The following is a 72,089-nucleotide window of genomic DNA, read 5'->3' as shown; positions in this document are numbered from 1 at the left end:
TGTGAAACGCTAGGTAATCCGCACCCCATGGTCCCCAAGGGGATTCCGCATGTTCTATGCACATGCTGCGGATTTTTCAGCAGCGTTTATGCTGCGTACAAAAATCTGCAGCATGTCATTTAATTTTGCGGAAGCGCAGCGGAACTCCCGCCATTGATTTGCATTGAAACGCATAGAAACCGCGACTGTACATTTGTACAAGCGGCTTCTATGCGTCTCTATGTGCGGATGGTACCCAGTTCTGGAGGAGATGAGACTCTCATCCAGACCTGGGTACCATTGTACCTGTAAAAAAAGAATAAAATAACAAATAAAGTTTATACTCACATTTCCGAAGGCTTTTCTCTGAATGCCGGCATCGCTTGAGGACCTGCGGTGACGTCACAGTCATGTGACCACAGGCCCTTCACCGCTCTGTCTCGCGATATGCCGGCAGCCGGGAACCAGACAGGAACGAGCGCTGCTGCCACGCCGGGGCCTCGGGGGTGAGTATAGCTTTATTTGTTTTAATTTTTACGGTCACACTGTATAAATCCATGCTGTTTGCATGGATTTATACAGTGTGACCTAGTTGTCAAGCACTTTCCAAGTGATGCTATCGCCTGGAAAGCGCTTGTCAGTCCGCATACAGAAACACATGCGTTAACGCACGTGGGTACGCATGTGAATCCGCATGTGGATCCGCATGTATTCTGCAGGAAAAACACATGCACAATCTGCATGCGTTTTTTCTGCCAGGGAGATGCAGAAATGCTGCAGAAATTTTCTGCTTCATTTCTGCATCGTGGGCACATAGCCTTACCTTGTATTGAATTTATTGTCTGTACATGTCCCCGCTTAATTGTAAAGTGCTGCGGAATATGTTGGCGCTATATAAATAAAACATTATTATTATTACTAGGTATTGGGTACAGTGTAGTGGTGAACGCAATAGTTTAGGATAGAAACAGTTAATGTGTTCAGCAATAGCTGCAGAGCAGGAGGAGCCGGGGTAGTTACCAGGAGGTTTAGTGACTGCAGCAGGGGAGTAACGGGGAAGTCTGCCCAGCAACCGAAGGAGGATTGGTGATTGGCCCAGTCAAAAGGGGAGGAGATTAGGCCAGGGCGGAGTAATGGTTTTTCCTGTCAGTTAGTTCTGAGGGAGGGATGTGACAGAGCAGTAGCTGGAGGTCCAGGGGGCACAGAAACCCGGTCCGACCAGCTGCAGAGGAACGTTAGTCAGGAACTCTAAAACGACTTTCCCTTAATGTTCGGGGCCTACGGTCCACAGGAGTCAGCAGAGTAACTTGTCTCAAAATCTTCCCAGAAGGGGAAGTCAGACGGGGAATAGTACAGAGGAAATGGAACGGGACTCTAAAAACTGCGAGGGTCTCAGAGGCCAAAGAGGTCGACTATGGAAGGGACATCTCAGGAGAAACAGACGGTGAATATTAACATATGCTGTGCAATGAACTGTGCACCTGGAAAAGGATGCGCCCAATACTGCGTGTTCCCTCATGGTGAAGTTGGACTGTTAAGTAAAGTTCTTTTTTATAAAACGGAGTGGAAGTCCCCTATCGTGTGTGCGGCGGTTACTGAAGAGGAAAAACCGAAGACGGCAGAGATCTGCGACCAAAACGTGAGTGTTCTGCACCACACGCACAGCACAGGAGAATGGGGACATTTGTCTTTGTCAGGGAGCCAGGGTGTAGGAACACAACAGTCCCTCGCCACTACTACCACCCTCACAAAAAATGCATAGGCCTGATGTAATTCCAAGGAATCAAGAAGGTGTAGCTACAGTCACCACTGGCAGCACTGTGAGCGACAGCTGTAACTGCGCCCCGACCTGAGTGACGGTCGCTCTGTACTGATGCACTGCTGAGCCGGCTGTCAGTCTCAGTCCCGGGCGCAGTTACAGACGCCGCTCAGTGCTGCGTACGGTGACTGTAGCTGCGTTGGCGCCTGCATGACAGAAAGCCGGCGGCTACCGGGTGCCGCACACTCAGTACAGCGGCCGGGCACCTCCCTAATGCTATTAACCAGCAGATTAACCCCATATGTGCATGTTACTGGCGATATCCAACCAGACAGGTTCCCTGTAAGGAACAATACACAATAAATGTAAATCACTACAAATCTGAGACCTCAGAGACGTGTAACATCTTATTCTGGTCGTGTCCGATACCAAACTCCTTCTATTCCCCCCTAACATGTAGACTGTGAGCAGGGCCCTCCCTTATATTGTACCATACTGATACCGGGGGGGACATCACCAGAGTAACCACACAGTGTGGGACGTCGGATCAGGGGACAGAGGACCCCATCAGTCACCAGAACAGGAGTCCTGAGACCCCAAAAAGCTCAGGAGGAACAACCCTTCATAGCCCTCATTACTAATCGGCCATTATGTCATGAAGAGATGAATCTTCCCAATATTTCTTCTGCTGTCGCCTTATGAGGCTTCATTGTCCTCCAAACACAATCGGAAATCTGCTGATTTATCCACAGAATGTAAAATCAAACGCTGCGGACAATCACTTTCCTGTGTGAGCAATGGGGGAGGGGAGCGGAGAAGACGAGACAGGGAGGGAGCGAGAACAGCAGCACAAGAGTCACATGTACAAGGCAAAAAAGAGAAGAGCCGAAAATGGGAGATTCATCATTACACGTCATCTACAGCGAACCTGGTGTAAGAGGCCGGAGCTCCTCCATCATCACCTCCTGATACCGATCCTGGTGTCCTTCTAGATACTCCCACTCCTCCATGGAGAGATAGACAGCGACGCCCTGACACCTTATAGGAACCTGACAACAACGACACCGTCATCACCCAGAATCCTCCAGTGCCGCTTTATAATGTCCCAGCAGTCACCTCTCCGGTCATCACCCAGAATCCTCCAGTGCTGTCCTGTATAATGTCCCAGCAGTCACCTCTCCGCTCATCACCCAGAATCCTTCAATGCTGTCCTGTATAATCTCCCAACAGTCACCTCTCCGCTCATCACCCAGAATCCTCCAGTGCTGTCCTGTATAATGTCCCAGCAGTCACCTCTCCGCTCATCACCCAGAATCCTCCAGTGCCGTCCTGTATAATGTCCCAGCAGTCACCTCTCCGGTCATCACCCAGAATCCCCCAGTGCTGTCCTGTATAATGTGCCAGCAGTCACCTCTCCGCTCATCACCCAGAATCCTCCAGTGCTGTCCTGTATAATGTCCCAGCAGTCACCTCTCCGCTCATCACCCAGAATCCTCCAGTGCTGTTCTGTAAAACGTCCCAGCAGTCACCTCTCCGGTCATCACCCAGAATCCTTCAGTGCTGTCCTGTATAATGTCCCAGCAGACACAGTGCTGTCCTGTATAATGTCCCAGCAGTCACCTCTCGGGTCATCACCCAGAATCCTCCAGTGCTGTCCTGTATAATGTCCCAGCAGTCACCTCTCTGGTCATCACCCAGAATCCTCCAGTGCTGTCCTGTATAATATCCCAGCAGTCACCTTTCTACTCATCACCCAGAATCCTCCAGTGCTGTCCTGTATAATGTCCCAGCAGTCACCTCTGCGCTCATCACCCAGAATCCTCCAGTGCTGCCCTGTATAATGTCCCAGCAGTCACCTCTCCGCTCATCACCCAGAATCCTCCAGTGCTGTCCTGTATAATGTCCCAGCAGTCACCTCTCCGTCATCACCCAGAATCCTCCAGTGCTGTCCTGTATAATGTCCCAGCAGTCACCTCTCGGGTCATCACCCAGAATCCTCCAGTGCTGTCCTGTATAATGTCCCAGCAGTCACCTCTCGGGTCATCACCCAGAATCCTCCAGTGCTGTCCTGTATAATGTCCCAGCAGTCACCTCTCGGGTCATCACCCAGAATCCTCCAGTGCTGTCCTGTATAATGTCCCAGCAGTCACCTCTCTGGTCATCACCCAGAATCCTCCAGTGCTGTCCTGTACAATGTCCCAGCAGTCACCTCTCCGCTCATCACCCAGAATCCTCCAGTGCTATCCTGTATAATGTCCCAGCAGTCACCTCTCTGGTCGTCACCCAGAATCCTCCGGTGCCGTCCTGTATAATGTCCCAGCAGTCACCTCTCCAGTCATCACCCAGAATCCTCCAGTGCTGTCCTGTATAATGTCCCAGCAGTCACCTCTCGGGTCATCACCCAGAATCCTCCAGTGCTGTCCTGTATAATGTCCCAGCAGTCACCTCTCGGGTCATCACCCAGAATCCTCCAGTGCTGTCCTGTATAATGTCCCAGCAGTCACCTCTCGGGTCATCACCCAGAATCCTCCAGTGCTGTCCTGTATAATGTCCCAGCAGTCACCTCTCTGCTCATCACCCAGAATCCTCCAGTGCTGTCCTGTATAATGTCCCAGCAGTCACCTCTCCGCTCATCACCCAGAATCCTCCAGTGCTATCCTGTATAATGTCCCAGCAGTCACCTCTCTGGTCATCACCCAGAATCCTCCGGTGCCGTCCTGTAAATGTCCCAGCAGTCACCTCTCCAGTCATCACCCAGAATCCTCCAGTGCTGTCCTGTATAATGTCCCAGCAGTCTCCTCTCGGGTCATCACCCAGAATCCTCCAGTGCTGTCCTGTATAATGTCCCAGCAGTCACCTCTCGGGTCATCACCCAGAATCCTCCAGTGCTGTCCTGTATAATGTCCCAGCAGTCACCTCTCGGGTCATCACCCAGAATCCTCCAGTGCTGTCCTGTATAATCTCCCAGCAGTCACCTCTCGGGTCATCACCCAGAATCCTGCAGTGCTGTCCTGTATAATGTCCCAGCAGTCACCTCTCTGGTCATCACCCAGAATCCTCCAGTGCTGTCCTGTATAATGTCCCAGCAGTCACCTCTCCGCTCATCACCCAGAATCCTCCAGTGCTATCCTGTATAATGTCCCAGCAGTCACCTCTCTGGTCATCACCCAGAATCCTCCGGTGCCGTCCTGTATAATGTCCCAGCAGTCACCTCTCCAGTCATCACCCAGAATCCTCCAGTGCTGTCCTGTATAATGTCCCAGCAGTCACCTCTCGGGTCATCACCCAGAATCCTCCAGTGCTGTCCTGTATAATGTGCCAGCAGTCACCTCTCGGGTCATCACCCAGAATCCTCCAGTGCTGTCCTGTATAATGTCCCAGCAGTCACCTCTCGGGTCATCACCCAGAATCCTCCAGTGCTGTCCTGTATAATGTCCCAGCAGTCACCTCTCTGGTCATCACCCAGAATCCTCCAGTGCTGTCCTGTATAATGTCCCAGCAGTCACCTCTCCGCTCATCACCCAGAATCCTCCAGTGCTATCCTGTATAATGTCCCAGCAGTCACCTCTCTGGTCATCACCCAGAATCCTCCGGTGCCGTCCTGTATAATGTCCCAGCAGTCACCTCTCCGGTCATCACCCAGAATCCTCCATTGCTGTCCTGTATAATGTCCCAGCAGTCACCTCTCTGGTCATCACCCAGAATCCTCCATTGCTGTCCTGTATAATGTCCCAGCAGTCACCTCTCCAGTCATCACCCAGAATCCTCCAGTGCTGTCCTGTATAATGTCCCAGCAGTTACCTCTCCGGTCATCACCCAGAATCCTCCAGTGCTGTCCTGTATAATGTCCCAGCAGTCACCTCACTGGTCATCACCCAGAATCCTCCAGTGCCGTCCAGTATAATGTCCCAGCAGTCACCTCTCCGCTCAGCAGCTCAATCATCTTGTTGCTGAGCTCTAGTATCTTCCTCTTCCTCTCATGTATCGGGGGGTGCGGGGGAGGCTCTGTGATGGGGTCTGGGCTCCGCCCTCCTGACTCCTGGAGATGGATGATGGGAGTCACACCCTCCCCCGGTGTCTTCCTCACTATTGTGTAATCCTGTGTATGGAGAGAGACACTTAGGGAGAAGAATTCCTTCCCGACTCCAGATCTGACAATCAGCAGAAATCCCGGGATCAATAATCGTCTCCAGTAATCTGGGGCCATAACCTGGAATATTATTACACTCAGGACAGACATCCAGGCCCCTCTACAGCTCTTATAGGGAATCCCCATGACAACTCCTCCTGGCAGAGAGCTGCACACAATCACTGCTCTTACAGTAAAGAATCCTTCTCTTCCTCCTCTGGATTTCCTCTTCCCGATGTCGGACTTGTTACATAACACAATAAAGCTGATAGAAATGTAGAGGAGTTACCTCTCCGCTCAGCAGGGAGATGATCTCCAGGGTGAAGTGTAATAATCTTCTGGTGGTCTCGTCCTCGTCCATCCTCGGGGTCATTCAGGAGAAGGAGGGATGAACACTGGATCAGCTGGAGGGATCTCGTCCTGCCGGCGTCTTCATGATAAAGGAGAAGATGGAGATCACAGGGGACGATATAACGACAATCACTGAATTCTGCCCCAAATATCCGACATTTATCAGGAAGAATCTGGAGGAAAAGCCACAAACTCCACCGCGGCCTCCTCCACCGACCTGACCGCTCATTATCAGCCTCGTAGGAGGACGGTCACCATGGTAACTACACCGCCAGCGGGGGCGGTCACCGTGGTAACTACACCTCCAGCGGGGGTCTGTCACCGTGGTAACTCCACCTCCAGCGGGGGGCGGTCACCGTGGTAACTCCACCTCCAGCGGGGGGCGGTCACCGTGGTAACTCCACCTCCAGCGGGGGACGGTCACTGTGGTAACTCCACCTCCAGCGGGGGGCGGTCACCGTGGTAACTCCACCTCCAGCGGGGGCGGTCACTGTGGTAACTCCACCTCCAGCGGGGGACGGTCACCGTGGTAACTCCACCTCCAGCGGGGGGGCGGTCACCGTGGTAACTCCACCTCCAGCGGGGGGGCGGTCACCGTGGTAACTCCACCTCCAGCGGGGGACGGTCACCGTGGTAACTACACCTCCAGTGGGGGACGGTCACCGTGGTAACTCCACCTCCAGCGGGGGACGGTCACCGTGGTAACTCCACCTCCAGCGGGGGACGGTCACCGTGGTAACTCCACCTCCAGCGGGGGACGGTCACCGTGGTAACTCCACCTCCAGCGGGGGACGGTCACCGTGGTAACTCCACCTCCAGTGGGGGACGGTCACCGTGGTAACTCCACCTCCAGCGGGGGCGGTCACCGTGGTAACTCCACCTCCAGCGGGGCGGTGAGGTGAGGAGGAGCCGCTGCACATCCCCCATACAACACTGAGGAGCCGCAGTCACATGGAGCAGGAGCCTCCACAGGAACAGCTCTGATCTCACCCCACACTCTCCTCTCACAGATTCACCACAAACCCTCCCTGTAATCTCACCGGAATGGCGGGAAGCGGAAACCTGCTGCTGGCTGATACCAGAGAGCAAGAGCTGCGCACAGCCAGGACGGAGCTGCTGCACTGAGAGCGGGAGGACCTGTGGTGACGTCACCGCCATGTGATCAGGGGAGGGGCTCAGGATAGACGTGAAGGACCTGTGGTGACGTCACCGCCATGTGATCAGGGGCCGGAGCTCAGGAGAGAAGTGGTGAAGGGCCTGTGATGACGTCACCGCCATGTGATCAGGGGGCGGAGCTTCGGTTGGTGATTGGCTCCGCAGTGTTTCCTCACAGACTGTAATGATTCTATAAAGTTATTATAATGGTGAAGGAGCTGTGATGAGGCTGCGGTCATGTGACAGTGATGACGTCACCGCAGCTCCTCCCCCTCAGGGGTCATTGCCCCGCCCAGATCTGCAGATGATCCCGGCGCAGTCGCTCCTCCGGCTCCTCCTCCCTCTGACGTCACATAGTGGCCGCTTTCTCCAGTGATGAGGATTTCTCTGCTCCCGGAGGTTCTGTAAGTCCAGTAGTCTCATCAGGTCCACATCTATAGTAAGTTCACCTGTTTCCCCAGTCAGGGCTCGCTCTCACTTCAATCTGATAAAACCCCAGACTGCGTCCGGACCCAGTAATCCTCGGATTCTCTGCTCAGCGGCGTTTTGTTTTCCAGCTCCGATCGGATCGCACGCATCTATATAATCTACCATCGCAGAGGCAGGAACCCCCCGTTCCAGTGGGGTAAGGAGCAAGCTGAGTCCTTTGAGGTGATGAAGGAGATCCTGACCGGTGAAGAGATCCCGACCGGGGAAGAGATCCCGACCGGGGAAGAGATCCTGACCGGTGAAGAGATCCTGACCGGTGAAGAGATCCTGACTGGTGAAGAGATCCTGACTGGTGAAGAGATCCTGACCGGGGAAGAGATCCTGACCGGTGAAGAGATCCTGACCGGTGAAGAGATCCTGACCGGTGAAGAGATCCTGACTGGTGAAGAGATCCTGACTGGTGAAGAGATCCTGACTGGTGAAGAGATCCTGGCCTACCCTGACTACAGCCAACCGTTCCTGCTGTACACTGATGCCAGCAACGAGGGATTAGGAGCTGTGTTGAGTCAGAAGCAGAATGGCCGGGAGAAGGTGATCGCCTATGCCAGCAGGAAGCTCCACCCGACCGAGAGGAACCCTGAGAACTATAGCTCCTTCAAGTTGGAGTTCCTGGCCCTGGTCTGGGCCATCACTGAACGAATCAAGCACTACCTGGCCTCCAGTAAGTCAGTACACTGACAACAACCCCCTGACACATCTAGAGACAGCCAAGTTGGGAGCCATGGAGCAACGTTGGATGGCCCGGCTGTCAAACTATCAGTTCACCATCAAGTACCGGGCAGGCCACAAGAACGCCAACGCCGATGCCCTATCCAGAATGCCTCACCAGTCGGACACTGAAGAAGAAGTGGATGACCTGGAGGAGATTGAGCTACCTGCTTTCCACAGAAATGGGATGGTCCACGAGCAGCGCACCTCCAGGAGGTATGGTGGTAAGACACTAAACCCTTTACCTCATCACAGTTGGAAGGAGACCCAGGACAGCGACCCGGTTGTCAGCCGTATCAAGAACTGATAACCCAGGAAGGTTCCTCCCTGGAGAAGGACGCTTCTCTACAAGCCAAGCAACTGTGGAATGAGAGAAGCCGGCTGTTCATCTATAGAGAGAAGCTGTGCCGAAGGTATGTTAACCCTAGGACCAATGAGATGGTATGGCAGATCGTAGTGCCCAGGACAGACATCCAGATGGTATTGGAGGCCTACCACGATCAAGCAGGGCACTTTGGCTGGAAGAAGCTGGAAACCCTCCTGAAGAGTCGGTTTTATTGGGTTGGAATGTGGAGTTCCATAGAGAGGTGGTGCCGGGATTGTGGACCCTGTAGCCTCAGAAGAAAAGACTACAGCAGCCAGAAAGCACCCCTGCAGTCCATCAAGACAACCCAGCCCCTGGAGATCGTCGCTCTGGACCATGTCAAGCTGTCACCTAGCAGGTCAGGCTACTCGTATGCACTGACCATGGTGGATCATTACTCCCAGTTCCTGGTGGTTGCCCCGTCAAGGATCTGATGGCAGAAACTGCAGCAAGGACTTTTCAAGAATACTTCTGCAGGCCCCATGGATACCCGGAAAAGGTGCTGACGGATCAAGGCCCTGCCTTTGAAGCCGAGCTGTTCAAAGAGTTTTGCCATCTGTATGGGTGTAAGAAGATCCGGACTACACCGTACACCGCCAGCCGCGACAAATCAGCGAGATTGGCGCCAAATTTAAACAACGCCCTGCTGACTGGTCGCGGCTGGTAGTCGTGACCAATCAGCGATATTGACGCCAAATTTAAACAACGCTCTGCTGATTGGTCACGGTTGCCGGCCGGCCACGACCAATCAGCGAGATTGACGCCAAATTTAAACAACGCTCTGCTGATTGGTAGCGGCCGCCAACCGCGACCAATTGGCGGGATTGGCGGCAAATTTAAACAAGCTCTGCTGATTGGTCGCGGCTGCCAGCCGGGAACAATCAGCGAGATTGGCGCCAAGTTTAAACACCGCTCTGCTGATTGTACCAATCAGCCAGATTGGCGCCAAATTTAAACAACGCTCTGCTGATTGGTGGCGACCGCGACCAATCAGCGATATTGACGCCAAATTTAAACACCGCTCTGCTGATTAGTCGCGACCGCCAGCTGCGAACAATCAGCGACACTGGCGCCAAATTTAAACACCGCTCTGCTGATTGGTCGCCGGCCGCAACCAATCAGCATTATTGGCGCCAAATTTAAACCCCGTTTTGCTGATAGGTCGCGGTCGTGACTAATCAGCGATTTAATCGCCAAATTTAAACAAGCTCTCCGGTCCTCACTAACACAGTTCGCTGATTGGTCGCGGCCACCACCTGCGACCAATGACCGATATTGCCGCCAAATTTAAACACCGTTTTGCTGCTTGGTCACGGTTGCCGGCCGCGACGAATCAGCGATTTTGGCGGCAAATTTAAACACCGCTCTGCTAATTGCACCCGGTCGCCCGCATACATATTCTAGAATACCCGATGCGTTAGAATCGGGCCACCATCTAGTGTATATATATATATATATATATATATATATATATATATATAAGGACTCGGTGGCTGAGGACTGTGAGCAGCCCAAAAACTGTACATGTACATAGTTGCACTCCCTGGAGTGCCCCTTAGGTGACCACTGAACAAAACCCCATTTGGCGTGGCAGAAGACGTGGTCTGACCCTGGATCACTTATGCCCTGTAGCCACGCCCAGGGCCTAAGTTGAGTGTTTTCAGGCAGGTCCCTCATGCTGCTCATCTTCACCAGTGAGATGGACACCAGTTAATGGATCTCACTGAGACTTTAAGAAGAGTGTGTTGTATATAAGAAAATGTATTATTGTATTATAATGTTACCGGTAATGTTCAAGAAAAGTGCCTCCCATAAAGGGAAGAAATGTTATTGTTTAACCTGTTTTTCCAAAAATGCTTCAGTCCAGGAGTACTGAGTTTTACTAGGGGGGGATGTGGCGCCCTGCTGCGCATTGGTGCCACAGAACCCAGAAGGGTGCATGGATGGACTTCTCCACAAGAGGCCCTCACACATTCACACACCTTCACCCTACCACCTTAGACAAGCAGAGGGAGCCCGTTAGGGATATGTATATAGGGAGGATGGAGCCAGGCAGCTCAGTTAGTTCAGAGTTGTTTAGAGATCAGTTAGACTGAGAGAGTCTGAGAGCGTGCTGACGCTCAGAGAGCAGCGAAGAGGCAGCAAGCTGGCTGCTGTGCTTAGGCGAGCAAAGGCCTACAGCACGTGTGAAGGCCTAGTGAGGGCCCTGAGTGTGGCTGAAGGTGAGAGGAGAAGGAAGAAGTAGTGAGGGGGCAGAGGAGCATACCAGGCTCACCCCGAGATATATACCGTACACCTGGTCCGTGCCTACAGGAACCCTTAATACCAAGTAGGAACCACCGGAACCCCTGGAGGACTACAGGTCCCAGGTTCACCAAATGCTGATTGCAGTACCAGGGCTAGGAGTCATGGAGGCCCCAGCGTCCAGGGAGAGTGATCTCCAAAGAGAAGGCCCTACCACCAGGTCAGCAGGTGCAAGGAGAGACAGTAACCAAGCTAGACCTAGTTCCAGGCACGCCAGAAGCTTAGAGAGTGAAGCCACGGATCAGGAGGCCCTATACCCGCTCACTGGGGAGAGTCCAAAAGTGCGCCCTTCGTCCGGAGTACCCTGGATCGTGCCTGCAACATCACCAGTAAAGGTACTGAAGCTTACCCCCGTGTTAGTGTCCGTCTTTCCACCGGGACCGTCCTGCAGTCTCTCCCCTGCACCTCCATCCATTACACCCCACGCTGCCCTGGAGCTTGCTCTACCTGTGGAGAGCCACACCATCCTGCTGCTCTATCACCAGCTCCAGAAGACTGCTCCGCAGCGGCGGCTCCCCTTAGCCGCATTTCACAGGTGGCGTCGCGAACTTTCCAAATCCCCTATAAATCTATCCCCCTTTTTACTGACCGCCCTGGGTCACGGACCGGGCCAGCTACCGTGATATCCCCCAAGCAACCAGATGCCCGGCTGCCGAGTACCCCACGGCCCAGGGAGCGTGTCACATGCGAGAGGATCAGAGCATGGAGCACTGACATTCTGCTCCCGCTCACAGCAGAGCAGCAGCCGAGTGTCATTAGCAAATCGCATCGGGTGCTCTCACATCGCATACCGTACGCTAGTGGTACCCCGGCCTAAGAGATATTTTTGTGTCTTGTATAGCAGAGCGGAGTTGTACAGATACCTGTCTTTATTTAGGCTCAGGTTCTTCCAGGTGCGACTCACCCTCAGAATCCTCCCGCACCATCTCCTCCTCTCCATGTTGTTGTGTAGAGTTCTCGGCGCCATTTTGTGATGAGGGTCTGGCGAATTTTTAAAAAAAAATTTCTCCTTTTTTTAATATTAAAATTTTTTATTTCAATTTTCTATTGCTAATAATTTGGTCATCCATTCAAATATTAAAATATTCACCCAATGACAAATGAAAGCAATTCTAAATCCATAACCTTTCTATGACCTGATCACTGTTAAATGGTACGATGATTATTATCTTACTTGTTTTAACTTCTGCTTTCTCACATCTCGCCCGCCCTTTAACACATTCTGTGCACTCTCTCCATATCCACCCCTCCCTTCACGCCTCTCTCATGTATAACTCTGAGGCTCTACTGATATTTCTCACCCACTCCAAACCATCCACTACCTCCATATAGCACTCAAAATGTTCATACAAATCATTGCACCACCAGCTCTTTCTCTTTTTTCTCCTTCTCCTAGTCGCTGGCGACATCTCCCCAACCCTGGGTCTCCCTCCACTAGCATACACCACTCTCCTCCAGCTGCATATAGAAACCCTGCTAATCTTATTAACATTCAGTGCATGCCCTCTCCTATTGCTTTCATTGTGCCCTCTGGAACGCACGGTCTGTGTGTAACAAACTATCTTACATTCACGATTTTTTCCTCTCTAATTTCCTTAACTTTCTGGCTATTACAGCATTCAGACACCACCGCAGCTGCTGCTCTCTCGTTTAGTGAGCTGAAATTTTTGCATACCGCCAGACCTGAGAACAGACAAGGTAGAGTTGTTGGTTTGCTCCTTTCACCACAATGTGCTTTCCAGGTCATCCCCCCAGTTCCCTCACTTATGTTTCCTTCCTTTGAAGTCCACACTGTCAGACTCTTCAAACCCTTCTCCCTGTGAGTGGCGGTTGTATATCGCCCTCCAGGCTCCTCCAGTCAGTTCCTGGATCACTTTGCCACCTGGCTTCCTCACTTTCTATCCTGTGACATCCCCACCCTCATCATGGGAGACTTTAACATCCCCATCAATGATCTCCTCTCCCAATCTGCCTCTCATCTACTTTCTCTAACCCCCTCATTCGGCCTCTCACAGGTTACTAATTCTCCTACGCATGAAGATGGGAATACTCTGGACCTGGTTTTCTCCCGTCTATGCTCGCTGCATGACTTTACTAACTCCCCTCTCCCGCTCTCAGACCACAACCTTCTTTCCTTCTCTGTCAAGAACTGTCTCCTCACCCGGGACACCCCCACTTACCTCACTTATAGGAATACAGGTACCATTAATACCCAGCAGCTTATGGACAATCTCCACACATCTTTAGCCCTCATCTCCTCCCTCTCCTGTCCAGACTTGGCATTGTCACACTACAATAATACACTGAAGAGCGCCCTAGATGAAGCAGCACCTTCTACACGCAGAAAGACCCGACACAGACAACGGCAGCTCTGGCACACAATGCAAATACGTTTTCTTCAGCGTTGCTCAAGGTGTGCTGAGCGGCAGTGAAGAAAATCTCTTTTAGCAGAGGACTTCATCCACTATAAATTCATGCTCTAAACCTATAACTCTGCCCTTCATCTGGCCAAATAATCCTACCTCAACACCCTCATCACTTCACTGTCCAACAATCCAAAACGACTTTTTGAAACCTTAAACTCCCTCCTGAAACCCTAATTTTTCAGGCCCCCACCACCAACCTCAGCAGTGAGGATCTGGCCACTTATTTCCTAGAAAAAATCAACCACATCCATCAGGACATCTCAGCCCAATCTCCTCAGTGCCTGGATCCCCTTCCCTGCTGCACTTCAAGCTCACTAGCCATCTTTGAGCCTGTTATAGAAGAAGAAGTTACCCAGCTTCTCTCTTCTTCTCTACCTATAACCTGCAATAGTGACCCCATTCCTTCACATCTGCAGTCTCTCTCACCGGTGGTCACCACTCACCTAACTAAAATATTAAACCTCTCTCTTTCTTCAGGTATCTTTCCTTCCTCATTTAAACATGCCATCTTAACCCTTTACTTAAAAAGCCATCCCTGGACCAGAACAGACCTGTCTCTAACCTTCCTTTCATCTCTAAACTCCTGGAACGCCTGGTCCACTACCGTCTAATCCGCTATCTCTCAGATAATTCTCTTCTTGACCCTCTACAATCTGGTTTCCGCTCCTTACACTGCACTAAAACTGCCCTCACTAAAGTCTCTAATGATCTACTAACAGCTAAATCCAAAGGTCAATGCTCCCTGCTGATTCTCCTGGATCTCTCTGCTGCATTTGACACTGTGGATCACCAACTCCTCCTCACTATGCTCCGCTCTATCGGGTTCAAGGAAACCGTTCTCTCCTGGTTCTCCTACCTGTCTGACCGCTCCTTCACTGTATCTTTTGCCGGCTCCTCTTCCTCTCCATTTCCCATTACTATCGGGGTCCCGCAGGACTCAGTCCTAGGCCCCCTCCTCTTCTCTCTATACACTGCCCCTATTGGACAAACAATCAGCAGATTTGGGTTTCAGTATCATCTCTATGCTGACGACACCCAACTATACACCTCTTCACCTGACATCACCCCTACCCTAATACAAAATACCAAGGATTGTCTGTCCGCTGTCTCTAACATCATGTCCTCCCTCTATCTTAAACTGAATCTCTCCAAAACTGAACTTCTTGTGTTTCTCCCCTCTACTAACCCAACTCTACCTAACATCGAAATTACCTTGGAGGGTTCAACCATAACTCCTAGCAGCACGGCCGCTGCCTTGGGGTCATATTCGACACTAACCTTTCCTTTACTGCCTATATCCGATCACTCACCCGCTCTTGTCACCTGCATCTTAAAAACATCTCCAGAATCCGACCTTTTCTCACCTTTGAAACTGCTAAAACTATGACTGTCGCTCTTATTCACTCTCGTCTGGACTACTGCAACTCTCTTCTGATCGGTCTCCCTCTTACCAAACTTTCTCCTCTCCAATCCGTCCTGAATGCAGCAGCCAGGGTCGTATTTCTGTCCAGCCGCTTCACCGATGCCTCCATCTTGTGCCAGTCTTTACACTGGTTGCCGGTCGGCCTCAGGGTCCAATATAAGCTCATTGCACTCACCCACAAAGCTCTCCACAGTTCTGCTCCGCCTTATATCTCCTCTCTCTTCTCTATCGCCCTACACGTGCCCTCCGTTCTACAAATGACCTAAGACTAACATCCCTCATAATCCGAACCTCGCACCTCCGTCTCCAAAACTTCTCTCGTGCTGCACCAGTTCTCAGGAATGCTTTACCCCAGACAATCTGACTGATGCCTATCCCCCATGTCTTCATGCGCGCTTTAAAAACCCATCTCTTTAAACAAGCCGACCACCTTAACTACTCAGTAAATTAACTTTCCCCTGTCTCTTCCAAATATTATTCAGAATCTGTTCCCTACTATTCATCTGTCTCCACACCCTCCATGCACAAGATAACTGCACTCGATACTTGATTATTGCACTTATACATATGGGCTGATGACCGGATCATGCAGCTTTATATGAAAATCCCTATTTATTAGAATTGTCAGACCTGAAATAACAAGCACTTTTCACCTACCGTGTCTGTCCCCCCATTTGCTTGTAGAATGTAAGCGTGCGAGCGGCCGGACCCTCGCTCCTAATGTAACTGTTTAAACTGTCTTAAATTGTATTGAATTTATCGTCTGTACATGTCCCCGCTTAATTGTAAATTGCTGCGGAATATGTTGGCGCTATATAAATAAAACAATATGGTTTTTTTTTGCATTTCCTATATACGCCTATATATATATTTGTGGCAATGTGTATTGGTGTAAAATTAAATATTTTATTTGATAGTTAATATATTTTGTTATGGACGTTTTTTCATTTTTGTGTATATACACTGCTCAAAAATAAAGGGAACACTGAATTAACACATCCTAGATCTGAATGAATGAAATATTCTCATTAAATACTTTGTTCTGTACAAAGTTGAATGTGCTGACAACAAAATCACACAAAAATCAACAATGGAAATCACATTTATTAACCAATGGAGGCCTGGATTTGGAGTCACCCCCAAAATTAAAGTGGAAAAACACACTACAGGCTGATCCAACTGTGATGTAATGTCCTTAAAACAAGTCAAAACGCGGCTCAGTATTGTGTGTGGCCTCCACGTGCCTGTATGACCTCCCTACAACACCTGGGCATGCTACTGATGCGGCTGAGTATTGTGTGTGGCCTCCACGTGCCTGTATGACCTCCCTACAACACCTAGGCATGCTCCTGATGAGGCTGAGTATTGTGTGTGGCCTCCACGTGCCTGTATGACCTCCCTACAACGCCTGGGCATGCTCCTGATGAGTCTGAGTATTGTGTGTGGCCTCCACGTGCCTGTATGACCTCCCTACAACGCCTGGGCATGCTCCTGATGAGGCTCAGTATTGTGTGTGGCCTCCACATGCCTGTATGACCTGCCTACAACATCTGGGCATGCTCCTGATGAGGTTGCGGATGGTCTCCTGTGGGATCTCCTCCCAGACCTGGACTAAAGCATCCGCCAACTCCTGGACAGTCTGTGGTGCAACGTGACGATGGTGGATGGAGCGAGACATGATGTCCCAGATGTGCTCAATCGGATTCAGGTCTGGGGAACGGGCGGGCCAGTCCATAGCTTCAATGCCTTCATCTTGCAGGAACTGCTGACACACTCCAGCCACATGAGGTCTGGCATTGCCCTGCATTAGGAGGAACCCAGGGCCAACCGCACCAGCATATGGTCTCTCAAGGGGTTTGAGGATCTCATCTCGGTACCTAATGGCTACCTCTGGCGAGCACATGGAGGGCTGTGCGACCCTCCAAAGAAATGCCACCCCACACCATTACTGACCCACTGCCAAATCGGTCATGCTGAAGGATGTTGCAGGCAGATCGCTCCACAGCGTCTCCAGACTTTGTCACATGTGCTCAGTGTGAACCTGCTTTCATCTGTGAAGAGCACACGGCGCCAGTGGCGACTTTGCCAATCCTGGTGTTCTGTGGCAAATGCCAAGCGTCTTGCACGGTGTTGGGCTGTGAGCACAACCCCATCTGTGGACGTTGGGCCCTCATACCATCCTCATGGAGTCGGATTCTGTTTGTGCAGACACATGCACATTTGTGGCCTGCTGGAGGTCATTTTGCAGGCCACTGGCAGTGCTCCTCCTGTTCCTCCTTGCACAAAGGCGGAGGTAGCGGTCCTGCTGCTGGGTTGTTGCCCTCCTATGGCCCCCTCCACGTCTCCTGGTGTACTGGCCTGACTCCTGGTAGCGTCTCCAGCCTCTGGACACTACGCTGACAGACACAGCAAACCTTCTTGCCACAGCTCGCATTGATGTGCCATCCTGGATGAGCTGCACGACCTGAGCAACTTCTGTGGCTTGTAGAGTCCGTCTCATGCTACCATGAGTGTGAAAACCCAACCAACATTCAAAAGTAACCAAAACATCAGCCAGAAAGCATTGGTACTGAGATGTGGTCTGTGGTCCCCACCTGCAGAACCACTCCTTTATTGAGTGTATCTTGATAATTGCCAATAATTTCCATCTATTGTCTATTCCATTTGCACAACAGCATGTGAAATTGATTGTCAATCAGTGTTGCTTCCTAAGTGGACAGTTTGATTTCACAGAAGTTTGATTCACTTGGAGTTATATTCTGTTGTGTAAGTGTTCCCTTTATTTTTTTGAGCAGTGTATATTTTATATAATGAGACTAATATGATTATATGAATGTTTGTAGTTTTCTTCATTTTTTATTTCATTGTGATGTCATTTCCTTGTTTTTTTCTATATAAATGTTGTATTTCTATGTGATTGGCCACAATTGACAAAATCTCTGAAGGAGCTGAAACGTTTTGCAGATTTGTGGATGTGGAATAAATGATTGACTACAGGTGAGTGCCGGGATCTCTTTCCTTTCCCCCTCCATTACTAACCTGAGGGCTTGAAGACAGCTGTATTGTATGACAAATCACAGCTGTCATCAACCCTAACCACCATTACCCCGATTGCCACCGCACCAGGGCAATCGTGAAGAGCCGTGCGAAGCACCTGAATTGGTGCGCCATTTCTGAGGCGGCTGAGGGCTGGTATTTTTAGGCTGGGAAGGGCCCAGTAACCGAGGACCTTCCCACCCTGATAATAACCGCTCACAGCTGTCTGCTTTACCTTTACTGGTTATCAAAAATAGGGAGGACTCCACATCTCTTTTTAATTTATTAGCTAAACACAAGTACAGTAAACACCACACACAGGGCACTAATTATATATCTCACGGATATCTATCATCTATCTCGATCTTTGCACATCTAACACCTAAATATCTGTCATTTCTATTCTGCACTCTCTTCCGGCACGTGTCACACAGACGTGTGTGCGGATGTCACACTTTATGTCATCTGTGTGCAGGACGTACTGACGTCCGAGCTGCCGGCAAAAAACGGACATGTCCGGTCCGTGTGACCATGTGCGCAGCCTATAGATTATAATGGGTGTACGTGTGTATCTCCGGTACGTGTGAAGGGGGCCTAAAGGGTATGAGCACTTTTAGTATGAATTACCAGTAGGGGGCGTGACCACTTAAAGTGCCTAGGGCAGCATGAATGCCAGATACGGCCCTGAGCACAGCCCTAATAAAGTCATTAGAGCTGCAGATAAAGGGGGCTCGATCACAGCTCTGGATAGTGGGTTGTATGAGCCGGAGGTTATGAACATGGATGACGATACTAATATATGCCGCACTCTAGATGGAGATCCTACTAATTCATACAATACCCCCTTACATTGTCTTTTGGAGGAGGGTTTGGTATCGGCTGTACTTAATGCCAAACAAATACAACGATTAAAGGAAAATCACCCACAATGTCCAATATTTCATACATTACCGAAAACTCACAAAGAAGGAAACATCCATCAGTCTAGAGTTACATTCAATACTGGCTGCAGAGAAGATTCCTATAATATAGTGAATATTACCAGAAAACATTTACCTATGTTATACACTGACAAGGATCCAGCAACAAGAAAGACAACTGACACGTGGAGGACAAACACCAAAGGTTTCATTGAATGTGGGAGAAATAAATGTGGTTTGTGCAAGTCTGTGCACAAAGCAAAAATGTCTGCATCTACTAACCATAATAAACCCTATAATATCCGACATCTCATTAGTTGTAGCTCCACACGTCATTGACACCATACAATGTGAAGCTTGTCTGCTGCAATATGTGGGGGGCACGGTCAGACCCTTACGTCACCGCATTGGGGGACACGTTAGGGACATTCTTGGCCCCACAACACGTAATACATCTGCAGCATCACAACATCTCATACAACACAATAGGAATTAATCACTTTACAGTTGTGGGTATTGAATATGTCACCAGACCAGCTAAGGGGGGAGATTGGTATAAAAAGTACACCCCCGAGAAGCCTTGTGGATTCTGGAATTGGCCTCCAGATTCCCCAGTGATATGAAGCTTCCTTCAGACCTTGTATCCATTTACTGAATTGTGTTTTTTCCTCTTTTATAGTAATTATACATAATATACACATTATAGATGCAGACACTTCATTCTTGTATTGCACGGATGCTTTTTGTTGTGGACATATGATCATCCATAGGGGTAATGTAGACATACTTGCACACATCCATTTGGGGCTGGGGGTCTCCGCTGTGCATTAGACACTATGATGTGTATAAGAAGCCGGTTACTGGTGATTTATTATGTCATGAAGAAGAACTGAACACAAATGCCAGGTAGAAACGCAGAGATGTTTTGCTCCTATCTGTTTTTTAATGTTTCCATTATTTTAATTTGGATTCTTCAATAAAAGTTTTTGGTTTTATTCACACCGGAAAACAAGTGCTGGATTATCAGTAACTTTCTTTGTCCCGTCCATTCCTTCCCAACTGTGATTTTTCATGAAAGATGAGTTGAAAGCAGACAATGTTTTCTATAGAGGAATGGCAGACATGGGTGTTGTCCACATAGAAAGCCTCTCCTAAATCCCATGCACAAAAAAGCCGCCCTACAATCTGCCAGGACACATGCGGAAACATATGAAGACTCCTGGGACTTTATACTCTGGAGTGATCAGACCAAGATAAAGGTTTTTGGAACTGATGGCTTCAAAACTGTATAACATTGAAGAGGAGAGGAATACAATGAGAATGCATGGTGTCTACAGTGAGACCTGGTGGTGGCCGTGTCCTTATGTGCGGCTGCATGAGGGGCTACATTTCATTGATGGTATCTTGAATTCACAGATGTTCTGCTCTATAGTGACAGAAAAGATGCTGCCATCACTCTGTTCCCTTGGTAGGCCACTGTTGCATTTCTGAAGAACAGGGTGACAGTGATTCTGTGGCCAAGTGTCTCCTGATCTGAACCCAACCAAACACCTATGGGGGATTCTGAAGAGACAAGTTGTCATCGCTCCATCCAGCATCCAGGCTCTAAGAGCTCGTTATCGAAAGAGAGATAAAAGATAGATGTAGTATTGTCACTAACTTGTTCATTCCAGGCCTAGAAAACTTGGTGCCGTCCTTTAAAATTATGGAGGCCATACAAAATAATAGATGTAGTAGCTTTTGATGTGGGGTGTACTCATTTTTGCATCAACTAATTTGAGTAAAACTGAAGATTTTGTAATGAGAGTTATATTATTACTTTCATGTTTTGATTACAAAAAAATGTTCTATGAAACTTAGTGTTGACAAAATTGTAGAAATTGATCTTGTGTTCAGTGAGCTATTAAACAAAATCTTACTCATCAAAGGGGGTGTACTCATTTATGCTGGACAATGTTTATTAAACTTTATAAAACACAGTGAACATAATTACAGTTTCTTTCCCGTATGACTTCTCTCATGTTTTACAAGGTGTGATTTATGTATAAAAGATTTCCCACATTCTGGACATGAATACGGCTTCTCTCCTGTGTGAATTCTGTGATGTTTAACAAGATGTGATTTATAACTAAAACACTTCCCACATTCTGAGCATGAATATGGCGACTTTCCAGTATGAATGCTCTGATGTCTACTAAGATGCCCTTTATTTGTGAAGGACTTCTCACATAGTGAACATGAAAATGTTTTTTCTCCTGTGTGATTTCTCTGATGTCTAATAAGATTCCCTTTATTTGTAAAGCATTTCCCACATTCTGAACACGAATATGGCTTCTCTCCTGTGTGAATTCGCTGATGTGGAATAAGATTCCTTTTATCTGTAAAGGACTTCCCACATTCTGAACATGAATATGGCTTCTCTCCTGTGTGAATTCTCTGATGTGTAATAAGACTCCAGTTATTCGTGAACGACTTTCCACATTCTGAACATGAATACGGCTTCTCTCCTGTGTGAGTTCTCTGATGTTTAACAAACTCTGATTTACCTGTAAAGCATTTTTCACATTGTAAACATGAAAACGGTTTCTCCCCGGTGTGATTTCTTTGATGTAAAACCAGGTCTGATTTACTTTTAAAACATTTCGCACATTCTGAACAAGAAAATGGCTTTCCTCCTGTACGAATTCTCTTATGAGCAGAAAGATTTGATTTAAGCATAAAAGATTTCCCGCATTCTGAACATGAATAAGGCTGCTCTCCAGTGTGAATTTTCTCATGTATCACAAGTTTTGATTTCTCTGTAAAGCATTTCCCACATTCTGGACATGAATACGGCTTTTCTCCTGTGTGAATTCTGTGATGTTTAACAAGATCTGATTTATAACTAAAACACTTCCCACATTCTGAACATGAATATGGCTTCTCTCCTGTGTGAATTCTCTGATGTATAACAAGCTGTGATTTATCTGGAAAGCACCTTCTACATTGTAAACATGAAAAAGTTTTTTCTCCTGTGTGAATTCTTTGATGTGCAACAAGGTCTGATTTACTTCCAAAACATTTCCCACATTCCGAACATGAATATGGCTTCTCTCCTGTATGAATTCTCTGATGTGTAATAAGATCCCCTTTATGTTTAAAGGACTTCCCACATTCCGAACATGAAAATGTTTTTTCTCCTGTGTGAATTCTCTCATGTATAACAAATCTTGATTTATATGTAAAGCATTTCCCACATTCTGAACAGGAGTATGGCTTTTTACCTTTGTGTTTTCTGTGTGTTAAAAAATCTGAGCTTTTTGTAAATTGCTTGTCACACTGAAATCTTGAATCCACTTTGCCCCCTGGACTTTTGGTAATAATGAGAGATTGCTCAGGAGATGATTCCTCATGATCAGGAGGATTATAAGAAAGTGAAGCGCTGTGAAGTCCAGGAGGTGCAGGAAGGGTGATGAGGTTTCCTCCATTAGAGTGCTTCATGATATCTTCTTTTTTACAATTTAGTGCTAAACCGTTATTCTCACAAGGATTTCCTGTAAGGAGGAAAGATAGATTAGATGTGATTTTTTCAACAACACAAAAGAGATTTCTGAATGTATTTTCTGGATCTCACAATGAAGACCCTCGTCAGTGAAAGTACCGGTAATAAGGAGGACAACTACATGCCATAACATTAACACAATGAGGGGTAAAGTGAATGACACTTATAATCTGGTGACATTGGCACAAGTCAGGGGTGGCAGAGATTAGACAGCAAATAGTTCTTTAAGTGGTAATTACTGATGACCGGTTCCCTTAATGTACCTCCAGTGCCATTTCACTCTCTCAAGCTCCTTATCTTGCCCTCAGTATAGAAAAGTGTCCACGCAATTAAAGAAGTTGTCAACTACTATTAAAAATGCCCCCAATGTAATTAACCCGTTGAGAGAAGATTTCTTTTAATTACCTTGCTTTGTCTTTATTGGCTGCGAGCGGCGCTATCGCTGGCCACTTATAGGCATCACGCGACCCCCGGCCTCAGCCGGCTCTTGCTTCCCCTGATGTCACGTCAAGTGAGGCGTGACTCGGTGATGCGATCCCCGTGGTGGATGCTGGGCTGTGTGTGGGGTTTCCCCGCGCGTCACACCCAGCATCCACCGCGCACTTTCCCAATGAATACAAGGTAATTGTGATTCACAAAATGTTATACAATTGAACGGTGAAGAAAAAAAAAATTAAATTTTTACCACTATAATATTATTTTAGCCCCAGATTTTACATTTTCACAAGGGAAACTGGGTAAAAATGACCACATAATTTGTTATACAATTTCTGCTGAACGGGGCAATACCCCATATGTGTCTGTACTGTACTGCTTAGCCACATGGCGAGACTCGGGAGGGAAGGAGCGCTATTTGACTCTTGGAGAACAAATGTTAGTAGAACAGTTTGCAGACTCCATATACAAAGCCCCTAAGTGGCAGAAGAGCAGAATCCCCCCTCAAGTGACACTAGTTTGGAAATTACACCCTATGGAAATGTATCTACAGGTGTAGTGATGAATTTGACTCCATGGGTGCTTTCCAGAAACGAACAGTAATGGATGTTGTGAAGTGAAAATGCAAATATTCCCTTATAGTGGCCAGTACATTGTAGTGTCCGGTACATTGTAGTGCCCTTACGTTGTAGCGCCCAGTACATGATTCCCAGCTAGTGCTTTCTGGAGAAATAAATTGTCTCTCCCCGCTACAGTAATGCCAAACATGTGGATGGTAACTGCACACTGTGGGGCCCAGGAGGAGGGGGTATTTGGATTTGGGAGCGCAGATGTCACTGGATTTCTTTAAGTGGGAGCCAAGTCACTTTTCCAGAGCCTTTGTGCTACCAGTGATATGGACACCCCCTATATTACGGTTTACAGATGATGAACCTGAGTGCGGACTTGTTTTTTGTGGGTTGAGTAGAAGCTCTTAATGGTGGCATTTTGGGGTACAGAACATTTTGGATCATATTTATCCTGTGCTGTACGCTGAACACTTACAGTGGGTACGGGAAGTATTCAGACCCCTTTACATTTTGCACTTTGTTTCATAGCAGCCATTTGTTAAATTCTAAAAGGTTCATTTATTTTTCTCATTAAAGTACACTCTGCACCCCATCTTGACTGAAAAAAAGCAGAAATGCAGACAATTTTGCAAATTTATTAAAAAAGAAAAACTGAAATATCACATGGTCATAAGTATTCAGACCCTTTGCTCAGACACTCATATTTAAGTCACATGCTGTCCATTTCCTTGTGATCCTCCTTGAGATGGTTCTACTCCTTCATTGGAGTCCAGCTGTGTTTAATTAAACTTATAGGACTTGATTTGGAAAGACACACACCTGTCTATATAAGACCTCACGGCTCACAGTGCATGTCAGACCAAATGAGAATCATGAGCTCAAAGGAACTGCCCAAGGAGCTCAGAGACAGAATTGTGGAAAGGCACAGATCTGGCCAAGGTTACAAAAGAATTTCTGCATTACTCAAGGTTCCTAAGAGCACAGTGGCCTTCATAATCCTTAAATGGAAGAAGTTTGTGGCCACCAGAAGTCTTCCTAGACCTGGCCGTCCAGCCAAACTGAGCAATCGTGGGAGAAGAGCCTTGGTAGGAGAGGTAAAGAAAAACCCCAAGATCACTGTGGCTGAGCTCCAGAGATGCAGTAGGGAGAAGGGAGAAAGCTCACAAAAGTCAAAGATCACTGCAGCCTTCCACCAGTCGGGCCTTTATGGCAGAGTGGCCAGATGGAAGGATCTACTCAGTGCAAGACATATGAAAGCCCGCATAGAGTTTGCTGAAAAACACATGAAGGACTCCCAGACTATGAGAAATAAGATTCTCTGGTCTGATGAGACGAAGATAGAACTTTTTGGTGATAATTCTAACCGGTATGTGTGGAGAAAACCAGGCACTGCTCATGACCTGCCCAATACAATCCCTACAGTGAAACATGGTGGTGGCAGCATCATGCTATGGGGGTATTTTTCAGCTGCACGGACAGGATGACTGGTTGCAAATGAAGGAAACATGAATGTAGCCAAGTACAGAGATATCCTGGATGAAAACCTCTTCTAGAGTGCTCTGGATCTCAGACTTGGCCGAAGGTTCACCTTCCAACAAGACAGTGACCCTAAGCACACAGCTAAAATGACAAAAGGAGTGGCTTCAGAACAACTCTGTGACCATTCTTGACTGGCCCAGCCAGAGTCCTGACCTAAACCCAATTGAGCATCTCTGGAGAGACCTGAAAATGTCTGTCCACCAACGTTCACCATCCAACCTGATGGAACTGGAGAGGATCTGCAAGGAAGAATGGAAGAGGATCCCCAAATCCAGTAGTGAAAAACTTGTTGCATCATTCCCAAGAAGACTCATGGCTGTACTAGCTCAAAAGGGTGCTTCTACTCAATACTGAGCAAAGGGTCTGAATACTTATGACCATGTGATATTTCAGTTTTTCTTTTTTAATAAATTTGCAAAAAATTCTACATTTCTTGTTTTTTTCAGTCAAGATGGGGTGCAGAGTGGACATTAATGAGAAAAAAAAATGAACTTTTTAGAACTTACCGAATAGCTGCAATAAAACAAAGAGTGAAACATTTAAAGGTGTCTGAATACTTTCCGCACCCACTGTACATCGGGGTTTCCATCTAAATCTACAAAATACATGATTCAGATGACACCCCCGAGGGATCCATTCAGAATAATGAGGCAGCAGAGTTACACCGGACTCCGTCTAGCCTCTGGTCGACTGCGCTTTTATGCACGCTGAAAAAGATGGACATAACTGGATCATAGGCCAGACGGCGTCCACAGCGCCTCATTATACGGAATCTTCCCCCGGGGTTCTGTCCGAATCGCAAGCTCAGTCATTTATATGGCAGCATGAGACTTGTGTAAGAACAATATGAAAATAAAAGATGGAAGTAATATAAAAAAAACACAATTAGGAAAATTAAAAATGTACTTCTTAAATCATTAAGAGGTGTGAATGCGGCCCAGTTATTCATCGGTGCGCAACCGGACTCTGTACAACAGCAGCCGCGCCATCACCGGACGCTTCTGCTGTGATGTGGACAGCGGATAAAGCTTCACTGCACCGGAGACCTCATACAATATCACACACCGGTCATCGTCAGGCGCTGCTAATCATAGTCACAAGCCAATCATCATCATCACACGCCGCTAATCATAGTCACATGCCAATCATCATCGTCATACGCCAGTCATCATCATCACACGTCACTAATCATAGTCACATGCCAATCATCATCGTCATACGCCAGTCATCATCATCACACGTCACTAATCATAGTCACATGCCAATCATCATCGTCATACGCCAGTCATCATCATCACACGCCACTAATCATAGTCACATGCCAATCATCATCGTCATACGCCAGTCATCATCATCACACGTCACTAATCATAGTCACATGCCAATCATCATCGTCCTACGCCAGTCATCATCATCACACGCCGCTAATCATAGTCACATGCCAATCATCGTCATACGCCAGTCATCATCATCACACGCCGCTAATCATAGTCACATGCCAATCATCATCATCATACGCCGCTAATCATAGTCACATGCCGCTAATCATAGTCACATGCCAATCATCATCGTCATACGCCAGTCATCATCATCACACGTCACTAATCATAGTCACATGCCAATCATCATCGTCATACGCCAGTCATCATCATCACACGCCACTAATCATAGTCACATGCCAATCATCATCATCACACGACGCTAATCATAGTCACATGCCAATCATCATCGTCATACGCCAGTCATCATCATCACACGCCGGTCATTATTACACACCTGTGGAAACATCTACCGAAATCTCCTCCTTCCCGTCACTCACACACGGCTGATCCCTCCTCGTCATCGCTTCTTCTGTCTCGTCCTTCACTTTATTTTTAGTCAGATCTTCCTCCTGATATATCAGATGTAACAATCAGCACAATACAAGAAACCACCAAAATCTGTGACATCTATGACCTCGATCAGAAATGTCCCCCCATATACAGATCCGGTACAGGGATCAGCACCGTCTACCTGATGACTCTCCGGGATGTTGTGATTCTCCTCTGGACAGTCCTGGGGATACAGAGGACGGGGACATCTCTCTGGTGGATTTCTTTCCATGAGTCCATCTGTAGGAAACACATAGTGACAGAATACAGTTACATGTAAAAGTTTGGGCACCATTGGTCAAAATTACTGTTATTGTGAACAGTTAAGTTGAAGATGAAATAAACGGCCTAAAGTTACAGATGACATTTCCTTTGTATTTTAGGCAAAACAATAAATAATAAATTATATATATTTTCATCTTTTACATTTAAAAAAAAAATTCAATAAGGGAAAATGGGCAAATGCAAAAGTTTTGGCACCCGGCAAGGTTAGTAGCTAGTAGCGCCCCCTTTTGAAAGTATCACAGCTTGTAAATGCTTTTTGTAGCCAGACAATAGTCTTTCAATTCTTGTTTGAGGGATTTTCATTCATTCATTCTTCTTTGGAGAATTCTTCCAGTTCTGTGAGATTCTTGGGTCGTCTTGCATCGTCTGCTATTTTGAGGTCTAGCCACAGATTTTCAATGATGTTCAAATCAGGGGACTATGAGGGCCATTGTAAAACCTTCAGCTTGCGCCTTTTGACGTGTGTTTAGTATCATTATCATTTGCCATCCTCTTTTCACCTCCAGCTTTTTTGCAGATGGTGTTATGTTTGTATCAAGAATTTGCTGAAATTTCATGGAATCCATTCTTCCCTCTACCCGTTCCCTGTGCCATTGGCTGCAACACAACCCCAAAGCAGGATTGATCCACCACCATGCTTAATGGTTGGCGAGATGTTCTTTTCCTAAAATTCTGTGCTCTTTTTTTCTCCACACAACTTTGATCATTGCTCTATTTTAACCTCATCGGTCCACAAGACTTGTTTCCAAAATGCATCAGACCTTCTTAGATGTACTTTTACATACTTCTGACGCTGAATTTCATGGTGAGGTCGCAGGAGAGGTTTTCTTCTGATGACTCTTCCATGAAGGCCATATTTGTGCAGGTGTCTCTGAACAGTACAACAATGTACCACAACTCCAGAGTCTGCTAAATCTTTCTGAAGGTCTTTTGCAGTCAGGCGGGGTTTCTGATTTGCCTCTCTAGCAATCCTACTGAAAATTTGCTTGGTCTTCCAGACCTTATCTTGCCCTCCACTGTTTCTGTTAACTGCCATTTCTTTATTACATTTTGAACCGAGGAAAGGGCAACTTGAAAACTCTTTGCTCATAGCCTTCTCCTGCTTTGTGGGCCTCCACCATTTTCAGAGTGCTAGACAGCGAATACCTTGGTTGATGAAATCCGTCTTGTGGTTCTTGTGTAATCTTTACTTTCAGTTTGGAAATAATGATATGCTCGTGCTCCGGGGCAGCCTATGGGGGGCGCTCTATCTGGGTTTCTGCTTACATATTCATCTGTATGCTCTTATGACAGCTCACTTATCGTTCACTGACCTGCCTCATATTTTATATAATGCATCTAGTAGTGCGTGGCTAGGTAAAATAGGAGGCTGGTCAGTGAAGGCACAGTGAGCTGCCATAAGAGCATACAGGTGAATATGCAATCAGAGCCCAGATAGAGCGCCCCCCACAGGTCGCCCTGGAGCACGGGCATATCATTATCTCCAAACTGAAAGTAAAGATTACACAAGAACCACAGGACAGATTTCATCAAAAAAGGTATCATTTTAATCAGTGTAATGTCGCCTACCTGACAAGTCTATGTAGTTTACTAAGCACAATCCTGCTGACAGGTGCGCTTTAAATACATAATGTGGAATATCTCCTGAAAAAAATTAATAAAATATAACAGTTTTTTTGTATAGAGACTCATGTTAAATACAAAAGAGCAAATGATAATTTAAAACAAAAAACAATGGGAGGGAAAAATAGAAAAATCTAAAGCTTTCTGTGTCACTGGTATTTCCACCTTTACCTTAATTTAGTATGGAAACACATTTTGACTCGCCTGTGGTATCACAAAATAGATTCTCCTGTGATTGTCAGTGCCCATGTGACAAGAATTAGCCAATGAATGATGACTTCAATGTTTTAAAAAGCCACATGGTAGGCCCCGTTCCTTTGTCACAATGGATTAGACAAAGGAGCTGCTTGAGGACATCAGAACTTCTATTAGCAAGCACAAGACTTCCAAAGAGTAGAAGGCCATCTCCAAAAACCTTGGTATCCCAGTTTCAACAGTGCGCAATGTCATTAATAACTTTGCCAAGCATGGAACAGTCAAGAACCTTCCTGGAAAGAGGAAAATTGGCAAAAGAGGTCTTCGAAGATTGGTGGAAATAGTGGAAAAAAAACATCACGTCAAACATCCAAAGACCTGAAGGCCAACCTGGAATAGTCTGGGGTCATGGTTTCAACAAGTACCATACGCCACACACTAAACCAAGCAGAGCTTTATGTCCGAAGGCCAAGGAAGAAACCATTGCTGAATAAAAGACATAAAAAGGAACGACTGATCTTTGCCAAAGAGTACCTTGACAAGCCTCAATCCTTCTGGGAAAATTTTCTGTGGACAGATGAAACAAAAATAGAGCTTTTTGACAATGCAAAGCAACAGTTTGTTTACAGACGGCGCAATGAAGGTTATATAAGGAAAGAAAACCTTACCAACACTTAAGCATGGTGGAGTATCCACAACGCTGTGGGGTTTCATTGCAGCATCTGGTACTGGAGGGCTTGACCATATCACAGGAATCATGAAATCAGAGAATTATCAAGAGGTTTTAGAGCGAAATCTCCTACCCAGTGAAAGAAAATTTAGTTTGAGTCAAAGATCATGGGTCCTCCAGCAAGACAATGACCCAAAGCACACATCCAAAAGTACACAGGAATGGTTGAAAAAGAAAAAACATGGACTGTTTTATAATGGCCAGCAATGAGTCCAGACCTCAATCCCACTGAAAATCTTTGGGGTGAGCTGAAATCTGCCGTTGGGAAAAAGAACCCTGGAAACATTCAAGAGCTCGAACAAACTCCAAAGGAAGAGTGGGAGAAAATCCCAGCTGAGAAGTGCAAGAAGCTTATAGATGACTACAAGAAACGTGTGGAGGCTGTCAGCAATGCCAAAGGGTGTGCAACCAAGTATTAATTACTTGAAGAACAGAGGGGAATGGGGTAAAGGAATAGTCAGCTCACCCAACGTTGATTAGCAGTCTTCATCTGTAAGGCAGCGCGCGGAGCCGTCCCAGTCTCGGACGTGGAGACAAACAGCAGAAAATAGAATAGAATATCTATGGATCTCTTTTGGTGACTTGCTACTACAGTTTCTAATGTGATCAATAAACTTTGCTTTTTATATTTTTGGCTACCGCTGGAAGATGTTCTTGTTTTTCTGCCAAGTATTAATTAGGGGTTTAGGGGGGCCTTTATTGCTGCACATGCTGTTTATTCGGTTTCTTCTTTGAAATTGCCACAAGGAGGTTAAACAATGCGCAGTCACTGAGCAGCGGGAGAAGCAGGTCCTCCGAGCCGTCACCACATGGATTATAGGAGGACTCCCAACACAGATTTATGTCATAGTCACAGGATAATGAATAAGGGACAGATGCCGATTCCCCATGGGGGGTCATCTGAGGAGTTTTTTTCCTTCTGAGAACTAGAAATAAGTAAACCTCCGGCTATTTAACCTCTTTATTGTTGAAAATAATAGCACCCGAGGAGTCTATGTGAGGGGGTCCCAGTATGAGCCCATCGGGGTCTTCACTTTATAGTTATTTTCAGAATGGATGACCGAAAAACATCTGTTCTAATAAAATATACATTTTCCTATAAAGTATTTAATCCCTTCCCAATATCCAGCATCTACCTGTAACGGCAGCGATCGGCGCTTAAACTCTGACCTTTGTGATTAACCCCATGAATACATAGTTATATAGGTTTAAATAAGACTCAGGTCCATCAAGTCCAACCGGTCTCCACAAGTTCTACATTCTTTTTCAATTATTTTAACCTACAATGACATTCACTGTGAGAAAATCATCCGGCCCTTCTATAAATGCCATTTCTCTTGATTTAACAAATCTAATCGTCTGGAATAACTGAGAAGAAAAGCTGTATTGTCACAGGTAATACATTGGGATCACAGGTTTTTATCTCTGTATTACAGTAGTGAGGCAGTGAGGGGAATTATATGCGGGGGACGGTATGTATACCCCTAGGATGCTCATAGAGGCACATTGAACCCGCTGGAGGGCACTGGAGTCACAGAAACACCTGTGGCTGCAGAGCAAAATAAAAGGAAAGTTTGGACTTGGTCAAACTATTTGACCAAGTTGGATTCAAGAAAACCCAGCGTGGGCTTTTATTTTGGGAGTGATCTGCAGGTGGCAGTGGGGCGGTCCACTCCCTCCTGCCGAGTCTTACAAGTGGCTCATGGCCACAGAATCCATTAAAAAACCTTCAGCAAAGCTTTGGGTGTGTCAGTGGTTTGTTTGCTAAGCTGCAGAGCAGGAGGCTCTGTACAATGCAAGCCTGGGTGAAGGCGCAACAAAGGCTGGTGAAAGCAACGTAACTGGCGCACTCGAGTGAAACGGCGGCAGGTTTACACGTTCAAAAGTGACCAAAACATCAGCCAGAAAGCATTGGTACTGAGATGTGGCCTGTGGTCCCCACCTGCAGAACCACTCCTTTATTGAGGGTGTCTTGATAATTGCCAATAATTTCCATCTATTGTCTATTCCATTTGCACAACAGCATGTGAAATTGATTGTCAATCAGTGCTGCTTCCTAAGTGGACAGTTTGATTTCACAGAAGTTTGATTCACTTGGAGTTATATTCTGTGGTTTAAGTGTTCCCTTTACTTTTTTGAGCAGTGTATATACCAGTGATTAGCTGCAGAGCATTGCAAGTAACATGGAGATACAATGCAGATTTCAGAAGAGATAACACGTAGCAGAGGAGTGAGATATTAATATCACGGGGGGGGGAAATGTGTAAGAGGGTGACCAGGACGGTCATGCGCCTCTTCCCTCTTTCTGCACATATTGCTGTACCCTGTGTTTATATATGAGTGTGTATATGACCTAATGTCTGATGTGTTAGTTATAGGGTGAGTATGTATAGAGTATTAGATTAGGTGCTGCATGTTAGCAGACATTTCAATTCATATATATTCAGCTCTGGCTCAGGATAGCACACGTGCAACAGACTAAGTGCAATAGCTTAAAGTGCTTTTAATAAGCAGTTATACAATGGCAGTTGGACAGGGCAGAAGACAGGTAAGGTGCATGAGATAGTCATACAAACATGCTGCTTCTTGGTCAGTTGTATTGCATTATGCATTAGTCATAGCAATCTGCCTCTTACTTGTTTTAACTTCTGCTTTCTCACATCTTGCCCACCCTTTAACACATTCTGTGCACTCTCTCCATATCCACCCCTCCCTTCTCCCCTCTCTCATGTATAACTCTGAGGCTCTACTGATATTTCTCACCCACTCCAAACCATCCACTACCTCCATACAGCACTCAAAACGTTCATACAAATCATTGCACCACCTGCTCTTTCTCTTTTTTCTCCTTCTCCTAGTCGCTGGCGACATCTCCCCCAACCCTGGGCCTACCTGCACTAGCATATACTCTCCTCCAGCTGCATATAGAAACCCTGCTAATCTTAGTAACATTCAGTGCTTGCCCTCTCCTATTGCTTTCATTGTGCTCTCTGGAACGCACGGTCTGTGTGTAACAAACTAACTTACATTCACGATTTTTTCCTCAGCAATTCCCTAAACCTTCTGGCTATTACAAAAATCTGGACCCAGCATTCAGACACCACCGCAGCTGCTGCTCTCTCATTTGGTGGGCTGAAATTTTCACATACAGCCATACCTGAGAATAGACAGGGTGGAGGTGTTGGTTTGCTCCTTTCACCACAATATGCTTTCCAGGTCACCCCCACCCCGGTTCCCTCACTTATGTTTCCTTCCTTTGAAATCCACAACGTCAGGACTCTTCAAACCCTTCTCCCTGTGAGTGGCGGTTGTGTATCGCCGTACAGGCTCCTCCCGCCAGTTCCTGGATCACTTTGCCACCTGGCTTCCTCACTTTCTATCCTGTGACATCCCCACCCTCATCATGGGAGACTTTAACATCCCCATCAATGATCTCCTCTCCCAATCTGCCTCTCATAGGTTACTAACTCTCCTACACATGAAGATGGGAATACTCTGGACCTGGTTTTCTCCTGTCTATGCTCGCTGCATGACTTTACTAACTCCCCTCTCCAGCTCTCGGACCACAACCTTCTTTCCTTCTCTGTCAAGAACTGTCTCCTCACCCGGGACACCCCCACTTACCACACTTCTAGGAATACACGTGCCATTAATACCCAGCAGCTTATGGACAATCTCCACACATCTTCAGCCCCCATCTCCTCCCTCTCCTGTCCGGACTTAGCATTGTCACACTACAATAATACACTGAAGAGCGCCCTAGATGAAGCAGCACCTTCTACATGCATAAAGACCCGACACAGACAACGGCAGCCCTGGCACACAATGCAAACACGTTTTCTTCAGCGTTGCTCTAGGTGCGCTGAGCGGCAGTGGAGAAAATCTCTTTTAGCAGAGGACTTCATCCACTATAAATTCATGCTCAAAACCTATAACTCTGCCCTTTATCTGGCCAAACAATCCTATTTCACCACCCTCATCACTTCACTGCCCAACAATCCAAAACGACTTTTTGAAACCTTAAACTCCCTCCTGAAACCTAATGCACAGGCCCCCAGCACCAACCTCAGCGGGGAGGATCTGGCCACTTATTTCCTAGAAAAAAAATCAACCACATCCATCAGGACATCTCAGCCCAATCTCCTCAGTGCCTGAATCCCCTTCCCTGCCGCACTTCAAGCTCACTAGCCATCTTTGAGCCTGTTACAGAAGAAGAAGTTACCCAGCTTCTCATTTCTTCTCGACCTACAACCAGCAACAGTGACCCCATTCCTTCACATCTCCTGCAGTCTCTCTCACCGGTGGTCAACACTCACCTGACTAAAATATTTAACCTCTCTCTTTCTTCAGGTATCTTTCCCTCCTCATTTAAACATGCCATCATAACCCCTTTACTTAAAAAGCCATCCCTGGACCAGAACTGCACTGCTAACTACAGACCTGTCTCTAATCTTCCTTACATCCCTAAACTCCTGGAACACTTGGTCCACTCCCGTCTAATCCGCTATCTCTCAGATAACTCCTCGACCCTTTACAATCTGGTTTCAGCTCCTTACACTCCACTGAAACTGCCCTCACTAAAGTCTCTAATGATCTACTAACAGCTAAATCCAAAGGTCACTGCTCCCTGCTGATTCTCCTGGATCTCTCTGCCGCATTTGACACTGTGGATCACCAGCAAATCCTTACTATGCTCCGCTCTATAGGCCTCAAGGAAACCGTTCTCTCCTGGTTCTCCTACCTCTCTGACCGCTCCTTCACTGTATCTTTTGCCGGCTCCTCTTCCTCTCCTCGTCCCCTTACTATCGGGATCCGCAGGGCTCAGTCCTAGGCCCCCTCCTCTTCTCTCTATACACTGCCCCTATTGGACAAACAATCAGCAGATTTGGGTTTCAGTATCATCTCTATGCTTAGAACACCCAATAATACAGTTCTTCCCCTTACATCACCCCTACCCTAATACAAAATACCAAGGACTGTCTGTCTGCTGTCTCTAACATCATGTCCTCCCTCTATCTTAAACTGAATCTCTTTAAAACTGAACTTCTTGTGTTTCTCCCCTCTACTAACCCAACTCTACCTAACATCGAAATTACCTTGGATGGTTCAACCCTAACTTCCAAGCAGCACGGCCGCTGCCTTGGGGTCATATTCGACACTAACCTTTCCTTTACTCCCTATATCCGATCACTCACTCACTCTTGTCACCTGCATCTTAAAAACATCTCCAGAATCCGACCTTTTCTCACTTTTGAAACTGCTAAAACTCTTACTGTCACTCTTATTTACTCTCGTTTGGACTACTGCAACTCTCTTCTGATTGGTCTTCCGCTTACCAAACTTTCTCCTCTCCAATCCGTCCTGACTGTGACAGCCGGGGTCGTATTTCTGTCCAGCCGCTTCCCCGATGCCTCCATCGTGTGCCAGTCATTACACTGGTTGCCCATTCGCTACAGGGTCCAATATAAACTCATCGCTCTCACCCATAAAGCTCTCCACAGTTCTGTACTGCCTTATATCTCTTCTCTCATCTCTGCCTATCGCCCTACACGTGCCCTCTGTTCTACAAATGACCTAAGACTAACATCCCTCATAATCTGAACCTCGCACCTCCATCTCCAAGACTTCTCTTGTACTGCGCCAGTTCTCTGGAATGCTCTACCCCAGACGATCCGACTGATGCCTAGCCCCCATGTCTTCAAGCGCGCTTTAAAAACCCATCTCTTTAAACAAGCCTACCACCTTAACTACTCAGTAAATTAACTTTCCCCTGTCCCCTCCTTCTAAATATTATTCAGAATCTGTTCCCTACTTTTCATCTGTCTCCACACCCTCCATGCACACGATAACTGCACTTGATACTTGATTATTGCACTTATACATATGGGCTGATGACCGGATCATGCAGCTTGTAGCATCGGCGTCTCTGCCCCGTTCTAGGCAGAGACGCCGTCCCTCTCACCTCCCCGCTCCTGGCACGGCGTCCTCCAGCGCTTCTCTCCCCGCTGCTTCCGGCACGCGCTCCTTCCCCGGCAGTGTGCTTAGGGCGCGCGCGCGCTCCCCCTCTCTTAAAGGGACCGCCAGGATCTTCTCCAAGCTGGATCTACGAGGAGCGTATAATCTGGTCCGTATCCGTCAAGGAGACGAGTGGAAGACGGCATTCAATACCCGGGACGGCCACTACGAGTACCTTGTGATGCCTCCTGTACTCCTTCGTAGTGGTATACCTGGACGATATCTTGGTCTTCTCTCCGGATCTCCCCACACACCGGAGGGATGTTCGTCAGGTCCTGCTTAGGCTTCGGCAGAACCACCTTTATGCCAAATACGAGAAGTGCCTCTTCGATCAGACCTCCCTTCCATTCTTGGGCTATGTCATCTCCCAAACAGGTCTGCAAATGGATCCCGAGAAGCTCTCTTCCGTTCTAAAATGGCCTCGTCCTGAAGGTTTGAAGGCGATACAGCGATTCCTGGGCTTCGCTAATTACTATCGTCTTTTCATCCCACACTTCTCGTCTCGGACTGCTCCCATATCTGCACTTACCCGTAAGGGGGCTAACCCCAGGACATGGTCGCCTGAAGCCGAGGAGGCCTTCCTTTCCCTAAAGAAAGCCTTCGCCTCTGCTCCCGTCCTGCACCGTCCGGACTGTAATAAACAATTCTACCTGGAGGTTGATGCCTCCTCCTCCGGAGCCGGAGCGGTGCTCACCCAGAAGTCTTCTACCGGGAGAATGGTAACGTGCGGCTTCTTCTCCAAAATCTTCTCCTCGTCGGAGCGCAACTACTTCATAGGAGACCGTGAATTGCTAGCCATCAAATTGGCACTGGGAGAGTGGCGCTATCTGCTTGAAGGGGCTCTCTACCCGGTAATTATCTACACGGATCACAAAAACCTGGCATATCTCCAAAATGCCCAGAGACTCAATCCTCGCCAGGCCCGGTGGTCGTTGTTTTTTGCCCGCTTCGACTTCATTCTTCATTTCCATCCGGCGGACAAGAACGTCAAAGCTGATGCCTTGTCCCGGTCCTTCCTGTCCTCCGATCAAGAGGAGGAACCTACGCACATCATCGACTCCTCCAAGGTGATGAATGTGGCCCCCTTGGATCTGACTCGTCTTCCACCCGGTAAGACGTTCGTAGCTGTGCCAGATCGGGAGAGGGTTCTTCGCTGGGGACATTCTTCTAAACTAGCTGGCCATGCTGGCCAAAAGAAGACCTTCCAACTCATTACCCGGCATTACTGGTGGCCTACCCTGCGTAAGGACGTGGTAGACTTCGTCGAGGCCTGTTCATCCTGTGCCCGTAACAAAGTTCCCCGACATCTACCTGCCGGCCATCTCCTGCCCCTTCCCGTACCTGCTGCTCCTTGGCAACACATCGCTATGGACTTTATCACCGACCTTCCAGTTTCTGCCGGTTGTACTGTCATTTGGGTTGCTGACCGTTTTTCTAAGATGGCCCACTTCATTCCCCTGCCTGGTCTTCCGTCTGCACCCGAGCTGGCTAAAGACTTTATCCGCCACATCTTCCGTCTCCATGGTCTGCCCCTCCACATCGTGTCGGATCGTGGGGTTCAGTTCACCTCTCGCTTCTGGAGAGCCACATGTAAGCTGCTGGACATTACCCTGGATTTCTCCTCCGCTTACCACCCTCAGTCCAATGGTCAAGTGGAGCGGATCAATCAGATCTTGACCAGCTACCTCCGGCACTTCGTTGATGCTCACCACTCGGACTCGGTGGATCTCCTACCATGGGCCGAGTTCTCTTATAACAACCATGAGAGCGAGTCCTCTTCCAAATCCACGTTCTTTATAGTCGGTGGCCAACATCCCCGGATTCCACTTCCTGTCTCCGTTTCTGTGGACAACCCTGCTGCGGAGTCTCTTGTCAGCGAATTTTCTACTATTTGGGAGAGCACCAGGTCCGCTCTTCTTCTCTCCTCTGAGCGGATGAAGAGATATGCTGATAAGAGACGTCTGGATCCGCCCCAATTCCGTCCGGGAGACAAGGTTTGGCTCTCATCCAAACATGTGCGGCTCAAAGTACCCTCCTACAAGTTGGGTCCTCGATTCATCGGCCCCTTCGAAGTCCTCAGGCAAATTAACCCTGTGGCCTACAAATTAAAACTCCCGGCCACCCTACGGATCCCCAACTCCTTCCACGTATCTCTCCTCAAATCCGTTGTCTTTAACTTTTTTTCCAAAAATCCAGGTGCCCCTCCTGCTCCTGTTTCCGCTGATGACATCTTTGAGGTAGAGAGTATTCTGGCCTCCAAGAGGGTAAGAGGAAAAAACTTTTTTTTGGTAGATTGGAAGGGGTTTGGTCCTGAGGAGAGAACTTGGGAACCCAGGGAGAACATCAACGCCCCGCTTCTCCTTGAGAAATTTCTTTCTGGCCAAAAAAAGAGGGGGCCTAAAGGGGGGGGTACTGTAGCATCGGCGTCTCTGCCCCGTTCTAGGCAGAGACGCCGTCCCTCTCACCTCCCCGCTCCTGGCGCGGCGTCCTCCAGCGCTTCTCTCCCCGCTGCTTCCGGCACGCGCTCCTTCCCCGGCAGTGTGCTTAGGGCGTGCGCGCGCTCCCCCTCTCTTAAAGGGACCGCGCGCGCCGTCCTAAGGAGTCCCCGGCCAATTGCCGGAGGACCTCCCATATAAAAGGCACCTCCTCCAAAATGGAGGGGCCCGAGCAATGTTGTAGCACTGTTCACTACTCTGCTTCAGCCCTCAGGTCCCGTTGCCAGTTACCTGCCAGATACCTGCCAGATTCCTGCCAGTCTGCTGTCTAATTCCTGCCTGATATCCTGCTACCTGCCTGCTAGCCTGAGGTCTGACGGTCTGCCTTCCAACTCCTGTCAGTCTGTCTAAGGACCAGCTTGCCCGCTCACCTGGGAGCGCACATCTTCTACCTGCCTGCTTGCCTGAGGTCCAACGGTCTGCCTTCCAACTCCTGTCAGTCTGTCTAAGGACCAGCTTGCCCGCTCACCTGGGAGCGCTCATCTGCTGCCTGTCTGCTAGCCTACCAGGAGGCTCTGTCGTCACGTGCTGTGACCACCCGCCTGTCCAGAGACTCCTGCCCGCTCACCTGGGAGCGCTCATCTGCTACCTGTCTGTTGGTCTTCCCGGAGGCTCCGCCGTCACATGCTGTGACCACCCGTTTATCCAGAGACTCTCGCTTGCTCACCTGGGAGCTCACGTCTATCATCTGCCGCCACAGGTCGTACCAATCCTTTACCCAGAGACTGCCCCGGTCACTTGCCGTGACCTCCTGCCCGTTCATCCAGAGACTGCCCCGGTCACTTGCCGTGACCTCCTGCCCGTTCATCCAGAGACTGCCCCGGTCACTTGCTGTGACCTCCTGTCCGTTCATTCAGAGACTGTCCCGGTCACCTGCTGTGATTGCCTGCCCGTCTACCCTGGTCGCCACCCGCTCCCTTACAAGGACCACCCCCTTGTATAGTAGCTCAGAGGTTCCGCCTCCCCGACCCGTTACACAGCTTTATATGAAAATTCCTATTTATTATAATTGCCAGACCTGAAATAACAAGCACTTTGCACCAATTGTGTCCCCCCATTCCCTTGTAGATTGTAAGCTTGCGAGCGGCCGGACCCTCGCTCCTAGAACACTGGATTTTGGCCATTGGAGCTAAAAAGAGGACATTGGTGAACCGAATTTTGGAGCGTTTTTCACTGTTTTCATAACATATCAACAATAAGAACATGGAAGAGTCCAGGAGCCATTTGGTGAGCTGCATATCCTGCTACATGTTCACAGACTTGCCAGTGGAAAAGCCAAACTTCACATGCCAGAAATGCAAGCTTGTGTCCCTGTTGGAGGAAAAGTTGCGAAATCTAGAAGAGAGGTTAACTACCTTGAAAATCATTAAGGAAGGTGAAGAGTTCTTAGATAGAGCAGAATTATCTCTTCATGATATCGAAAGAGAAGAAATTCGAACTGCACCTGGCGAAACAGAGGAATGGAAGCATGTGACCCAGAGAAGCAGGAGGATCGAGAGGCAGTCAGCACCCATACTGCTCAGGAACCAGTACCAGGCTCTCACGCAGGAGAACCACGAAGAAATACAGCAAGATAAGACTTTGCTCACAATGAATAACCTTGTAAGCCCTCAGAATCCTCCTGGATGGAGAAAGAAAAATGTTGTGAAGAAAAAACGGAGAGTGGTGGTCATGGGGGATTCTCTGTTGAAAGGAACAGAGGCCGCTATCTGCAGACCAGACATAACCTCAAGAGAAATGTGCTGTCTTCCAGGAGCAAAAATTAAAGATGTGTCTGACAGGATATCAAGACTCTTCAAACCTACAGATCACTACCCATTCCTGCTAATACATGTGGGGACAAATGACACCGCAAGAAAGGACCTGGAAACCATCTGCAGTGACTTTGAAGACTTAGGCAAGAAAGTGAAAGAAATGGGAGCGCAGGTGGTCTTCTCATCCATCCTCCCAGTGGATGGCCAGGGAACAATGAGGTGGAATAAGATTCTACAGGTGAACAACTGGCTACGTGAATGGTGCCGTCAACAAGGATTTGGATTTCTGGATCACGGAATGAATTACCTATATGATGGACTACTTGCTAGAGATGGGCTGCACCTTACGAAGACTGGAAAACATGTATTTGGAAGTCGCCTTGCTACACTCATCAGGAGAGCTTTAAACTAGAACAATGTGGGAAAGGAAGCAAAAGGCCAGAAAAGGATATACAGCTGACACATACTATTGAGATCTCTGCTACTGGAAGTGGAAAGGAAGAACAAAGACAAAAAATCTAAATAATAAAAATATGGGAGGAAGAGAAACCAATCACAAACTAAAATGTTTTTATACAAGTGCACAAAGCATGGGCAACAAACAAGGAGAATTGGAACTACTAATGCAGGAAAAGGAATATGATGTCATTGGAATCACTGAAACTTGGTGGGACGATACACATGATTGGAATACAAGGCTAGAAGGATACAACTTATTTGCAAGAAACAGACTTGATAAACGAGGAGGAGGTGTCGCATTGTATGTTAGAAAAGCAAATATCTGCACAGAGATTGAAGCTTCAGAGACTGGGAGTTCTGTGGAAACTGTTTGGGTAAGAATACAAGGAGAGAACAACGAAAAGGACACCATTGTAGGCATTTACTACAGGCCACCTGGGCAAGCTGAAGATATGGATGAACTCTTTATGTATCAAATGACCAAGTTCTCCAAAAAATATGATGTAGTGGTCATGGGAGATTTCAACTATCTAGACATTTGTTGGGATTCTCTCTCAAGTAAAACTAACAGGTCAAGCAAATTATTATCCTCTCTTGCTGACAACTTTATCTTCCAAAAGGTAGGGGAGAAAATAAGGGGATCTGCTACTTTGGAACTAATCCTTATAAACAGGGATGAAATGGTTAAGGAGGTAAAAGTGGCTGGGACCCTAGGAGGCAGCGGTCATGCTATTATAGAATTTTGGATAACTAGAGGAGGAAGACATGTGAAGACTCAAACTTCAAGGTTAGATTTCAGAAAGGCAGATTTTAAGCGACTCAGAAAGAGAATAGGAGGGATCCAATAGCTGGATGTCCTTAAGGATAAAAATGTCCAGGAAGGATGAGAAATTTTTAAAACTGAAATTCTCAAAGCACAATCGTTAACAATCCTGAAAAGTAGGAAGAATGGGAAGCATTTAAGGAAACCAGGATGGATGAACACAGAACTTAAACACATGCTAAAAAGAAAGAAAGAAATGTTTATCAAATGGAAAGAGGGAGGCATATCTAAAGAAGATTATAATGCAGTCGGCAGAACCTGCAGGGCACGTATCAGGTTAGCTAAAGCTGACAATGAATTAAGGCTTGCAAGAGATGTCAAAAGCAATAAAAAAGGATTTTGGGGTATGTCAAAAGTAAAAGCAAAGTCAAAGATGCTATAGGATTTTTACAGGATGAAAATGGTGAAATGGTAAGAAAGGATGTTGAGAAGGACGAACTTTTTAATTCCTATTTTGCATCTGTTTTCTCTCAGAAAGAAAATGTAACATCAACTGATCTTCACTGTCCTATTAAAGGAATAGAAGAATCCAAGTTATCTGTAAACAGAGAGATTGTGAGGGAATATTTAGCTAATATAAATGAGCTCAAGTCTCCAGGTCCAGATGAATTACACCCCAGAGTACTGAACGAGATCGTAGAAGAAATTTTAGAACCACTCTCCATAATCTTTGAAAATTCTTGGAGAACAGGAGAAGTCCCAGAAGACTGGAGAAGAGCAAATGTTGTTCCTATCTTCAAAAAGGGGAAGAAAGTGGACCCAGGGAACTATAGGCCGGTGAGTCTGACTTCTATACCAGGAAAGATCTTTGAACAAATTATTAAACAACATGTATGTAAGTACCTGGATTAGAATGAAGTGATTAACCAGAGTCAGCATGGATTTGTAACTAACAAGTCATGTCAGACTAACTTAATTTCCTTCTATGACAGAATCACTAACTGGGTGGATCAGGGAAATGCTGTAGATATAGTATATCTTGACTTCAGCAAAGCATTTGACAAAGTATCTCACACCATCCTTATTGAAAAAATTACCAAGTATGGAATGGACAAGGCAACTGTTAGGTGGATTCATAACTGGCTTAGTGATGGAACTCAAAGAGTGGTCGTAAATGGCTTCACATCCAGCTGGATGAATGTCTCAAGTGGGGTACCACAGGGCTCTGTCCTGGAACCTGTATTGTTCAACATCTTTATCAATGATTTAGATGAAGGAATTGAGGGTGTAGAGGACATATTGATAATCATGCTAGAGCAACTCCATTTTGTCTACTCGCTTTAAAATCATGTTATTATCACTCCTTGCATAACATACATTCTTTCTTTCTCTTCCCATAGAACTTCTCTCACACTAACTTTTTCTCAAGAGAACATTTTGTCAGACACTCTGTTATCTAATTTGTTTAGGCCAGGTTTGACCTTGTAAAATTTCCATAGTGCTTCAAACTAACAATGATAATATGATCATATATGTGTTTTCCGTAATAATTATACTAACATCAGTTAGCCTATAGTATTGTAGTATGGCTGTAGAGTTGATTGGCTATTTGATATACTCAAAACAATATAAAATGATCAAAAAAGGCAAAAAAGGCAAATACAATTCTGGGATGTATTGACAGAAGCATGCAGTCTAGATCACGTGAAGTCATTATCGGACTTTACTCCTCTTTGGTCAGACCTCATCTGGAATACTGTGTACAGTTTTGGGCACCACATTTTAAAAAAGACATCGACAAACTGGAGCAAGTTCAGAGAAGAGCGACCAGAATGGTGACTGGTCTGCAAACCATGTCCTATGAAGAACGGTTACAGGATTTGGGAATGTTTAGCTTGCAAAAAAGAAGACTGAGAGGAGACTTAATAGCTGTCTACAAATATCTCAAGGGCTGTCACATTGTAGAAGGATCATCTTTATTCTCATTTACACAAGGAAAGACTAGAAGCAATGGGATGAAACTGAATGGGAGGAGACACAGATTGGATATTAGAAAAAAACTTTTTGACAGGGTGATCAATGAGTGGAACAGGCGGCCACGAGAGGTGGTGAGTTCCCCTTCAATGGACGTCTTCAAACAGAGACTGGACAGACATCTGTCTGAGATGATTTAGTGAATCCTGCTTTGAGCCGGGGGATTGGACCAGATGACCCAGGAGGTCCCATCCAACTCTACCATTGTATGATTCTATGTTTAAACTGTCTTACCTTGTATTGAATTTATTGTCTGTACATGTCCCCGCTTAATTGTAAAGTGCTGCGGAATATGTTGGCGCTATATAAATAAAAATTATTATTAATATAATTGGGTACAGTGTAGAGGTGAACGCAATAGTTTAGGATAGAAACAGTTAATGTGTTCAGCAATAGCTGCAGAGCAGGAGGAGCCGGGGTAGTTACCAGGAGGTTTAGTGACTGCAGCAGGGGAGTAACGGGGAAGTCTGCCCAGCAACCGAAGGAGGATTGGTGATTGGCCCAGTCAAAAGGGGAGGAGATTAGGCCAGGGCAGAGCAACGGTTTTTCCTGTCAGTTAGTTCTGAGGGAGGGATGTGACAGAGCAGTAGCTGGAGGTCCAGGGGGCACAGAAACCCGGTCCGACCAGCAGCAGAGGGACGTTAGTCAGAAACTCTAAAACGACTTTCCCTTAATGTTCGGGGCCTACGGTCCACAGGAGTCAGCAGAGTAACTTGTCTCAAAATCTTCCCAGAAGGGGAAGTCGGACGGGGAATAGTACAGAGGAAATGGAACGGGACTCTAAAAACTGCGAGGGTCTCAGAGGCCAAAGAGGTCGACTATGGAAGGGACATCTCAGGAGAAACAGACGGTGAATATTAACATATGCTGTGCAATGAACTGTGAACCTGGAAAAGGATGCGCCCAATACTGCGTGTTCCCTCATGGTGAAGTTGGACTGTTAAGTAAAGTTCTTTTTTATAAAGCGGAGTGGAAGTCCCGTATTGTGTGTGCGGCGGTTACTGAAGAGGAAAAACCGAAGACGGCAGAGATCTGCAACCAAAACGTGAGTGTTCTGCACCACACGCACAGCACAGGAGAATTGGGACATTTGTCTTTGTCAGGGAGCCAGGGTGTAGGAACACAACAGTCCCTCGCCACTACTACCACCCTCACAAAAAATGCATAGGCCTGATGTAATCCCAAGGAATCAAGAAGGTGTAGCTACAGTCACCACTGGCAGCACTGTGAGCGACAGCTGTAACTGCGCCCCGACACTGAGTGACGGTCGCTCTGTACTGATGCACTGCTGAGCCGGCTGTCAGTCTCAGTCCCGGGCGCAGTTACAGACGCCGCTCAGTGCTGCGTACGGTGACTGTATCTGCGTTGGTGCCTGCATGACTGAAAGCCGGGGGCTTCAGGGCGCCGCACACTCAGTACAGCGGCCGGGCACCTCCCTAATGCTATTAACCAGCAGATTAACCCCATATGTGCATGTTACTGGCGATATCCAACCAGACAGGTTCCCTGTAAGGAACAATGCACAATAAATGTAAATCACTACAAATCTGAGACCTCAGAGACGTGTAACATCTTATTCTGGTCGTGTCCGATACGAAACTCCTTCTATTCCCCTCTAACATGTAGACTGTGAGCAGGGCCCTCCCTTATATTGTACCATACTGATACCGGGGGGGACATCACCGGAGTAATCGCCCAGTGTGGGACGTCGGATCAGTCACCAGAACAAGTCCTGAGACCCCAAAAAGCTGAGGAGGAACGACCCTTCATAGCCCTCATTACTGATTACTGATGTCATGAAGCGATGAATCTTCCTAATGTTTCTTCTGCTGTCGCCTTATGAGGCTTCATTGTCCTCCAAACACAATCGGAAATTTGCTGATTTATCCACAGAATCTAAAATCAAAAGCTGCTGACAATCACTCTCCTGTGTGAGCGATGGGGGAGGGGAGCGGAGAAGACGAGACAGGGAGGGAGCGAGAACAGCAGCACAAGAGTCACATGTACAAGGCAAAAAAGAGGAGAAAAGCCGAAAATGGGAGATTCATCATTACACGTCATCTACAGCGAACCTGGTGTAAGAGGCCGGAGCTCCTCCATCATCACCTCCTGGTACCGATCCTGGTGTCCTTCTAGATACTCCCACTCCTCCATGGAGAGATAGACAGCGACGTCCTGACACCTTATAGGAACCTGACAACAACGACACCGTCATCACCCAGAATCCTCCAGTGCTGTCCTGTATAATGTCCCTGCAGTCACCTCTCCGCTCATCACCCAGAATCCTCCAGTGCTGTCCTGTATAATGTCCCAGCAGTCACCTCTCCGGTCATCACCCAGAATCCTCCAGTGCTGTCAAGTATAATGTTCCAGTAGTCACCTCTGCGGTCATCACCCAGAATCCTCCAGTGCTGTCCTGTATAATGTCCCAGCAGTCACCTCTCCGGTCATCACCCAGAATCCTCCAGTGCTGTCCTGTATAATGTCCCAGCAGTCACCTCTCCGGTCATCACCCAGAATCCTCCAGTGCTGTCCTGTATAATGTCCCAGCAGTCACCTCTCCGGTCATCACCCAGAATCCTCCAGTGCTGTCCTGTATAATGTCCCAGCAGTCACCTCTCCGCTCATCACCCAGAATCCTCCAGTGCTGTCCTGTATATTGTCCCAGCAGTCACCTCTCCGGTCATCACCCAGAATCCTCCAGTGCAGTCCTGTATAATGTCCCAGCAGTCATCTCTCCGGTCATCACCCAGAATCCTCCACTGCTGTCCTGTATAATGTCCCAGCAGTCACCTCTCCGCTCATCACCCAGAATCCTCCACTGCTGTCCTGTATAAGGTCCCAGCAGTCACCTCACTGGTCATCACCCAGAATCCTCCAGTGCCGTCCTGTATAATATCCCAGCAGTCACCTCTCCGCTCATCACCCAGAATCCTCCAGTGCCGTCCTGTATAATGTCCCAGCAGTCACCTCTCCGCTCATCACCCAGAATCCTCCAGTGCTGTCCTGTATAATGTCCCAGCAGTCACCTCTGCGCTCATAACCCAGAATCCAACAGTGCCGTCCTGTAAAATGTCCCAGCAGTCACCTCTCCAGTCATCACCCAGAATCCTCCAGTGCCGTCCCGTATAATGTCCCAGCAGTCACCTCTCCGGTCATCACCCAGAATCCTCCAGTGCCGTCCTGTATAATGTCCCAGCAGTCACCTCTCCGGTCATCACCCAGAATCCTCCAGTGCCGTCCTGTATAATGTCCCTGTAGTCACCTCTCCAGTCATCACCCAGAATCCTCCAGTGCTGTCCTGTATAATGTCCCAGCAGTCACCTCTCCGGTCATCACCCAGAATCCTCCAGTGCCGTCCTGTATAATGTCCCAGCAGTCACCTCTCCGGTCATCACCCAGAATCCTCCAGTGCTGTCCTGTATAATGTCCCAGCAGTCACCTCTCCGGTCATCACCCAGAATCCTCCAGTGCCGTCCTGTATAATGTCCCAGAAGTCACCTCTCCGCTCATCACCCAGAATCCTCCAGTGCCGTCCTGTATAATGTCCCAACATTCACCTCTGCGCTCATCACCCAGAATCCTCCAGTGCTGTCCTGCATAATGTCCCAGCAGTCACCTCTCCGGTCATCACCCAGAATCCTCCAGTGCCGTTCTGTATAATGTCCCAGCAGTCACCTCTCCGGTCATCACCCAGAATCCTCCAGTGCCGTCCTGTATAATGTCCCAGCAGTCACCTCTCCGGTCATCACCCAGAATCCTCCAGTGCTGTCCTGTATAATGTCCCAGCAGTCACCTCTCCACTCATCACCCAGAATCCTCCAGTGCTGTCCTGTATAATGTCACAGCAGTCATCTCTGCGGTCATCACCCAGAATCCTCCAGTGGCGTCCTGGATAATGTCCCAGCAGTCACCTCTGCGGTCATCACCCAGAATCCTCCAGTGCTGTCCTGTATAATGTCCCAGCAGTCAACTCTCCGGTCATCACCCAGAATCCTCCAGTGCCGTTCTGTATAATGTTCCAGCAGTCACCTCTCCGGTCATCACACAGAATCCTCCAGTGCCGTCCTGTATAATGTCCCAGCAGTCACCTCTACGCTCATCACCCAGAATCCTCCAGTGCTGTCCTGTATAATGTCCCAGCAGTCACCTCTCCGGTCATCACCGAGAATCCTCCAGTGCTGTCCTGTATAATGTCCCAGCAGTCACCTCTCCGGTCATCATCCAGAATCCTCCAGTGCTGTCCTGTATAATCTCCCAGCAGTCACCTCTCCGGTCATCACCCAGAATCCTCCAGTGCTGTCCTGTATAATCTCCCAGCAGTCACCTCTCTGGTCATCACCCAGAATCCTCCAGTGCTGTCCAGTATCATGTCCCAGCAGTCACCTCTCCGGTCATCACCCAGAATCCTCCAGTGCTGTCCTGTATAATGTCCCAGCAGTCACCTCTCCGGTCATCACCCAGAATCCTCCAGTGCTGTCCTGTATAAAGTCCCAGCAGTCACCTCTCCGGTCATCACCCAGAATCCTCCAGTGCCGTCCTGTATAATGTCTCAGCAGTCACCTCTCCGCTCATCACCCAGAATCCTCCAGTGCTGTCCTGTATAATGTCCCAGCAGTCACCTCTCCGGTCATCACCCAGAATCCTCCAGTGCTGTCCTCTATAATGTCCCAGCAGTCACCTCTCCGGTCATCACCCAGAATCCTCCAGTGCGGTACTGTATAATGTCCCAGCAGTCACCTCTCCGCTCATCCCCAGAATCCTCCAGTGCTGTCCTGTATAATGTCCCAGCAGTCACCTCTCCGGTCATCACCCAGAATCCTCCAGTGCTGTCCTGTATAATGTCCTAGCAGTCACCTCTCTGGTCATCACCCAGAATCCTCCAGTGCCGTCCTGTATAATGTCCCAGCAGTCACCTCCGGTCATCACCCAGAATCCTCCAGTGCTGTCCTGTATAATGTCCCAGCAGTCACCTCTCCGCTCATCACCCAGAATCCTCCACTGCTGTCCTGTATAATGTCCCAGCAGTCACCTCACTGGTCATCACCCAGAATCCTCCAGTGCCGTCCTGTATAATGTCCCAGCAGTCACCTCTCCGCTCATCACCCAGAATCCTCCAGTGCCGTCCTGTATAATGTCCCAGCAGTCACCTCTGCGCTCATAACCCAGAATCCAACAGTGCCGTCCTGTATAATGTCCCAGCAGTCACCTCTCCAGTCATCACCCAGAATCCTCCAGTGCTGTCCTGTATAATGTCCCAGCAGTCACCTCTCCAGTCATCAAAAAGAATCCTCCAGTGCCGTCCTGTATAATGTCCCAGCAGTCACCTCTCCGGTCATCACCCAGAATCCTCCAGTGCCGTCCTGTATAATGTCCCAGCAGTCACCTCTCCGGTCATCACCCAGAATCCTCCAGTGCCGTCCTGTATAATGTCCCAGCAGTCACCTCTCCGGTCATCACCCAGAATCCTCCAGTGCCGTCCTGTATAATGTCCCAACAGTCACCTCTCCGGTCATCACCCAGAATCCTCCAGTGCTGTCCGGTATAATGTCCCAGCAGTCACCTCTGCGCTCATCACCCAGAATCCTCCAGTGCCGTCCTGTATAATGTCCCAGCAGTCACCTCTGCGCTCATCACCCAGAATCCTCCAGTGCCGTCCTGTATAATGTCCCAGCAGTCACCTCTCCGGTCATCACCCAGAATCCTCCAGTGCCGTCCTGTATAATGTCCCAGCAGTCACCTCTCTGGTCATCACCCAGAATCCTCCAGTGCCGTCCTGTATAATGTCCCAGCAGTCACCTCTCCGGTCATCACCCAGAATCCGCCAGTGCCGTCCTGTATAATGTCCCTGTAGTCACCTCTCCAGTCATCACCCAGAATCCTCCAGTGCCGTCCTGTATAATGTCCCAGCAGTCACCTCTCCGCTCATCACCCAGAATCCTCCAGTGCCGTCCTGTATAATGTCCCAGCAGTCACCTCTCCGGTCATCACCCAGAATCCTCCAGTGCCGTCCTGTATAATGTCCCAGCAGTCACCTCTCCGGTCATCACCCAGAATCCTCCAGTGCCGTCCTGTATAATGTCCCAGCAGTCACCTCTGCGCTCATCACCCAGAATCCTCCAGTGCTGTCCTGCATAATGTCCCAGCAGTCACCTCTCCGGTCATCACCCAGAATCCTCCAGTGCCGTCCTGTATAATGTCCCAGCAGTCACCTCTCTGGTCATCACCCAGAACCCTCCAGTGCCGTCCTGTATAATGTCCCAGCAGTCACCTCTGCGCTCATAACCCAGAATCCAACAGTGCCGTCCTGCATAATGTCCCAGCAGTCACCTCTCCGGTCATCACCCAGAATCCTCCAGTGCCGTCCTGTATAATGTCCCAGCAGTCACCTCTCTGGTCATCACCCAGAATCCTCCAGTGCCGTCCTGTATAATGTCCCAGCAGTCACCTCTGCGCTCATAACCCAGAATCCAACAGTGCCGTCCTGTATAATGTCCCAGAAGTCACCTCTCCGGTCATCACCCAGAATCCTCCAGTGCCGTCCTGTATAATGTCCCAGCAGTCACCTCTGCGCTCATCACCCAGAATCCTCCAGTGCTGCTCTGTATAATGTCCCAGCAGTCATCTCTGCGCTCATCACCCAGAATCCTCCAGTGCCGTCCTGTATAATGTCCCAGCAGTCACCTCTCCGGTCATTACCCAGAATCCTCCAGTGCCGTCCTGTATAATGTCCCAGCAGTCACCTCTGCGCTCATCACCCAGAATCCTCCAGTGCCGTCCTGTATAATGTCCCAGCAGTCACCTCTGCGCTCATCACCCAGAATCCTCCAGTGCTGTCCAGTATAATCTCCCAGCAGTCACCTCTCCGGTCAACACCCAGAATCCTCCAGTGCCGTCCTGTATAAAGTCCCAGCAGTCACCTCTCCGGTCATCACCTAGAATCCTCCAGTGCCGTCCTGTATAATGTCCCAGCAGTCACCTCTCCGGTCATCACCCAGAATCCTCCAGTGCTGTCCTGTATAATGTCCCAGCAGTCACCTCTCCACTGATCACCCAGAATCCTCCAGTGCCGTCCTGTATAATGTCACAGCAGTCATCTCTGCGGTCATCACCCAGAATCCTCCAGTGGCGTCCTGGATAATGTCCCAGCAGTCACCTCTGCGGTCATCACCCAGAATCCTCCAGTGCTGTCCTGTATAATGTCCCAGCAGTCAACTCTCCGGTCATCACCCAGATTCCTCCAGTGCTGTCCTGTATAATGTCCCAGCAGTCACCTCTCCAGTCATCACCCAGAATCCTCCAGTGCCGTCGTGTATAATGTCCCAGCAGTCACCTCTCCGGTCATCACCCAGAATCCTCCAGTGCCGTCCTGTATAATGTCCCTGCAGTCACCTCTCCGGTCATCACCCAGAATCCTCCAGTGCCGTCCTGTATAATGTCCCAGCAGTCACCTCTCTGGTCATCACCCAGAATCCTCCAGTGCCGTCCTGTATAATGTCCCAGCAGTCACCTCTGCGCTCATAACCCAGAATCCAACAGTGCCGTCCTGTATAATGTTCCAGAAGTCACCTCTCCAGTCATCACCCAGAATCCTCCAGTGCCGTCCTGTATAATGTCCCAGCAGTCACCTCTGCGCTCATCACCCAGAATCCTCCAGTGCTGCTCTGTATAATGTCCCAGCAGTCATCTCTGCGCTCATCACCCAGAATCCTCCAGTGCCGTCCTGTATAATGTCCCAGCAGTCACCTCTCCGATCATTACCCAGAATCCTCCAGTGCCGTCCTGTATAATGTCCCAGCAGTCACCTCTCCGATCATTACCCAGAATCCTCCAGTGCCGTCCTGTATAATGTCCCAGCAGTCACCTCTGCGCTCATCACCCAGAATCCTCCAGTGCTGTCCAGTATAATCTCCCAGCAGTCACCTCTCCGGTCATCACCCAGAATCCTCCAGTGCCGTCCTGTATAATGTCCCAGCAGTCACCTCTCCGGTCATCACCTAGAATCCTCCAGTGCCGTCCTGTATAATGTCCCAGCAGTCACCTCTCCGGTCATCACCCAGAATCCTCCAGTGCTGTCCTGTATAATGTCCCAGCAGTCACCTCTCCACTCATCACCCAGAATCCTCCAGTGCTGTCCTGTATAATGTCCCAGCAGTCAACACTCCGGTCATCACCCAGAATCCTCCAGTGCTGTCCTGTATAATGTCCCAGCAGTCACCTCTCCGGTCATCACCCAGAATCCTCCAGTGCCGTCGTGTATAATGTCCCAGCAGTCACCTCTCCGGTCATCACCCAGAATCCTCCAGTGCCGTCCTGTATAATGTCCCTGCAGTCACCTCTCCGGTCATCACACAGAATTCTCCAGTGCCGTCCTGTATAAAGTCCGAGCAGTCACCTCTGCGCTCATCACCCAGAATCCTCCAGTGCTGTCCTGTATAATGTCCCAGCAGTCACCTCTCCGGTCATCACCCAGAATCCTCCAGTGCTGTCCTCTATAATATCCCAGCAGTCAACTCTCCGCTCATCACCCAGAATCCTCCAGTGCCGTCCTGTATAATGTCCGAGCAGTCACCTCTGCGCTCATCACCCAGAATCCTCCAGTGCTGTCCTGTATAATGTCCCAGCAGTCACCTCTCCGGTCATCACCCAGAATCCTCCAGTGCTGTCCTGTATAATGTCCCAGCAGTCACCTCTCCGGTCATCACCCAGAATCCTCCAGTGCTGTCCTGTATAATCTCCCAGCAGTCACCTCTCCGGTCATCACCCAGAATCCTCCAGTGCCGTCCTGTATAATGTCCCAGCAGTCACCTCTCTGGTCATCACCCAGAACCCTCCAGTGCCGTCCTGTATAATGTCCCAGCAGTCACCTCTGCGCTCATAACCCAGAATCCAACAGTGCCGTCCTGCATAATGTCCCAGCAGTCACCTCTCCGGTCATCACCCAGAATCCTCCAGTGCCGTCCTGTATAATGTCCCAGCAGTCACCTCTCTGGTCATCACCCAGAATCCTCCAGTGCCGTCCTGTATAATGTCCCAGCAGTCACCTCTGCGCTCATAACCCAGAATCCAACAGTGCCGTCCTGTATAATGTCCCAGAAGTCACCTCTCCGGTCATCACCCAGAATCCTCCAGTGCCGTCCTGTATAATGTCCCAGCAGTCACCTCTGCGCTCATCACCCAGAATCCTCCAGTGCTGCTCTGTATAATGTCCCAGCAGTCATCTCTGCGCTCATCACTCAGAATCCTCCAGTGCCGTCCTGTATAATGTCCCAGCAGTCACCTCTCCGGTCATTACCCAGAATCCTCCAGTGCCGTCCTGTATAATGTCCCAGCAGTCACCTCTGCGCTCATCACCCAGAATCCTCCAGTGCCGTCCTGTATAATGTCCCAGCAGTCACCTCTGCGCTCATCACCCAGAATCCTCCAGTGCTGTCCAGTATAATCTCCCAGCAGTCACCTCTCCGGTCAACACCCAGAATCCTCCAGTGCCGTCCTGTATAATGTCCCAGCAGTCACCTCTCCGGTCATCACCTAGAATCCTCCAGTGCCGTCCTGTATAATGTCCCAGCAGTCACCTCTCCGGTCATCACCCAGAATCCTCCAGTGCTGTCCTGTATAATGTCCCAGCAGTCACCTCTCCACTGATCACCCAGAATCCTCCAGTGCCGTCCTGTATAATGTCACAGCAGTCATCTCTGCGGTCATCACCCAGAATCCTCCAGTGGCGTCCTGGATAATGTCCCAGCAGTCACCTCTGCGGTCATCACCCAGAATCCTCCAGTGCTGTCCTGTATAATGTCCCAGCAGTCAACTCTCCGGTCATCACCCAGAATCCTCCAGTGCTGTCCTGTATAATGTCCCAGCAGTCACCTCTCCAGTCATCACCCAGAATCCTCCAGTGCCGTCGTGTATAATGTCCCAGCAGTCACCTCTCCGGTCATCACCCAGAATCCTCCAGTGCCGTCCTGTATAATGTCCCTGCAGTCACCTCTCCGGTCATCACCCAGAATCCTCCAGTGCCGTCCTGTATAATGTCCCAGCAGTCACCTCTCTGGTCATCACCCAGAATCCTCCAGTGCCGTCCTGTATAATGTCCAAGCAGTCACCTCTGCGCTCATAACCCAGAATCCAACAGTGCCGTCCTGTATAATGTTCCAGAAGTCACCTCTCCAGTCATCACCCAGAATCCTCCAGTGCCGTCCTGTATAATGTCCCAGCAGTCACCTCTGCGCTCATCACCCAGAATCCTCCAGTGCTGCTCTGTATAATGTCCCAGCAGTCATCTCTGCGCTCATCACCCAGAATCCTCCAGTGCCGTCCTGTATAATGTCCCAGCAGTCACCTCTCCGATCATTACCCAGAATCCTCCAGTGCCGTCCTGTATAATGTCCCAGCAGTCACCTCTCCGATCATTACCCAGAATCCTCCAGTGCCGTCCTGTATAATGTCCCAGCAGTCACCTCTGCGCTCATCACCCAGAATCCTCCAGTGCTGTCCAGTATAATCTCCCAGCAGTCACCTCTCCGGTCATCACCCAGAATCCTCCAGTGCCGTCCTGTATAATGTCCCAGCAGTCACCTCTCCGGTCATCACCTAGAATCCTCCAGTGCCGTCCTGTATAATGTCCCAGCAGTCACCTCTCCGGTCATCACCCAGAATCCTCCAGTGCTGTCCTGTATAATGTCCCAGCAGTCACCTCTCCACTCATCACCCAGAATCCTCCAGTGCTGTCCTGTATAATGTCCCAGCAGTCAACTCTCCGGTCATCACCCAGAATCCTCCAGTGCTGTCCTGTATAATGTCCCAGCAGTCACCTCTCCGGTCATCACCCAGAATCCTCCAGTGCCGTCGTGTATAATGTCCCAGCAGTCACCTCTCCGGTCATCACCCAGAATCCTCCAGTGCCGTCCTGTATAATGTCCCTGCAGTCACCTCTCCGGTCATCACACAGAATTCTCCAGTGCCGTCCTGTATAAAGTCCGAGCAGTCACCTCTGCGCTCATCACCCAGAATCCTCCAGTGCTGTCCTGTATAATGTCCCAGCAGTCACCTCTCCGGTCATCACCCAGAATCCTCCAGTGCTGTCCTCTATAATATCCCAGCAGTCAACTCTCCGCTCATCACCCAGAATCCTCCAGTGCCGTCCTGTATAATGTCCGAGCAGTCACCTCTGCGCTCATCACCCAGAATCCTCCAGTGCTGTCCTGTATAATGTCCCAGCAGTCACCTCTCCGGTCATCACCCAGAATCCTCCAGTGCTGTCCTGTATAATGTCCCAGCAGTCACCTCTCCGGTCATCACCCAGAATCCTCCAGTGCTGTCCTGTATAATCTCCCAGCAGTCACCTCTCCGGTCATCACCCAGAATCCTCCAGTGCTGTCCTGTATAATGTCCCAGCAGTCACCTCTCCGGTCATCACCCAGAATCCTCCAGTGCTGTCCTGTATAAAGTCCCAGCAGTCACCTCTCCAGTCATCACCCAGAATCCTCCAGTGCCGTCCTGTATAATGTCTTAGCAGTCACCTCTCCACTCATCACCCAGAATCCTCCAGTGCTGTCCTGTATAATGTCCCAGCAGTCACCTCTCCGGTCATCACCCAGAATCCTCCAGTGCTGTCCTGTATAATGTCGCAGCAGTCAACTCTCCGGTCATCACCCAGAATCCTCCAGTGCTGTCCTGTATAATGTCCCAGCAGTCACCTCTGCGGTCATCACCCAGAATCCTCCAGTGCTGTCCTGTATAATGTCCCAGCAGTCACCTCTGCGCTCATCACCCAGAATCCTCCAGTGCTGTCCTGTATAATGTCCCAGCAGTCACCTCTCCGGTCATCACCCAGAATCCTCCAGTGCTGTCCTGTATAATGTCCCAGCAGTCACCTCTCCGGTCATCACCCAGAATCCTCCAGTGCTGTCCTGTATAATCTCCCAGCAGTCACCTCTCCGGTCATCACCCAGAATCCTCCAGTGCTGTCCTGTATAATGTCCCAGCAGTCACCTCTCCGGTCATCACCCAGAATCCTCCAGTGCTGTCCTGTATAAAGTCCCAGCAGTCACCTCTCCAGTCATCACCCAGAATCCTCCAGTGCCGTCCTGTATAATGTCTTAGCAGTCACCTCTCCACTCATCACCCAGAATCCTCCAGTGCTGTCCTGTATAATGTCCCAGCAGTCACCTCTCCGGTCATCACCCAGAATCCTCCAGTGCTGTCCTGTATAATGTCCCAGCAGTCAACTCTCCGGTCATCACCCAGAATCCTCCAGTGCTGACCTGTATAATGTCCCATCAGTCACCTCTGCGGTCATCACCCAGAATACTCCAGTGCTGTCCTGTATAATGTCCCAGCAGTCACCTCTGCGGTCATCACCCAGAATCCTCCAGTGCTGTCCTGTATAATGTCCCAGCTGTCACCTCTGCCGTCATCACCCAGAATCCTCCAGTGCTGTCCTGTATAATGTCCCAGCAGTCACCTCTCCGGTCATCACCCAGAATCCTCCAGTGCCGTCCTGTATAATGTCCCAGCAGTCACCTCTCCGGTCATCACCCAGAATCCGCCAATGCCGTCCTGTATAATGTCCCAGCAGTCATCTCTCCGGTCATCACCCAGAATCCTCCAGTGCCGTCCTGTATAATGTCCCAGCAGTCACCTCTCCGGTCATCACCCAGAATCCTCCAGTGCCGTCCTGTATAATGTACCAGCAGTCACCTCTCCGGTCATCACCCAGAATCCTCCAGTGCTGTCCTGTATAATGTCCCAGCAGTCACCTCTGCGGTCATCACCCAGAATCCTCCAGTGCTGTCCTGTATAATGTCCCAGCAGTCAACTCTCCGGTCATCACCCAGAATCCTCCAGTGCCGTTCTGTATAATGTCCCAGCAGTCACCTCTCCGGTCATCACCCAGAATCCTCCAGTGCCGTCCTGTATAATGTCCGAGCAGTCACCTCTGCGCTCATCACCCAGAATCCTCCAGTGCTGTCCTGTATAATGTCCCAGCAGTCACCTCTCCGGTCATCACCCAGAATCCCCCAGTGTTGTCCTGTATAATGTCCCAGCAGTCACCTCTGCGCTCATCACCCAGAATCCTCCAGTGCCGTCCTGTATAATGTCCCAGCAGTCACCTCTGCGCTCATCACCCAGAATCCTCCAGTGCTGTCCAGTATAATCTCCCAGCAGTCACCTCTCCGGTCATCACCCAGAATCCTCCAGTGCCGTCCTGTATAATGTCCCAGCAGTCACCTCTCCGGTCATCACCCAGAATCCTCCAGTGGTGTCCTGTATAATGTCCCAGCAGTCACCTCTCCACTCATCACCCAGAATCCCCCAGTGCCGTCCTGGATAATGTCCCAGCAGTCACCTCTGCGGTCATCACCCAGAATCCTCCAGTGCTGTCCTGTATAATGTCCCAGCAGTCAACTCTCCGTTCATCACCCAGAATCCTCCAGTGCTGTCCTGTATAATGTCCCAGCAGTCACCTCTCCGGTCATCACCCAGAATCCTCCAGTGCCGTCGTGTATAATGTCCCAGCAGTCACCTCTCCGGTGATCACCCAGAATCCTCCAGTGCCGTCCTGTATAATGTCCCAGCAGTCACCTCTCCGGTCATCACCCAGAATCCTCCAGTGCCGTCCTGTATAATGTCCGAGCAGTCACCTCTGCGCTCATCACCCAGAATCCTCCAGTGCTGTCCTGTATAATGTCCCAGCAGTCACCTCTCCGGTCATCACACAGAATCCTCTAGTGCTGTCCTGTATAATGTCCCAGCAGTCAACTCTCCGCTCATCACCCAGAATCCTCCAGTGCCGTCCTGTATAATGTCCGAGCAGTCACCACTGCGCTCATCACTCAGAATCCTCCAGTGCTGTCCTGTATAATGTCCCAGCAGTCACCTCTCCGGTCATCACCCAGAATCCTCCAGTGCTGTCCTGTATAATGTCCCAGCAGTCACCTCTCCGGTCATCACCCAGAATCCTCCAGTGCTGTCCTGTATAATCTCCCAGCAGCCACCTCTCCGGTCATCACCCAGAATCCTCCAGTGCTGTCCTGTATAATGTTACAGCAGTCACCTCTCCGGTCATCACCCAGAATCCTCCAGTGCCGTCCTGTATAAAGTCCCAGCAGTCACCTCTCCGGTCATCACCCAGAATCCTCCAGTGCCGTCCTGTATAATGTCTCAGCAGTCACCTCTCCACTCATCACCCAGAATCCTCCAGTGCTGTCCTGTATAATGTCCCAGCAGTCACTTCTCCACTCATCACCCAGAATCCCCCAGTGCTGTCCTGTATAATGTCCCAGCAGTCACCTCTCCGGTCATCACCCAGAATCCTCCAGTGCTGTCCTGTATAATGTCCCAGCAGTCACCTCTCCGGTCATCACTCAGAATCCTCCAGTGCTGTCCTGTATAATGTCCCAGCAGTCACCTCTCCGCTCATCACCCAGAATCCTCCAGTGCCGTCCTGTATAATGTCCCAGCAGTCACCTCTCCGGTCATCACCCAGAATCCTCCAGTGCCGTCGTGTATAATGTCCCAGCAGTCACCTCTCCGGTGATCACCCAGAATCCTCCAGTGCCGTCCTGTATAATGTCCCAGCAGACACCTCTCCGGTCATCACCCAGAATCCTCCAGTGCCGTCCTGTATAATGTCCGAGCAGTCACCTCTGCGCTCATCACCCAGAATCCTCCAGTGCTGTCCTGTATAATGTCCCAGCAGTCACCTCTCCGGTCATCACACAGAATCCTCTAGTGCTGTCCTGTATAATGTCCCAGCAGTCAACTCTCCGCTCATCACCCAGAATCCTCCAGTGCCGTCCTGTATAATGTCCGAGCAGTCACCACTGCGCTCATCACTCAGAATCCTCCAGTGCTGTCCTGTATAATGTCCCAGCAGTCACCTCTCCGGTCATCACCCAGAATCCTCCAGTGCTGTCCTGTATAATGTCCCAGCAGTCACCTCTCCGGTCATCACCCAGAATCCTCCAGTGCTGTCCTGTATAATCTCCCAGCAGCCACCTCTCCGGTCATCACCCAGAATCCTCCAGTGCTGTCCTGTATAATGTTACAGCAGTCACCTCTCCGGTCATCACCCAGAATCCTCCAGTGCCGTCCTGTATAAAGTCCCAGCAGTCACCTCTCCGGTCATCACCCAGAATCCTCCAGTGCCGTCCTGTATAATGTCTCAGCAGTCACCTCTCCACTCATCACCCAGAATCCTCCAGTGCTGTCCTGTATAATGTCCCAGCAGTCACCTCTCCGGTCATCACCCAGAATCCTCCAGTGCTGTCCTGTATAATGTCCCAGCAGTCACCTCTCCGGTCATCACCCAGAATCCTCCAGTGCTGTCCTGTATAATGTCCCAGCAGTCACCTCTCCGGTCATCACTCAGAATCCTCCAGTGCTGTCCTGTATAATGTCCCAGCAGTCACCTCTCCGCTCATCACCCAGAATCCTCCAGTGCCGTCCTGTATAATGTCCCAGCAGTCACCTCTCCGCTCATCACCCAGAATCCTCCAGTGCCGTCCTGTATAATGTCCCAGCAGTCACCTCTCCGCTCATCACCCAGAATCCTCCAGAGCTGTCCTGTATAATGTCCCAGCAGTCAATTCTCCGGTCATCACCCAGAATCCCTCAGTGTTGTCCTGTATAATGTCCCTGCAGTCACCTCTGCGGTCATCACCCAGAATCCTCCAGTGCTGTCCTGTATAATGTCCCAGCAGTCACCTCTGCGGTCATCACCCAGAATCCTCCAGTGCTGTCCTGTATAATGTCCCAGCAGTGACCTCTGCGGTCATCACCCAGAATCCTCCAGTGCTGTCCTGTATAATGTCCCAGCAGTCACCTCTCCGGTCATCACCCAGAATCCTCCAGTGCCGTCCTGTATAATGTCCCAGAAGTCACCTCTCCGGTCATCACCCAGAATCCGCCAATGCCGTCCCGTATAATGTCCCAGCAGTCATCTCTCCGGTCATCACCCAGAATCCTCCAGTGCCGTCCTGTATAATGTCCCAGCAGTCACCTCTCCGGTCATCACCCAGAATCCTCCAGTGCTGTCCTGTATAATGTCCCAGCAGTCACCTCTGCGGTCATCACCCAGAATCCTCCAGTGCCGTCCGGTATAATGTCCCAGCAGTCAACTCTCCGGTCATCACCCAGAATCCTCCAGTGCCGTTCTGTATAATGTCCCAGCAGTCACCTCTCCGGTCATCACCCAGAATCCTCCAGTGCCGTCCTGTATAATGTCCGAGCAGTCACCTCTGCGCTCATCACCCAGAATCCTCCAGTGCTGTCCTGTATAATGTCCCAGCAGTCACCTCTCCGGTCATCACCAGAATCCTCCAGTGCTGTCCTGTATAATCTCCCAGCAGTCACCTCTCCGGTCATCACCCAGAATCCTCCATTGCTGTCCTGTATAATGTCCCATTAGTCACCTCTCTGGTCATCACCCAGAATCCTCCAGTGCTGTCCTGTATAATGTCCCAGCAGTCACCTCTCCGCTCATCACCCAGAATCCTCCAGTGCTGTCCTGTATAATGTCCCAGCAGTCACCTCTCCGGTCATCACCCAGAATCCTCCAGTGCTGTCCTGTATAAAGTCCCAGCAGTCACCTCTCCGGTCATCACCCAGAATCCTCCAGTGCTGTCCTGAATAATGTCCCAGCAGTCACCTCTCCGGTCATCACCCAGAATCCTCCAGTGCCGTCCTGTATAATGTCCGAGCAGTCACCTCTCCGGTCATCACCCAAAATCCTCCAGTGCTGTCCTGTATAATGTCCCAGCAGTCACCTCTCCGGTCATCACCCAGAATCCTCCAGTGCCGTCCTGTATAATGTCCCAGCAGTCACCTCTCCGGTCATCACCCAGAATCCTCCAGTGCTGTCCTGTATAATGTCCCAGCAGTCACCTCTGCGGTCATCACCCAGAATCCTCCAGTGCCGTCCGGTATAATGTCCCAGCAGTCAACTCTCCGGTCATCACCCAGAATCCTCCAGTGCCATTCTGTATAATGTCCCAGCAGTCACCTCTCCGGTCATCACCCAGAATCCTCCAGTGCCGTCCTGTATAATGTCCGAGCAGTCACCTCTGCGCTCATCACCCAGAATCCTCCAGTGCTGTCCTGTATAATGTCCCAGCAGTCACCTCTCCGGTCATCACCAGAATCCTCCAGTGCTGTCCTGTATAATCTCCCAGCAGTCACCTCTCCGGTCATCACCCAGAATCCTCCATTGCTGTCCTGTATAATGTCCCATTAGTCACCTCTCTGGTCATCACCCAGTATCCTCCAGTGCTGTCCTGTATAATGTCCCAGCAGTCACCTCTCCGCTCATCACCCAGAATCCTCCAGTGCTGTCCTGTATAATGTCCCAGCAGTCACCTCTCCGGTCATCACCCAGAATCCTCCAGTGCTGTCCTGTATAAAGTCCCAGCAGTCACCTCTCCGGTCATCACCCAGAATCCTCCAGTGCTGTCCTGAATAATGTCCCAGCAGTCACCTCTCCGGTCATCACCCAGAATCCTCCAGTGCCGTCCTGTATAATGTCCCAGCAGTCACCTCTCCGGTTATCACCCAGAATCCGTCAATGCCGTCCTGTATAATGTCCCAGCAGTCATCTCTCCGGTCATCACCCAGAATCCTCCAGTGCCGTCCTGTATAATGTCCCAGCAGTCACCTCTCCGGTCATCACCCAGAATCCTCCAGTGCTGTCCTGTATAATGTCCCAGCAGTCACCTCTGCGCTCATCACCCAGAATCCTCCAGTGCTGTCCTGTATAATGTCCCAGCAGTCACCTCTCCGGTCATCACCCAGAATCCCCCATTGTTTTCTTGTATAATGTCCCAGCAGTCACCTCTCCGGTCATCACCCAGAATCCTCCAGTGCTGTCCTGTATAATGTTCCAGCAGTCACCTCTCCGGTCATCACCCAGAATCCTCCAGTGCTGTCCTGTATAATGTCCCAGCAGTCACCTCTCCGGACATCACCCAGAATCCTCCAGTGCTGTCCTGTATAATGTCCCAGCAGTCACCTCTCCGGTCATCACCCAGAATCCTTTAGTGCTGTCCTGTATAATGTCCCAGCAGTCACCTCTCCGGTCATCACCCAGAATCCTCCAGTGCTGTCCTGTATAATGTCCCAGCAGTCACCTCTCCGCTCATCACCCAGAATCCTCCAGTGCTGTCCTGCATTATGTCCCAGAAGTCACCTCTCCGCTCATCACCCAGAATCCTCCAGTGCCGTCCTGTATAATGTCCCAGCAGTCACCTCTCCGCTCATCACCCAGAATCCTCCAGTGCTGTCCTGTATAATGTCCCAGCAGTCACCTCTACGGTCATCACCCAGAATCCTCCAGTGCTGTCCTGTATAATGTCCCAGCAGTCACCTCTCCGCTCATCACCCAATCCTCCAGTACTGTCCTGTATAATGTCCCAGCAGTCACCTCTCCGCTCAGCAGCTCAATCATCTTGTTGCTGAGCTCTATAATGTCCCAGCAGTCACCTCTCCAATCATCACCCAGAATCCTCCAGTGCTGTCCTGTATAATGTCCCAGCAGTCACCTCTGCGCTCATCACCCAGAATCCTCCAGTGCTGTCCTGTATAATGTCCCAGCAGTCACCTCTCCGGTCATCACCCAGAATCCCCCAGTGTTGTCCTGTATAATGTCCCAGCAGTCACCTCTCCGGTCATCACCCAGAATCCTACAGTGCTGTCCTGTATAATGTTCCAGCAGTCACCTCTCCGGTCATCACCCAGAATCCTCCACTGCTGTCCTGTATAATGTCCCAGCAGTCACCTCTCCGGACATCACCCAGAATCCTCCAGTGCTGTCCAGTATAATGTCCCAGCAGTCACCTCTCCGGTCATCACCCAGAATCCTCCAGTGCGGTACTGTATAATGTCCCAGCAGTGACCTCTCCGCTCATCACCCAGAATCCTCCAGTGCTGTCCTGTATAATGTCCCAGCAGTCACCTCTCCGGTCATCACCCAGAATCCCTCAGTGTTGTCCTGTATAATGTCCCAGCAGTCACCTCTGCGGTCATCACCCAGAATCCTCCAGTGCTGTCCTGTATAATGTCCCAGCAGTCACCTCTGCGGTCATCACCCAGAATCCTCCAGTGCTGTCCTGTATAATGTCCCAGCAGTGACCTCTGCGGTCATCACCCAGAATCCTCCAGTGCTGTCCTGTATAATGTCCCAGCAGTCACCTCTCCGGTCATCACCCAGAATCCTCCAGTGCCATCCTGTATAATGTCCCAGCAGTCACCTCTCCGGTCATCACCCAGAATCCGCCAATGCCGTCCTGTATAATGTCCCAGCAGTCATCTCTCTGGTCATCACCCAGAATCCTCCAGTGCCGTCCTGTATAATGTCCCAGCAGTCACCTCTCCGGTCATCACCCAGAATCCTCCAGTGCTGTCCTGTATAATGTCCCAGCAGTCACCTCTGCGGTCATCACCCAGAATCCTCCAGTGCCGTCCTGTATAATGTCCCAGCATTCAACTCTCCGGTCATCACCCAGAATCCTCCAGTGCCGTTCTGTATAATGTCCCAGCAGTCACCTCTCCGGTCATCACCCAGAATCCTCCAGTGCCGTCCTGTATAATGTCCGAGCAGTCACCTCTGCGCTCATCACCCAGAATCCTCCAGTGCTGTCCTGTATAATGTCCCAGCAGTCACCTCTCCGGTCATCACCAGAATCCTCCAGTGCTGTCCTGTATAATGTCCCAGCAGTCACCTCTGCGGTCATCACCCATAATCCTCCAGTGCTGTCCTGTATAATCTCCCAGCAGTCACCTCTCCGGTCATCACCCAGAATCCTCCAGTGCTGTCCTGTACAATGTCCCATCAGTCACCTCTCCGGTCATCACCCAGAATCCTCCAGTGCTGTCCTGTATAATGTCCCAGCAGTCACCTCTCCGCTCATCACCCAGAATCCTCCAGTGCTGTCCTGTATAATGTCCCAGCAGTCACCTCTCCGGTCATCACCCAGAATCCCCCAGTGTTGTCCTGTATAATGTCCCAGCAGTCACCTCTCCGGTCATCACCCAGAATCCTCCAGTGCGGTACTGTATAATGTCCCAGCAGTCACCTCTCCGCTCATCACCCAGAATCCTCCAGTGCTGTCCTGTATAATGTCCCAGCAGTCACCTCTCCGGTCATCACCCAGAATCCCTCAGTGTTGTCCTGTATAATGTCACAGCAGTCACCTCTGCGGTCATCACCCAGAATCCTCCAGTGCTGTCCTGTATAATGTCCCAGCAGTCACCTCTGCGGTCATCACCCAGAATCCTCCAGTGCTGTCCTGTATAATGTCCCAGCAGTGACCTCTGCGGTCATAACCCAGAATCCTCCAGTGCTGTCCTGTATAATGTCCCAGCAGTCACCTCTCCGGTCATCACCCAGAATCCTCCAGTGCCGTCCTGTATAATGTCCCAGCAGTCACCTCTCCGGTCATCACCCAGAATCCGCCAATGCCGTCCTGTATAATGTCCCAGCAGTCATCTCTCCGGTCATCACCCAGAATCCTCCAGTGCCGTCCTGTATAATGTCCCAGCAGTCACCTCTCCGGTCATCACCCAGAGTCCTCCAGTGCTGTCCTGTATAATGTCCCAGCAGTCACCTCTGCGGTCATCACCCAGAATCCTCCAGTGCCGTCCTGTATAATGTCCCAGCAGTCAACTCTCCGGTCATCACCCAGAATCCTCCAGTGCCGTTCTGTATAATGTCCCAGCAGTCACCTCTCCGGTCATCACCCAGAATCCTCCAGTGCCGTCCTGTATAATGTCCGAGCAGTCACCTCTGCGCTCATCACCCAGAATCCTCCAGTGCTGTCCTGTATAATGTCCCAGCAGTCACCTCTCCGGTCATCACCAGAATCCTCCAGTGCTGTCCTGTATAATCTCCCAGCAGTCACCTCTCCGGTCATCACCCAGAATCCTCCAGTGCTGTCCTGTATAATGTCCCATCAGTCACCTCTCCGGTCATCACCCAGAATCCTCCAGTGCTGTCCTGTATAATGTCCCAGCAGTCACCTCTCCGCTCATCACCCAGAATCCTCCAGTGCTGTCCTGTATAATGTCCCAGCAGTCACCTCTCCGGTCATCACCCAGAATCCTCCAGTGCTGTCCTGTATAAAGTTTCAGCAGTCACCTCTCCGCTCATCACCCAGAATCCTCCAGTGCTGTCCTGTATAATGTCCCAGCAGTCACCTCTCCGGTCATCACCCAGAATCCTCCAGTGCCGTCCTGTATAATGTCCGAGCAGTCACCTCTCCGGTCATCACCCAAAATCCTCCAGTGCTGTCCTGTATAATGTCCCAGCAGTCACCTCTCCGGTCATCACCCAGAATCCTCCAGTGCCGTCCTGTATAATGTCCCAGCAGTCACCTCTCCGGTCATCACCCAGAATCCGCCAAAGCCGTCCTGTATAATGTCCCAGCAGTCATCTCTACGGTCATCACCCAGAATCCTCCAGTGCCGTCCTGTATAATGTCCCAGCAGTCACCTCTCCGGTCATCACCCAGAATCCTCCAGTGCTGTCCTGTATAATGTCCCAGCAGTCACCTCTGCGGTCATCACCCAGAATCCTCCAGTGCTGTCCTGTATAATGTCCCAGCAGTGACCTCTGCGGTCATCACCCAGAATCCTCCAGTGCTGTCCTGTATAATGTCCCAGCAGTCACCTCTCCGGTCATCACCCAGAATCCTCCAGTGCCGTCCTGTATAATGTCCCAGCAGTCACCTCTGCGGTCATCACCCAGAATCCTCCAGTGCCGTCCTGTATAATGTCCCAGCATTCAACTCTCCGGTCATCACCCAGAATCCTCCAGTGCCGTTCTGTATAATGTCCCAGCAGTCACCTCTCCGGTCATCACCCAGAATCCTCCAGTGCCGTCCTGTATAATGTCCGAGCAGTCACCTCTGCGCTCATCACCCAGAATCCTCCAGTGCTGTCCTGTATAATGTCCCAGCAGTCACCTCTCCGGTCATCACCAGAATCCTCCAGTGCTGTCCTGTATAATCTCCCAGCAGTCACCTCTCCGGTCATCACCCAGAATCCTCCAGTGCTGTCCTGTACAATGTCCCATCAGTCACCTCTCCGGTCATCACCCAGAATCCTCCAGTGCTGTCCTGTATAATGTCCCAGCAGTCACCTCTCCGCTCATCACCCAGAATCCTCCAGTGCTGTCCTGTATAATGTCCCAGCAGTCACCTCTCCGGTCATCACCCAGAATCCCCCAGTGTTGTCCTGTATAATGTCCCAGCAGTCAACTCTCCGGTCATCACCCAGAATCCTCCAGTGCGGTACTGTATAATGTCCCAGCAGTCACCTCTCCGCTCATCACCCAGAATCCTCCAGTGCTGTCCTGTATAATGTCCCAGCAGTCACCTCTCCGGTCATCACCCAGAATCCCTCAGTGTTGTCCTGTATAATGTCCCAGCAGTCACCTCTGCGGTCATCACCCAGAATTCTCCAGTGCTGTCCTGTATAATGTCCCAGCAGTCACCTCTGCGGTCATCACCCAGAATCCTCCAGTGCTGTCCTGTATAATGTCCCAGCAGTGACCTCTGCGGTCATCACCCAGAATCCTCCAGTGCTGTCCTGTATAATGTCCCAGCAGTCACCTCTCCGGTCATCACCCAGAATCCTCCAGTGCCGTCCTGTATAATGTCCCAGCAGTCACCTCTCCGGTCATCACCCAGAATCCGCCAATGCCGTCCTGTCTAATGTCCCAGCAGTCATCTCTCCGGTCATCACCCAGAATCCTCCAGTGCCGTCCTGTATAATGTCCCAGCAGTCACCTCTCCGGTCATCACCCAGAATCCTCCAGTGCTGTCCTGTATAATGTCCCAGCAGTCACCTCTGCGGTCATCACCCAGAATCCTCCAGTGCCGTCCTGTATAATGTCCCAGCAGTCAACTCTCCGGTCATCACCCAGAATCCTCCAGTGCCGTTCTGTATAATGTCCCAGCAGTCACCTCTCCGGTCATCACCCAGAATCCTCTAGTGCTGTCCTGTATAATGTCCCAGCAGTCACCTCTCCGGTCATCACCCAGAATCCTCCAGTGCTGTCCTGTATAATGTCCCAGCAGTCACCTCTCCGCTCATCACCCAGAATCCTCCAGTGCTGTCCTGCATAATGTCCCAGCAGTCACCTCTCCGCTCATTACCCAGAATCCTCCAGTGCCGTCCTGTATAATGTCCCAGCAGTCACCTCTCCGCTCATCACCCAGAATCCTCCAGTGCCGTCCTGTATAATGTCCCAGCAGTCACCTCTCCGCTCATCACCCAGAATCCTCCAGTGCTGTCCTGTATAATGTCCCAGCAGTCACCTCTACGGTCATCACCCAGAATCCTCCAGTGCTGTCCTGTATAATGTCCCAGCAGTCACCTCTCCGCTCATCACCCAGAATCCTACAGTGCTGTCCTGTATAATGTCCCAGCAGTCACCTCTCCTATCATCATCCGGAATCCTTCAGTGCCGTCCTGTATAATGTCCCAGCAGTCACCTCTCTGGTCATCACCCAGAATCCTCCAGTGCTGTCCTGTATAATGTCCCAGCAGTCACCTCTCCGCTCATCACCCAGAATCCTCCAGTGCTGTCCTGTATAATGTCCCAGCAGTCACCTCTCCTATCATCACCCGGAATCCTTCAGTGCCGTCCTGTATAATGTCCCAGCAGTCACCTCTCTGGTCATCACCCAGAATCCTCCAGTGCTGTCCTGTATAATGTCCCAGCAGTCACCTCTCCGCTCATCACCCAGAATCCTCCAGTGCTGTCCTGTATAATGTCCCAGCAGTCACCTCTCCGCTCAGCAGCTCAATCATCTTGTTGCTGAGCTCTAGGATCTTCTTCTTCCTCTCATGTATCGGGGGGTGCGGGGGAGGCTCTGTGATGGGGTCTGGGCTCCGCCCTCCTGACTCCTGGAGATGGATGATGGGAGTCACACCCTCCCCCGGTGTCTTCCTCACTATTGTGTAATCCTGTGTATGGAGAGAGACACTTAGGGAGAAGAGTTCCTTCCCGACTCCAGATCTGACAATCAGTAGAAATCCCGGGATCAATAACCGTCTCCAGTAATCTGGGGCCATAACCTGGAATATTATTACACTCAGGACAGACATCCAGGCCCCTCTACAGCTCTTATAGGGAATCCCCATGACAACTCCTCCTGGCAGAGAGCTGCACACAATCACTGCTCTTACAGTAAAGAATCCTTCTCTTCCTCTTCTGGATTTCCTCTTCCCGATGTCGGACTTGTTACATAACACAATAAAGCTGATAGAAATGTAGAGGAGTTACCTCTCCGCTCAGCAGGGAGATGATCTCCAGGGTGAAGTGTAATAATCTTCTGGTGGTCTCGTCCTCGTCCATCCTCGGGGTCATTCAGGAGAAGGAGGGATGAACACTGGATCAGCTGGAGGGATCTCGTCCTGCCGGCGTCTTCATGATAAAGGAGAAGATGGAGATACAGGGGACGATATAACGACAATCACTGAATTCTGCCCCAAATATCCGACATTTATCAGGAAGAATCTGGAGGAAAAGCCACAATCTCCACCGCGACCTCCTCCACTGATCTGACCGCACATTATCAGCCTCGTAGGAGGACGGTCACCGTGGTAACTACACCTCCAGCAGGGGACTGGCACCGTGGTAACTACACCACCAGCGGGGGCGGTCACCGTGGTAACTCCACCTCCAGCGGGGGACGGTCACCGTGGTAACTCCACCTCCAGCGGGGGACGGTCACCGTGGCAACTACACCTCCAGCGAAGGATGGTCACCGTGGCAACCACACCTCCAGCGAAGGACGGTCACCGTGGGAACTCCACCTCCAGCGGGGGACGGTCACCGTGGGAACTCCACCTCCAGCGAAGGACGGTCACCGTGGGAACTCCACCTCCAGCGGGGGACGGTCAACGTGGCAACTACACCTCCAGCGAAGGATGGTCACCGTGGTAACTACACCGCCAGCGGAGGTCGGTCACCGTGGTAACTACACCGCCAGCGGAGGACGGTCACCATGGTAACTCCACCTACAGCGGGGGACGGTCAACGTGGTAACTCCACCTCCAGCGAAGGACGGTTACCGTGGTAACTACACCTCCAGCGGGGGACGGTCACCGTGGTAACTACACCTCCAGCGGGGGACGGTCACCGTGGTAACTACACCTCCAGCGGGGGACGGTCACCGTGGTAACTACACCTCCAGCGGGGGACGGTCACCGTGGTAACTACACCTCCAGCGGGGGGCGGTCACCGTGGTAACTACACCTCCAGCAGAGGACGGTCACCGCGGTAACTCCACCGCCAGCGGAGGTCGGTCACCGTGGTAACTACACCTCCAGCGGAGGAAGGTCACCGTGGTAACTACACCTCCAGCGGAGGACGGTCACCGTGGTAACTACACCTCCAGCGGAGGACGGTCACCGTGGTAACTACACCTCCAGTGGAGGACGGTCACCGTGGTAATTACACTTCCAGCGAAGGACGGTCACCGTGGTAACTCCACCTCCAGCGGGGGACGATCACCGTGGCAACTACACCTCCAGCGAAGGACGGTCACCGTGGTAACTACACCGCCCGCGGAGGTCGGTCACCATGGGAACTCCACCTCCAGCGGGGGACAGTCACCATGGTAACTCCACCTCCAGCGGGGGACGGTCACCGTGGTAACTACACCTCCAGCGGGGGGCGGTCACCGTGGTAACTCCACCTCCAGCGGGGGACGGTCACCGTGGTAACTCCACCTTTAGCGGGGGACGGTCACCGTAGTAACTACACTGCCGGGGAGGGGATGGTCACTGTGGTAACTATACCGCCAGCGGGGGATGGTCACCGTGGTAAGTATATCTCTAGCGGACGACGGTCACCGTGGTAACTACACCTCCAGCGGAGGACGGTCACCGTGGTAACTATACTGCCGGGGGGGATGGTCACCGTGGTAACTACATCTCTAGTAGACGACGGTCCCCGTGGTAACTACACTGCCGGGGGTGGGATGGTCATCGTGGTAACTACACCGCCAGCGGGGGATGGTCACCGTGGTAACCACATCTATAATGAACGACGGTCACCGTGGTAACTACATCTCTAATGGACGACGGTCACCGTGGTAACTACACCGCAAGCGGGGGACGGTCACCGTGGTAACTACACCGCCAGCGGGGGACGGTGACCGTGGTAACTACACCGCCAGCGAGGGACGGTCACCGTGGTAACTACACCGCCAGCGGGGGACGGTCACCGTGGCAACTACACCTCCAGCGAAGGACGGTCACCGTGGTAACTCCACCTCCAGCGGGGGACGGTCACCGTGGGAACTCCACCTCCAGCGGGGGACGGTCACCGTGGGAACTCCACCTCCAGCGGGGGACGGTCACCGTGGTAACTACACCTCCAGCGGGGGACGGTCACCGTGGTAACTACACCTCCAGCGGGGGACGGTCACCGTGGTAACTACACCTCCAGCGGGGGACGGTCACCGTGGTAACTACACCTCCAGCGGGGGTCGGTCACCGTGGTAACTACACCTCCAGCAGAGGACGGTCACCGCGGTAACTCCACCGCCAGCGGAGGTCGGTCACCGCGGTAACTACACCTCCAGCGGAGGACGGTCACCGTGGTAACTACACCTCCAGCGGGGGACGGTCACCGTGGTAACTCCACCTCCAGCGGGGGACGGTCACTGTGGGAACTCCACCTCCAGCGGGGGACGGTCACCGTGGGAACTCCACCTCCAGCGGGGGACTGTCACCGTGGGAACTCCACCTCCAGCGAAGGACGGTCACCGTGGGAACTCCACCTCCAGCGAAGGACGGTCACCGTGGTAACTACACCTCCAGCGAAGGATGGTCACCGTGGTAACTACACCTCCAGCGGGGGACGGTCACCATGGCAACTACACCTCCAGCGAAGGACGGTCACTGTGGTAACTACACCGCCAGTGGAGGTCGGTCACCATGGGAACTCCACCTCCAGCAGGGGACGGTCACCATGGTAACTACACCTAAAGCGGGGGACGGTCACCGTGGTAATTACACCTCCAGCGGGGGGCGGTCACCGTGGTAACTACACCTCCAGCGGGGGGCGGTCACTGTGGTAACGCCACCTCCAGCGGGGGACGGTCACCGTGGTAACTACACCTCCAGCAGAGGACGGTCACCGCGGTAACTACACCTCCAGCTGAGGACGGTCACCGTGGTAACTACACCTCCAGCGGAGGACGGTCACCGTGGTAACTACACCTCCAGCGGAGGACGGTCACCGTGGTAACTACACCTCCAGCGAAGGACGGTCACCGTGGTAACTACACCTCCAGCGGGGGACGGTCACCGTGGCAACTACACCTCCAGCGAAGGACGGTCACCGTGGTAACTACACCGCCAGCGGAGGTCGGTCACCATGGGAACTCCACCTCCAGCGGGGGACGGTCACCATGGGAACTCCACCTCCAGCGGGGGACGGTCACCATGGTAACTCCACCTCCAGCGGGGGACGGTCACCGTGGTAACTACACCTCCAGCGAAGGACGGTCACCGTGGTAACTACACCTCCAGCGAAGGACGGTCACCGTGGTAACTACACCTCCAGCGGGGGGCGGTCACCGTGGTAACTCCACCTCCAGCAGAGGACGGTCACCGAGGTAACTCCACCTCCAGCGGAGGTCGGTCACCGTGGTAACTACACCTCAAGCGGAGGGCGGTCACCGTGGTAACTCCACCTCCAGCGGGGGACGGTCACCGTGGTAACTCCATCTCCAGCGGAGGACGGTCACTGTGGTAACTCCACCTCCAGCGGGGGACGGTCACCGTGGTAACTCCACCTCCAGCGGGGGACGGTCACCGTGGTAACTCCACCTCCAGCGGGGGACGGTCACCGTGGTAACTCCACCTACAGCGGGGGATGGTCAACGTGGTAACTACACCTCCAGCGAAGGACGGTCACCGTGGTAACTACACCTCCAGCGGGGGACGGTCACCGTGGTAACTACACCTCCAGCGGGGGACGGTCACCGTGGTAACTACACCTCCAGCGGGGGACGGTCACCATGGTAACTACACCTCCAGCGGGGGACGGTCACCGTGGTAACTACACCTCCAGCGGGGGACGGTCACCGTGGTAACTACACCTCCAGCGGGGGGCGGTCACCGCAGTAACTACACCTCCAGCAGAGGACGGTCACCGCGGTAACTCCACCACCAGCGGAGGTCGGTCACCGTTGTAACTACACCTCCAGCGGAGGACGGTCACCGTGGTAACTACACCTCCAGCGGAGGACGGTCACAGTGGTAACTACACCTCCAGCGGAGGACGGTCACCGTGGTAACTACACCTCCAGCGAAGGACGGTCACCGTGGTAACTCCACCTCCAGCGGGGGACGATCACCGTGGCAACTACACCTCCAGCGAAGGACGGTCACCGTGGTAACTACACCTCCAGTGGAGGACGGTCACCGTGGTAACTACACCTCCAGCGGGGGGCGGTCACCGTGGTAACTCCACCTCCAGCGGAGGACGGTCACCGTGGTAACTACACCTCCAGCGGAGGACGGTCACCGTGGTAACTAAACCTCCAGCGGAGGACGGTCACCGTGGTAACTCCACCTCCAGCGAAGGACGGTCACCGTGGGAACTGCACCTCCAGCGGGGGACGGTCACCGTGGGAACTCCACCTCCAGCGAAGGACGGTCACCGTGGGAACTCCACCTCCAGCGGGGGGACGGTTAACGTGGCAACTACACCTCCAGC

The 72,089-nt window shown here is 50.2% G+C and overlaps 1 protein-coding gene across 1 annotated transcript; it reads right to left on the bottom strand.

Annotated features, from left to right (window-relative positions):
• Nucleotides 1-20,394: 20,394 nt before the first annotated feature.
• On the bottom strand, nt 20,395-67,902 carry LOC141219270 (uncharacterized). Its single transcript, XM_073666045.1, has 6 exons — nt 67,638-67,902; nt 67,139-67,318; nt 45,424-45,544; nt 27,141-27,238; nt 26,904-27,018; nt 20,395-22,576 (listed from the first exon to the last, which is right to left on the bottom strand). The coding sequence occupies exons 1-6, from the start codon at nt 67,719-67,721 to the stop codon at nt 21,033-21,035; spliced, it is 2,142 nt and encodes a 713-aa protein (XP_073522146.1). The 5' UTR covers nt 67,722-67,902; the 3' UTR covers nt 20,395-21,032.
• Between the last annotated feature and the right edge of the window lie 4,187 nt (nt 67,903-72,089).

Source organism: Phyllobates terribilis, unplaced genomic scaffold, assembly GCF_046119375.1.
Source record: "Phyllobates terribilis strain yellow unplaced genomic scaffold, ASM4611937v1 Scaffold_259__1_contigs__length_2703414, whole genome shotgun sequence".
NCBI classification, from domain to species: domain Eukaryota; kingdom Metazoa; phylum Chordata; class Amphibia; order Anura; family Dendrobatidae; genus Phyllobates; species Phyllobates terribilis.
Note: the sequence above shows the minus strand (reverse complement) of the source record. Positions and strands in the feature narration are given on the sequence as shown.

What these genes read in the sequence shown, in the direction of transcription:
- LOC141219270 (XM_073666045.1), bottom strand. Translation starts at nt 67,721, where the DNA reads ATGACCCCGAGGATGGACGAGGACGAGACCACCAGAAGATTATTACAC. An exon ending in TTGAGCTGCTGAGCGGAGAG is followed by an intron (nt 45,545 to 67,138) that starts GTGACTGCTGGG and finishes CGTTGTTGTCAG; the next exon opens with GTTCCTATAAGGTGTCAGGA. An exon ending in ACATCCCGGAGAGTCATCAG is followed by an intron (nt 27,019 to 27,140) that starts GTAGACGGTGCT and finishes CTGATATATCAG; the next exon opens with GAGGAAGATCTGACTAAAAA.